Source organism: Myodes glareolus, chromosome 24 (genome assembly GCF_982192425.1).
Source record: "Myodes glareolus chromosome 24, mMyoGla1.1, whole genome shotgun sequence".
In the NCBI taxonomy this organism is placed as follows: Eukaryota; Metazoa; Chordata; class Mammalia; order Rodentia; family Cricetidae; genus Myodes; species Myodes glareolus.
Genome location: NC_142049.1, coordinates 22,549,114 through 22,620,763, shown reverse-complemented (window position 1 = coordinate 22,620,763; position 71,650 = coordinate 22,549,114). Strand labels below are relative to the sequence as shown.

Here is a 71,650-nt window from a genome sequence, read left to right as displayed (position 1 = left end):
TATTTTATTTAGTACTTTTACATCAATGTTCATGAGTGAGGTTGGTCTGTAATTCTCTTTCTTAGTAATGTCTTTATGTGGTTTGGGTATCAGGGTAATTGTAGTCTCATAAAAAGAGTTTGACAATGTTCCTTCTGTTTCTATTGTGTGGAGCATTTTGAGGAGTATTGGTATTAGTTCTTCTTTGAAGATCTTGTGGAATTATGTTTTGAAACCATCTGGTCCTGGGCTTTTTTTGGTTGGGAGACTTTTGAAGACTGTTTTATTTCTTTAGCAGTTATAGGTCTTTTATAATTTGCTTATCTGATCTTGATTTAATTTTGGCAAGTGATATTTATCCAGAAAGTTGTCCATTTCCTTTAAGTTTTCCAATTTTGTGGAGTACAGGTTTTCAAAATATGACCTGATGATCCTCTGGATTTCATCTGTGTCTGTTGTTATGTCCCCCTTTCCATTTCTGATTTTGTTATTTGGATATTTTCTCTCTGCCTTTTGGTTAGTTTGGATAAAGGTTTGTCTATTTTGTTGATTTTCTTGAAGAACCAACTCTTTGTCTCATTGGTTCTTTGTTTCTATTTTGTTGATTTCAGCTTTTGATTTGATTATTTCCTGCTGTCTAGTCCTCCTGGGTGAGTTTGCTTCTTTTTGTTCTAGAGTTTTCAGGTGTTCTGTTAACTCACTAGTGTGGGCTTTTTCCAGCTTCTTTATGTAAGCATTTAGTGCTATGAACTTTTCTTTGAACATTGCTTTCATTGTGTCCCATAAGTCTGGGTATGTTGCGTGATCATTTTCATTGAATTTTAGAATGTCTTTATTTTTTTTTCTTGAATACACTGATTCAGGTGAGTATTGTTTAATTTCCACGTGTTTGTGGGCTTTCTGAAATTAGTGTTGCTATTGAATTGTAATTTTAAGCCATGGTGATCTGATAAGATACATGGGATTATTCCAATTTTTTTTTGTATCTGTGGAGGTTTGCTTAGTTATCTAATATGCGGTCAGTTTTTGAGAAGGTTCCATGAGGTACTGAGAAGGTATATTCTTTTTTGTTTGGATGGAATGTTCTATAGATGTCTTTTAAGTCCATTTGCGTCATAACGTTTGTTAGTTCCCTTATTTCTCTGTTATTTTTCTGTCTGATATACCTGTCCAGTGGTGAGAATGGGGTGTTGAAATCTCCCACTATTCCCCATTAGTGTGTGCGGTTTAATGTGTGATTTAAACCTTAGTAGTGGTTTTTTTTTTCATATGAATGTGCCCTTATATTTGGGGTAGATGTTTAGTATTGAGATTTCTTCTTGATTGATTTTTTTTCTGACTAATATGAAATGTCCTTTTGTCTCTTTTGATTGATTTTAGTTTGAAGACTATTTGTTAGATATTAGGATATCTACAGTAGCTTGTTTCTTAGGTTCATTTGATTGGGAAATGTTTTCCCAACCCTTTATTCTGAGCCAATGTTTGTCTTTGAGGTTGAAGTGTGTTTCTTGTATGCAGCAGAAGGATGAATTCTGTTTTTGTATCCAATCTGCTAGCCTATGTCTTTTTATAGGTGACTTGACTCTTTTTATTAAGAGATATTAATGACCAATGATTTTTAGTTCTTGTTAATTTAGTTTTCATTGTTGGTGATGTTATTGTGTGTGTTTCCCCCTTTTTTGGGATTTGCTGCTGTGAGATCTTCTATTTTCTGTGTTTTTGTTGATGTAGCCAACTTCCTTGGGTTGGAGTTTTGCTTCTAGTACTTTGTGTAGGGCTGGGTTTGTGTCTAGGTATTGGTTAAATTTGGTTCTGTCATGGAATATCTTGTTTTCTCCTTCTATGGTGATTGAAAGTTTTTCTGGGTATTGTAGTCTGGGCTGGCATCTGTGGTCTCTTAATGTCTGCATAAGACTTGACCAGAACCTTCTGACTTTCATTGTTTGCATTGAGAATTCAGGTGTAAATCTGATAGCTCTGCCTTTATATGTTACTTGTCCTTTTTCCCTTGCATCTCTTAATATTATTTCTTCATTCTGTACACTTAGTGTTTTGATTATTATGTGGTGAGGGGACTTTTTTTTTTTTTTTAAATATTTATTTATTTATTATGTATACAATATTCTGTCTGTGTGTATATGCCTTCAGGCCAGAAGAGGGCACCAGACCCCATTACAGATGGTTGTGAGCCACCATATGGTTGCTGGGAATTGAACTCAGAACCTTTGGAAGAGCAGGCAATGCTCTTAACCTTTGAGCCATCTCTCCAGCCCCGAGGGGACTTTTTTTTAAAAAATCCAGTCTATTTGGTGTTCTGTAAGTCTCTTGTATCTTCATACGCATATCTTTTTTTTATGTTGGGAAAGTTTTCTTCTATGATTTTGTTGAATATATTTTTTGTGCTTTTGGGTTTGACTTTTTCTCCTTCTTCTATCTCTATGATTCTTAGGCTTCATCTTTTCATGGTGTCCCATATTTCCTGGATATTTTGTGTTAAGCTTTTGTTAGATTTAATGTTTTCTATGACAGATCATGAGTCTATTTCCTCTATTGTACCTTCAGCACTTGAGATTCTTTCTTCCATCTCTTATATTCTGCTGTTAATGCTTGCATTTGTGGTTCCTCATCATTTTCTCATATTTTCCATTTCCAGATTTCCCTGAGTTTGTGTTTTCTTTACTGTCTCTATTTCTGCTTTCAAGTCTTGAATCATTTCTTTCATCTGTTTGATTGCTTTGTCTGTTTGTTTGTTTGTTTGTTTTCTTCAAGGGATTTGTTGATTTCTTCCATTTTTTTCTCTTTTCCTCCACTTCTTTGAGGGAAATTTTCATTTCCTCTTTGAGGGCCTCAAACATTCTCCTAAAGTTATTTTTTTTAGGTCATTTCTTCTGCTTCATCTTTATTGGGGTGTTCAAGTCTTGCTGTTGTAGAGCCTCTAGTTTTTGTTGGTGTTGTATTGTTCTTTGTGGTGTTACCTTGTCTACCCATCTTTTCCTCTGATTGGTGTAGATGGGGCTGTGTCTCTGGTGATCAATCTTCCAGGTGCCATTCAAACCAATGCTCAGAGGGCTACTCTTTGTGGTGCAATTAGGGCCATGGTTCCAGTTACCTCGGAGGTCACTGGGTGTTCCCAGAGGTTGCTTAGTGCTCCCAGGGGTTGCTCTGCAATCCCCAAGATCATTCTGTCCTGCTCCCAAGGAGTTTCCTTGCTTGGGGCTGCTTCTGCTGAGGTGGTGGGCTCAGGCCTGCTCTGGCACAGGATGCTGGTTTGGGCCTGTTTTCATGGAGGTTCCTGGGCTAGGACCCGGTCCTGCAGAGGTCTCTGACTTGGGCCTGCTCCCTTGGCAGTTACTTCCTTGTACCTGCTCCTGTGGAGGTCGCTGCCACGAGCCTACTCCAGTAGAAGTCACTGGCTCACGCCTGTTCCCTTGAATGTTCCTGGCTCTAACCTCCTCTCGTTGAGGTCCCTGGCTTGGGCCTGCAGAGGTCTCTGGCTAGAACCTGCTCTGTTGGTGGTTGCTCCCTTGACTTTTTTCTTTTCTCTTTCTTTCTCCCCGCCTCTTTTCTTTGAGACAGGGTTTGTCTGTAACCCTGGGAAGTCCTGGAACTCACTCTGTAGAGCAGGCTGGCCTCAAACTCAGAGATCTGCCTGCCTGTGCCTCCTGAGGGCTGGAATTAAAGGCATATGCCACTACCACCCATCTGGGATTTTTCTTTTAAAACAATCAAATTCAATTAAAAATGGAGAGACAGTTGAGGTCGTCTATGAAATAAAGCAGAGAAGGAGATGAGGTGGATAGAACCTAGTGTGAAGGTTTGGGTAGGGAGCTGGTCCCTAACAGGGTGGTGTTCTCAAGGGCAGAAGGGAACAAGAAAAAAAGAAATGTGCAGGAATGTTGAGCTGTGGTTTTTGGGCAATGAGTGGCAAAATGACCTGTGGGGCAGAAGGCTCCCGACTGAGGCTAGAGTGCCCGTGTAGCGCGCTTCAGCTCTGGGATCCACTCTGCGGGCAATGGCGGAAGCTACTTACCAGGGCGATCCTGTGGGATCTTGTGTGTACCTTTTCCATTCCTGTGGGATCCTGTGTGTACCTTTTCCATGATCCCTTCATCGTTCCAGGCCCCGGCTCTACCTGGGAATTAAAGCACGAGTCCATACAATCATGTAGTCTAGTTTGGGGCTTGGCTGCAAGGCTAGTGGGAGTCATGGCTGAGGCAGGGACGGAGATGTTTCTGTACCTGGGGCGACTCCCTCTTGGAACCCAGTGCGCAGACAACAGCTGTTGCATTTACTTGGGCAGGTTGGGGTCCGAACCGCTGTCAGTGTTAATTAAACACCGAGCCATCTGGAGGATGAACTGCCCCCGCTCCTCACCCTCAGTTTTTCTGGTGGAAAACAGGCTGAAACCTAATTCTGCCCAGCTGGCCCTTGCCTTTCGCTCGGAAGCAGCTTTGATGTGTCTGAGGAAAATGCTGAGCTGTGAAAGTCTGTGGACAGATGGTGGACCCCTCACTCAGAGGTTGCCCCCACCCCCTGTTGTGAACCTCAGGACTTTGTGCCCCGAGGAAGTCCCCCCCCCACGAAGCGCTGCCCCGTGGGTGGCAGCCATTGCTACGTCTCCATTGGCCAAGAGGGCTCTTGTCAGCCAACATTATGTCATCGCCAGCTGTCTGCAGCTCTTCTAGGAGACACTTGAGAAACTGGAGGAAATATTTCTCTTGGGCCACAGTCGGCTGTTTCCAGGGTTTGACGATACCAACCAGATGTAAAGTGGGGGCCAATAGAAAAAAAGGTGGGGGAGGGGACTCAGAAAGCTGCACAGCCCCCTCCTGTCTAAGCCGGGCAAGTTGGGCCCTCATACTCCAGTCCTTAAAATGGGACAAAAACGGACTTGTACGTACGAGTGACAAAGCGCCGCGCACAGATTTGAGTTGCTCTCTGTTCCGTTTTGTTTTTGAAATAGGGGTTTGCAGCCTGAGCTGCATGATCCTCCTGCCTCAGTCTCGCACCTGCTGGGATGACAGGCACGTGCTATCATTCAGTTCAGGTTCTTTCTTTTTTAAATATAGACCTTTGGAAGATACGTTTTAGAAACAAACGAAATAATAAAGCAATTTTAGATGCACTGGTACTGACTTTGTGTGGGCCTAAAAAGCTGTTGACAGTTCTCAGAGCTCTGTTGGTATAAATGGTCCTGAGGCTGGAGGGATGGCCCAGTGTTGAAGGGCACCAGCAGGCTGGAGGGATGGCCCAGTGTTGAAGGGCACCAGCAGGCTGGAGAGGTGGCCCAGTGTTGAAGGGCACCCCAGACTGGAGAGATGACCCAGCGTTGAAGGGCACCAGCAGGCTGGAGGGATGGCCCAGTGTTGAAGGGCACCAGCAGGCTGGAGAGGTGGCCCAGTGTTGAAGGGCACCCCAGACTGGAGAGATGACCCAGCGTTGAAGGGCACCAGCAGGCTGGAGGGATGGCCCAGTGTTGAAGGGCACCAGCAGGCTGGAGAGGTGGCCCAGTGTTGAAGGGCACCCCAGACTGGAGAGATGACCCAGCTTGAAGGGCACCAGCAGGCTGGAGGGATGGCCCAGTGTTGAAGGGCACCAGCAGGCTGGAGGGGTGGCCCAGTGTTGAAGGGCACCCCAAGCTGGAGAAGTGGCCCAGTGTTGAAGGGCACCAGCAGGCTGGAGGGATGACCCAGTGTTGAAGGGCACCCCAAACTGGAGAATGACCCAGTGTTGAAGGGCACCCCAGGCTGGAGAGATGACCCAGCGTTGAAGGGCACCAGCTGCTCTCTCACGGGTTCTGCATCTGATTCCCATCACATACATGGCGGCGTACAACTGTCTATGGCTCCAGTCTCAGGAGATCCAACGCCCTCTTCTGACCTCTGCAGGTACGTGGTGCACAGACATACAATGCAGAGAAAACACATACACAAAATAACAATGACATAAAGAAATAGGCATGTCATTGACAATGGCACTGGGTCTTGTTTCGTCTGCATGGACTGGCTTTTTGGGATCCTGGCCTGTCTGGATGCTCACCTTCCTGGACCTGGAGGGAGGTGGGAGGAACTTGGATTTCCCACAGGGTAGGAAACCATGACTGCTCTTGGGAATGGTGAGGGAGGAGAAGAGGGAGTGGGGGGAGTGGGGGGAGCGGGAGGGTATTGGGAGGAGGGGAGGAAGTGGAAAGAGTGTTTTCGGATACTTGAATAAACAAGTCTAACGGAAAAAAAAAGGAAATAGGCATGTCACTGATATGATAGAACACCATAGCCTACTGTTTCTTTTTCTAGGTGGTGGTGGTGGGGGGGTAGAAGCCAGCCTTTGAGCCTATTAGCCAAGCACTCTGTCACTGAGCTACATCTCCAATACTTAGTATTTTGCGACAGGATCATGCTTGTATGCTCAGTCTGCCCTTTGAACTTGCTGTGTAGCGAGGCTGTCTTTAAACATGTATCGGCTTCCCCAGTGCTGATATTACAGACGGTGCTACCACCATGCCTGGCCCAAACCCGATATTCTGAGCAGACAACACACCACAGTGTTAAATGATTCCATTATATAAAACAGTACAGTTATCTTTCTCTTTCCTGCCCTTGTCATGGGAGCCCACATTCCCTCTACTTTGCAGGGTGACAAGATGGGCCTTGTTTGCCTGAGACTTTTCTGGTTTTCCACAGAAAGTTCCTCGTACTGGGAAATCATCAACAAACCTGAAGATATTCTCACAAATACATCTTGATATTTTACATATCACCATAGGGAACTGCATGAAGAAGTTTCTTGTTTAAAAGCCAGTGCGTGATACTGGGTGGGAAGAGGTAACCCATGCGCATCATGGTAACTTCCGGTCCCCAGAGTCATTTTTCCTGTGTAGGGGGATGTTCCTGGTCAGGCTTGGGAAACAGATTCATGGGAACATCAACAACCTGTGGCCTCATTTCCCTTAGCTGCGGTGGGCCAGAGACTCCGTTATCTTTTGTTTATAATTTATTTTCATGGAGTTAAAAAAGCCATTTGTGTATTTTGGGCTTTGCTTTCATAAGTATGCCAAATCGCCACCACCTTCCAGACTTCTGCAAACAGAGGTATCTGCTTTGGGAAAGCCCCATTTTGGAGAGAACGTAACAGCCTTATCACGTGGCCAGGGGCAAGGAGACTTGAAGCCTTTTCCAGGGTGAAAATGGACCTGGAACGAGGTGTATTTTCAATACAGGCTTCTCACAATCTGCAACCTGGCACGTTATTATTTTATGAATGAGGCGCTGACATTTCTTTTAAACATTCTAGCTCCAGGCTATTTTACTTTGTGAAGAAAAGGATGAATTATTTATAAAAAACCCGGCATGAATATCATATGAATAATCCTCATTTCTAGCAGGGAGTAAAATGAGCTGCAGCTGGTGCCCTGTCGGCTCCACAGACCCGGGGATCACAAGCAAGCAGAGGCTGGGCCCCACCATCCCTGCCCTGTCCTGTCCTGTCCTTCAGATGCAGCAATTCTGAGATGTGATTGGGTCTTCTCTGGAGAGGGAGGGCAGTCCATTTTCCCCACCTCTCATGGTGTGTGTGTGTGTGTGTGTGTGTGTGTGTGTGTGTGAGAGAGAGAGAGAGAGAGAGAGAGACTACTGTAACGTGTGTAGACATCATAGGCTAACTATAAAATTATAAAAGTGTTCTGGGAATTGAACTCAGGTGTGGCAAACGCTTTTCTCTGCTGAGCCATCTTTCTGGCTCTCATCATTAATTTTTTTGTTTCTCGTCCAAACTCCTTTAATTTTTTCCTCCCTCCCTTTCCTCTCTCCCTTCTTCTGTTCTTCCTTACTCCTTTTTATTTCTTTTTGAGACAGAGACTCTTATTATTTATTTATTTATTCTTTAGATATCCTGTCCACAGTTTCCCTCCCCCTCCCTCCTCCCAGTCCTCCCCCCACCTCCCCTCTCCCCCAGATTCACAGGTCTCCCAGGAATATCAACCAAACATGGCATGTCAAGTTGCAATGGACTAGGCACATCCCTTCTTATTCAGCATGGACAAGACAACTCAGTAGGAGGAAAAGGGTTCCAAAAGCAGGTGAAAGAGTCAGAGCCAGCCCCTGCTCCCCCTGTTAGGAGTCCCACATAGTCTCAAATATTTGCATGCTTAGTCCCCAGTCGGTGAATTGTTTGGAAGAAGTAAGAGGTATGTCCTCGCTGGAGGAGGTGTGTTGCTGTGGGCAGGCTTTGAGGTTTCCTACTCAAAGGCCAGTCTCTCTCTCTCTCTCCCTCCTGCTTGAGGATCAAGAAATAAAATACAACTCTCAGCTACCTCTCCAGCACTATGCCTGCCTGCATGCTGCTCACTATGATGGCCCTGAACTGAGTCTCTGAAACTGCAAGCAAGCCTCCAGATAAATCCTTTCCTCCCATAGAGTTGCCTTGGCCATGGTGTCTCTTTACAGCAATAGAAAACTAACAAAGACACATGCCAAGAGCTGAGATTACAGTCGTGTGAGTCTAGGATTTTGCTGGTATTCAATATGTGTGGTTTATAAGAACTGAAGCCTGTGTACAGATTTTGACCAGAGTTCTAGAAGGTTCCCCCACCACACCAGCACTACTCTCCTCCTCCTCCTCTTCTTCTTCTTCTTCCTCCTCCTCCTCCTCCTCCTCCTCCTCCTCCTCCTCCTCCTCTTCTTCTTCTTCTTCTTCTTCTTCTTCAGTATCACTGTCCAAGCTGATCTGAAACTATGTAGCTGAGCTAACCGTGAACTTCTCATTTCCATGAGAGGCATGTTATGTATGTTACGTATGTTAAGGTGTGTATGGGGAAGGCAGAGGACAACTTTGTGAAGTCAGTTGTTTTTCCTTCCACCTCTATGTAGGCTTCAGGGGTCAGATTCAGGTCACCAGGCTTGACCAAGTACCTTTATCTGTCTTCCTGGTCCACAGTCCTCTCTTTTCTATTGGTGAACGAGCTGGGATGCAGCTGAGGTCACGCCAGCTCCACAGGCCACATGACTTTCCTGGCCATCTTGGTGAACCTTCTTCCCAGAATATATTATAAAGAGGATGTGGTCGGGAGTGTAGCTCAGTTGGTAGAAAGCTTGCCACAGATGCATGGTCTTGTTCACCAGCACCACATAAAACTGGGGGTAATGGAACACCTGTAGTACTAGCATATGAGAATTCGGGGCAGCAGGGTCAAGCGTTCAAGGTCATTTTCAGCCCTAAATAAGTTTGGTACCAGCCCAGGACACAAAAGACCCAGTTCCAAAATCAAATAAAAGCGAGAAGATGGTTCTCGCTATTTTAAGCAATACAACAATCAAGATTAAAATACACACGGCATGTAAGAGTTACAACATTAAGATGTAGGAAAAGTCTATTTCTTTCTCATCTTGGGAATTAGAGCGAGTGCTGGACAAGGAGAGGAAGACAATATGAACGTCCCACAGTCACACGCTTGGGATGAGTGCTATTCTTCTGTTGGTTCATTGCCATCCAATCTTTTGTTGCTGTTCTGGTGTCTTCCTCTGCTACGTCCCAGAAAATGGGGAATGTCCGCCTTCCACAAGATTGGGCAATTTGCCCAAGACTCAATTCCACTGAGCACAGTCAGCCAATAAGGAGAGGGAAATAATCACTGGCTGTCCCTGCTCTGAATTCAAAGGTGATCTAGACCTCATTACCTAAGGAGTCTGGCTTTGCACCTCAGTTCCTGCCTCTCGGAAGTGTGTTAGGCAAGATGCCAGCGGCTCCCTCCCTTGGCTATCCAACAAGCCTTGGAGGGTAGAGAAACAATTTACAATCGAATGCTCTCTGCTATTTCAATGATCTTTTTTCATTGCTCTGATAGCTTGTCAATAGTTAGCACTTGCTATGCAATTACCATTTCTTAGATAGTGTGGTAAGTGTGCTGAAATATTAACTCACTTAGCCCTTGACACACTCTTATGGCATAAGTCCTTTCAGTATCCCTACTTTCGAGAAAACGGAGGCCTGAAGAGGTTCAACCCATTGGCATATTGGAATTAAATCACTTCTATTGTGTTTACTGTGCTTACAGAAATATGTATACATCTCTTTATTTCTGTCCATTCATCTTGGTCTGATTTGAATAATTGCTAAAGCTGAGGTGGCTATCTCTCAGTTCTAGTTAACGCACACAGAGATGTCCTTATTTTGAGAGTCCCTCCAGTTGTGTGTGTCTTGGTGAAAGAGGACACTACCACCCAATGGAAAGACAGTGGGGTTGGATCTATCCTTTCCCCCTCTTTGAGCAGGTAGTACAGTGATTACTACTTGGGTCAGTCCATGGGAAGCTGCAACCAGGACCTCTGTACTTAAGCAAGTGGTACAACTCATGGGTGGTTCAGAAGCTAGTCTCCCCGTGGAGGTGATGGTAATGACACTTAAGTGAGTGAGGGGGCAGAGCTGGGGGGCCTGACCCCAACCTGCCGCTCTGCGTGCCTTGGCCTGACCTTTGGCATGGGTCCTCAGCTCCGCCATTCTGGTTCACCACGTCACCATTTTCTGGTGAGCCCCCGACTATGGCCTCTTCCCTGGCCCACTCCCGACCACAGCATGCCTAGTCGCGACAAGCTAGAGCCGGCCAATCAGGAAAGGGCAGATCCTGTACCCTTCTCCCTACTTTTCGATACATGTGCGGGCTTGCCCTGACAAGTCCAAAAATGCTACAGCCAATCAAATTTAAATTAATGTAACCATCGCTTGTTTAGCCCACTGCGTTTGCTGGAGATGACCTCACTGTCCCTGGAATTACCTCTAGCTGTGCTTAAAAGGAGCCTGGCAGCTTCTCTTGGGCTTGCCGCCATTTTACGTGTGGCTGACTTCTGTATGCTGGAATTTGCTCTGGAGAATGCTCTTGAGAATTACATGTGTGAGTGGTGGTCTTTGCGCAGTGATCTGCGGACCCTCTACTACCCTGTAGTAACACACACATCTACTCACTTCAGATATGGAATCCAGGGTAGACCAAAGTACGGATACCAGACAGATCAAAGTACGGATACCAGACAGATCAAAGTACGGATACCAGACAGATCAAAGTACGGATACCAGACAGACCAAAGTACGGATACCAGACAGATCAAAGTACGGATACCAGACAGATCAAAGTACGGATACCAGACAGATCAAAGTACGGATACCAGACAGATCAAAGTACGGATACCAGACAGATCAAAGTACGGATCCTACCAGAGTCCAAGTTGGTGAACCATAGGTTTGATCGACGTTGCTTACAGGAATATGTGAGAGGGGTTCCTTAAAGAAGCATAAATGACTCAAAGACAACCGTATCTCCAAGCCCCACCCCAGCACGGGTGCACAGCCTGCAGGCCGCTGAACAGGTTGGAAGGCGTCCTTCCTTTCCAAATGACTCTGGTCCAAACCTCTTCCGTGCAGCTGGGGTCAGTTTTGGTTCTTTCAGGAAGCTGGTCAGGTTTGAGTCTTTGCAGCTTCTCTTCCCTGGGCATCTTCTTGCCTTCTTGGCTCGTCTGAGCGTCTTTGAATAGATGTCCTACAAACTCTGAGAAACCACAGATGCCAGGTCAGACCATTATACCCAGTAAAACTTTCAAACACAATAGATGGAGAAAGGCAATCCACGATAAAACCAAATTTAGTCAGCATCTATCTAGAAATCCAGCCCTACAGAAGTAACTAGAAGGAAAACTTCAACCTGAAGAGGGTACCAAGAAAGTACATGGAATTAGTAAGCTCAGGTCAGCAAATCAAAAGAGGGGGAAACACCACCACCACCACCACCACCAAATAACAAACACTGCTCATTCATAGCTCTTTCTCTTTTTTTTAAACAGACACAATTCACAATTCATTTTTATCATTATCATCATCATCATCATCATTATTATTATTGTTATTATTATTAATATTATTCTAAAATCCCCTATGTGGTGGCCACAGCTGGAGCCTGGGTCCTCTGAACAGAGACTCTGGTTCTGGTTTTCACAAGATGGTCAGTGAATTCCTGATAAGGAGACTTGGTAAACACAGACTCTTTCCAGAGGTTGGTGGTCAGGTAGCTGTAGTTCTTGGAGATGGCCTTGGCACAGATGCTCAGGGTGGCAGTGCAGCCCCTGACTGATGGGCAGTCATCAGTTCTGGCCATTATCAGTAGCTCCTTGGGCTTCCATACTCCTCCAAACTGAACAACTCACCATTGAGTGAAAAGTGCGTAAAGACAGAAATTAGGAAAGAAATGAAAAAATTTTCTCGAATTGAATGAAAATACACGTTCTAAGGGGGCAAGTATAACACTAATTGTGTACATTAAAGAAAGTTAAAGAGATCTTGTACTTGTAATTTAACAGCACGCCTGAAAGCTCTAGAACAAATAGAAAAAAAGCCACACACAAAAGGATTAGGTGGCAAGAAGTAATCAAACTCAGGGTTGAAATCAATAAGATAGAAACAAACAAACAAAACAATACAAGGAATCAATGAAACACAGAGTTGGTTCTTTGAGAAAATCAATATTACTGACAAACTGTTAGCCAAATTAACAAAAAGGTGGAGAGAAACTATCTAAATTAATAAAATTAGAACTGAAAGGGGGGGTATAACAACAGAGACCAAGAAAATTCAGAGAATCATAAGGACACATTTTAAAAACTTATACTCCACAAAATTGGAAGTCTAAAAGAAATGGATAATTTTCTTTATACATACCACCTACCAAAATTAAATCAAGATCAGACAAGCAATTTAAACAGGCCCATAACTCCCAGTGAAATAGAAGCAGTCATTAAAAATCTCCCAACCAAAAAGCCCTGGGACAGATGGTTTTAGCACAGAATTCTACCAAGCTTTCAAAGAAGTGTTAACTCCAATACTCCTCAAATTATTCTGTAAAATAGAAACAGAAGGAACATTGCTCAATTCATCTGATAAAAGCACAGTCACTCTCACATGTAAAGATCAAACAAAGAAAGAGAATTACAGATCAATTTCATGCATGAATATAAATGCAAGAATTCTCAATAAAATATCTTCAAATCAAATCTAGGAATATATAAAAAAGATTATCCACCATAATCAAGTAGGCTTTGTCCCAGAGATACATGAATGGTTCAAAATATGTAAACAAACACCATATAAACACCATATAATCCACCATATAAACAAACTAAAAGACAAAAATCACATGATCATATCATTATGTGCAGAAAAGGCCTTTGATAAAATCTCACACCCTTCACAATAAAGGTCCTGTAGAGATTAGGGATACCTCATCATAGTAAATGTCGTTTACAGCAAACCCATAGCCAACACCAACTTAAGTGGAGAGAAAATCAAAGCAATTCCACTAAAATCCGGACAAAAACAAGGTTTTCCGTTCTCTCCATCCCTATTTGATATAGTACTTGAAATCTTAGCTAGAACAATAAGATAACTAAAGGAGATCAAGGGGATACGAATTAGAAAGGAAGAAATCAAAGTATTTTTATTTGCAGATGATATGATAGTATACATGAGTGACCCTAAAAATTCTACTGGGAAACTCCTACAGCTAATAAATACTTCAGCAAAGTCTCTGGATACAAAATTAACTCACAAAATTAGTATCTCTCCTATACACAAAAGACAAATGGATTGGGAAAGAAATCAGGGAAGCAGCACCTTTCACAATAGCCTCAAATAATATAAAATATCTTGGGGTAACTCTAACTAAGCAAGTGAAAGTCTATTATGATAAAAACTTCAAGTCATTGAAGAAAAGAAATTGAAGAAGGTATCAGAGGATAATATCTCATGCTCATGAGTTAGTAGGATTAAATAGTAAAAATGACCATCCTACCAAAAGTAATCTACAGATTCAATGCAATCCCCATCAAAATTGTGACACAATTTCTTTTGCAGACCTTGAAAAGAAAATTTCCAACTTCATATGGATACACAAGAAAGCTCAGGATAGCTAAAACAACCCAGAATAATAAGAACTGTGGGAGGTGACACTATCACTAATTTCAAGCTATCCCACAGAGCTATATGAATAACAACAGCATAGTATTGGCATTAGAAGCGAATATGCTGTGGGGACCTTGGGAGAGGGTTGAAGCAGAGGGGGAGGCAGGGAGGGGAGCAGAGAAAAATGTAGAGCTCAACAAAATCAATAAAAAACCAGGTATGATATGCTGATCAATGGAATTAAATTGTAAGCAAGATCTCAGTTACTTCTCCAGCACCATCTCTGCTTACCTTTCACTCTGCTCCCATGGTGACCATAGACTCACACTCTGTAACCGTAAGCAAGCCCCCAGCAAAATGCTCTTTTTATTTAATAAGTTGTCTTGGTCATGTTATCTCTCCACAGCAGTAGAAAGTAACCAAGACAAGCATTAATATCAATAACTTATTTTTTTAAAACTAAACTATTTTAAAAAATTAAACAAAAACTACAGACAAGTATGGCTTTGCTTGATGTGTTTTTATGCAAATATCTTCTTTATTGTTGGACTTCATGGAAAATAGTTGGATTCTCATATTTACTTTTGCATTTAATCTGTTGTAATTTGTTGCAGTGGAACAGCAAGAATTAAAAAAAGTTGCTGAAATACATAGCCAGAAAAGGGACATTTTCATAGTCTTTTCAGGGAGTTGTAGACATTCTTCTTTGATACAGTATGAAAATTCACAAGGAGTTTATTTCTCTCCTTCCTTCTTTCTTTTCTTTTTCTTTTTTTCTTGAGACAGAGTTTCTCTGCATTGCCCTGGCTATCCTGGAACTCACTATGTAGACAAGGCTGGCCTCTGCCTCCTGAGTGCTGGGATTAAAGGCCTGCGCCACCACCACCCAGCTCACAGGGAGTTTCTTAGAGGGTAGTTACTATGTAAAAAAACCAAAGTACATCATAAATGTTTTTGATTCATCACAATACTCTGTTTTAGGCTGGGCAGTGGCTCATGCCTTTAATTTCAGCACTTGAGAGACAGAAGCAGATGGATCTCTGTCTGTTTGAGGCCACCTGATCTAAATAGTGAGTTCCAGGCCAGTAGAGTTCCATAGTGAGACTATTAAAACTCAACAATAGCAACAAAAGAAACAAATAAATCAAAAATCAAAACTCAAAACCCAAAGCCAACCACCACCACCAAAGAACAAACAACAAATATCTGTCTTATGGAATAGAATAGAAGTCTTTAGAAATAAACCCTCATGGCTATATTGCAGCCACCCAGATTTTTGACAAATGGGTAAATATCTTACCATGAAAAATAAGATAGGGGCTGGAGAGATGGCTCAGCGGTTAAGAGCACTGACTGCTCTTCCAGAGTTCAATTCCCAGCAACCATGTGGTGGCTCACAACCACCTATAATGAGATGTGGTGCCCTCTTCTGGCCTACAAACAGGATACTGTATAAATCAATCAATCAATTAATCAATCAATCAATCAATCAATATTTAAAAAAAGAGAGAAATAAGATAGCCTCTTAAATTCACAGTGCTGGGAAAACCGGGTATCCATCTGCAGAAGAATGAACTAAAGTGTGTGTTGGGTTTGGTCTGACTGGTCCGTAGGTTCCTGAGAAGGGGAGTATGGATTGAGGAAAGAGACAAGAGATAGAAGATAGGGTGGGGAGGGCTTCCAGTGAATTCAGTAGCAAAAGGCAAAAAGCCCAGAGTTTATTACTCTCAGTTCTTATACACCCCAAACAAAAGGGGAGGGCACAGAACTTCCAGGAGACAAAGAACAAACAAATGCAATTACCTCCTTATATCTCAGAACACCTGGTAACCACACCCTAAGTCAAAACATCCTGTTGACTGGCCTTTGAAGAGTAAGGCATCCAGTAGCCACAGCCTTGGTCGAATATCTTGTTGTTCCTTCTTGAGGAGCCAAGAATAGGTCTGAGCTCTCTGACTTTTAGTCAAGATGGAACAGATTCAAAACTGTGGGCCCTCACAAATCTGTATCTTCCAACCTGCATAAAAATCACCTCAAGGAGCTAGTGAGATGGCTCAACAGTTGAGAGCACTTTCTGCCTTTGCAGAGGACCCAGTTTTATTCCCAACACCCACATAGCGGCTCACAGCTACCCAGAGTCCTAGTTCTATGAGAATCCAGCCAGCACACACGTGGTACACATATATGCAATCAGGAAACACATTCATAAACATAAGAAAGTAAAATAAATAAACCTAAAAATATTTTTTTTTGAAAGGGGCCTGGAAAGAAGGCTCAGCGGTTAAAAGTACTTACCCTTGCAGAGGTCCTGGGTTCAATTCCCAGCCATCCATGTTCTGGGGGAATGAGATGCACTCTTCTGACCTTTGTGGACACCAAACATGCACACGGTAGACATACATACATACATACAGGCAAAATGCTCACATATAAGTAAATAAAATGAATATATCTAATAAAAATGTAAATAAATAAATTAACTTGAAATGGATCAAGAACTTTAACACAGAGGTTGAAACATTGAAACTGCCAGGAGAAATCACACAGAAAACACTTTAGGATGTAGTCAGAGGCAAAAGGCTATTCTGCTAATTACTCTAAGCGCAGTACATAAGCTAAAACATTGACAAGGGGGATTACATGAAATTAAAGGCTTCTACACAGCAAAGGAAACAACCAGAGGAGTGGAGAGCGAGCCTACAGGATGGGAGGGGGTAGTCCTGGCTGGCCGTACGTCAGACAAGGGGCTGACAGATAGAATATATAAAAACAAAATCAAAATCAACACCCTCAAATCTTCCTACCCATAAATGGCATGATAAACTGAACATATAATTCTCAAAACAGAAGAAACAAAAATGGTCTATAAATAGTTAAAATGGTGTTTAGCATCATTAGCTAGCAGGGAATGCAAATTTACACCACTCTGAGGTGTCATCCCACCCCAGTGAGACGGGTAACATCAAGGAAGCAAATGACAACAAAGAGTGTTGAGGACATAGGGAAAAGGGACTCGCGTTCATAACAGGTGGGAGCGTATTCCTGTGTATTGACTATAATAATCAGCATGGAGGCTTCTCAAACAAACTAACCTAAAAATAGAACTACCAGATAACTCAGTCATAGCACTAGTGTGCACAGAAGCAGAGGAGTCGAGTTCTACTGCATCCCAACATCCTTGTTCTTTGCTATTCCGTTCACAAAAATAGGAACTGGGACCAACTTAAACATCAACTGATGAACGGATAAAGAAAATATGGTACATACGTGTAACAGAATTTGTCTAAGAGTTTAAAGAATTTATTACTGTGTGTGTGTGTGTGTGTGTGTGTGTGTGTGTGCGCGCGTGCGCGCGCGCGCATGCTATAGCATGCATGTGAAGGTCAGAGAACAACCTTTGGGAGTGGATTCTCTTCCACTGTAGGATTTGAGGATGGAATTTGTGGTGATTTGAAACAGAATGGCCCCCATAATCTCATATTTGAGTAGTCTGGTTTGAATGGTTAAAAGACTGTTTAAGAAGGATTAGGAGGTATTGTCTTGTTGGAGTAGATGTGGTCTTGTTGGAGAAGGTGTGGCCTTGTTGGAGTAGGTGTGATCTTGTTGTAGGTGTGACTTTGTTGGAATAAGTGTGGCCTTGTTGGGGTAGGTGTGGCCTTGTCGTAGGTGTGTCACTGGGGCTTTGAGATTTCAATAGCCCATGCCAGGCCCAGTCTCTCTCTCTCTCTCTCTCTCTCTCTCTCTCTCTCTCTCTCCCCCCCCCCCCCCCCCTCTCTCTCCCCCTCTCTCCATCTTGAAGATCAGATGTACACTTTCCGCTATGGCTCCAGTGCACGCTGACCTGCCATCATGCACTCTGCCCTGATGGTCACAGACTAACCTCTAAAACTGTAACGAGTCTCTCAACTACATGCTTTCTTCTCTAAGTTGCCTTGGTCCTGCTGTTTCTTCACAGCAACAGAACAGTAACTGAAAGCCCCTTAGTCTGGGTCGGGGCTGACCAGGGGTAGAGCGCTTTGCTAGCATGCATATAAAAGCCCGGCTCCCTTCCAAACCCATATGTACCCAATTGTCCCGCGCTACCGTCTCGCCAGCAAGAACGACGCGGGACACTTAGGATCCTTCTGCAGAAAAGCTTTAATGCGTCTTGAGAGAGAGCATAAGCTTCCAAAGCGGAGACCCAGAATGAGTGGAACCCATCCCTTATATAGGAAACAGTCCTCGCTTCGGACGTGTCACTCTTGGATTGGTCCACTGCCCATCAACCCAGATGACGCCTCGGGAGTAGGCAGGGACAGCAGCAGTGGAAAGTTATTAAAGGCGTGTGCTACAACACCTTGAACTCACAGAGATCTGTCTCTGCCTCCCAGGCATAGGGATTAAAGGCGTGTACTACCACACCTTGAGGTCACAGAGGTCAATCTGCCTCTGCCCCTTGAAGTCAGAGGTTAATCTACCTCTGCCTCCCTTGTGTTGGGATTAAAGGTGTGTACTGCCACACCCTGAAGTCACAGAGGTCAACTACCTCTGCCCCTGAAAGTCATGGAGAATGTGGTTGCGGCCCTCCACACCCAATAGTCTGTTCTGCACTTTTAGTGGGCCTTCACTCTCCAATAATTCCTAACTATGTGCATCTGCCGCTCAGGAAAATTAGTTTGCTGATTTAAGCAGATCTTCTAAATTTTGACATATTTCATTATAAAACATCCATGATCTCACAGTCTCTAAGGCATAAACTTTGGATGCCACAGTCTTGTAATTTGGTACTTAGGAGGGGTTCCTGCATGAACTATTTATAAACTATGAAATACACAAAGGAGCTGGAGCAATAGTTTGTAGTGATGTTTTGCTTATGTTTTTAACAAATAAGGCTTGTCTGAAGATCAGAGTGCAGAACTAAGCCACTAGTAGCCAGGCAGTGGTGACACACACCTTTAATCCCAGGACTCGGGAGACAGAGGCAGAGCTCTGTTAGTTCAAGGCCACCCTGGACTACTCGAAATTGATCCAGTCTAAAAGAGAAACAGAGCTCACACAAAGGTGATCCCAGCATTTGGGATCCCATGCCTTTAATCCTACACTAGGGAGGTGGAGACAGGAGTGATATGGCTGGGAAGAGAGAGGAATATAAGGTGGGAGGAGACAGTTGCAGTCTGAGGATGCAGTTGGAGTTGCAGTTTGAAGCAATCTGAGCATGCAGTCTGAGAATTGGTAGAGACAGGATCGCCCCTTCAGTGTGAGAATTTGGTAGAGGTAAAAGGCCTCTCTATTGGCTGGTTACACTGCTTCTCTGATCTCTCGGCTTTCGCCCATTAATATCTGACTCCAGGATTTTATTATTAATAACAATTAGAATTTGTGCTACAATAGTTTAGCAGTTAAGAGCACTGTTGCTCTTGCAGCGGATCTGAGTTCCTTTCCCAGGATCCACAAGGTGTTTTAAGCCCAGTTCCAGCTTATATGATACCCTCTTCTGCCTTCCATGGGTACTACGCATGCACAAGGTACATGTACAAACATGCAGCTAAAACACTCAGACATAAAAAATAAAACACATAAATCTGAAAAACTGAAAAGAATTCAGACGCTGTGGCACACAACTGTAATCCCAACACTTAGAAGATAGAGGTGGGAAAATGGAAAGTTTGAAGTCAGTCTGTGAGACATAGATTATCTGTCTCAGAGAGAGAGAGAGAGAGAGAGAGAGAGAGAGAGAGAGAGAGAGAGAGAGAGAGAGAGAGAAGGGAAGGGAAGGGAAGGGAAGGGAAGGGAAGGGAAGGGAAGGGAAGGGAAGGGAAGGGAAGAGAAGGGAAGGGAAGGAAGGATGGTGGAGTAAGAGGTGTTGCTGGGGTGGGGACTTAACTTAAATCCTTCCATACTCAGAAAAGTTTTGAGGCACTGGGCAAATGTCAGACTCATGACATACAGCATCCCAGTTGACAAGTTTTCTAAGATTTCCAGTGTTTCACTTGAAATCTTGGATTTTCTCATTGGCCACAAGACTGTCAGCTGACTTCCTTGAAGCAATGGCTTTTTTTTTTTTCATTTTTGAGATACTGCCCGCCACAGACCCACTCTGAAGCCTGCCAGTCACTCTTTGCTGACAAATGGGGTTCCAGGGAAAACAATGGCCATTTGGTCCGCAGATCCAAGAATTGCACACCTGTTTTTCCTCCTTTGCCATTCTCAGCATGAAACAATAGCGACTTATTGATTCTTCCTGTCTTATCACATATGACGATAACATGTCCTGCCCCCCAGAGTCAAGGTTAATAATCTTGGGGCTCTATCAAGGGAATTCTGAAGGGACATTGGCTCTGTGTTGGTGCAGAGCAAGGCTTTGAAGATGACACCTGGCACAGGTAGAACTTGCCTGGAGTCTTGCTGTCACCCTTATTGACATTGCCACAAACGTCAGCTCAATGCAAAAGGAAAATCCCCTCTCAGCACCCTTCTAGAATTATTTCTCACTTTGAGGATGCCCTGAGAGGGCGTGAGGAGCCCCAGGAGTCCACAGACCATGCTTCTAGAATGTCTGCTCCAGTAGAGAGTAGTTTCGGAGACAGCCTAACCTGGGTCCAGCAGCCCTTGATTTGATATCAACTCAAGTTGGTCGCTGTTGCCTGTTACTATTTTCCCATGTTAAAAGGGACACTGTACAGAGTTATTTGTATCACAATGCTTTAGGGATTCTAATATGGAGCAATGTATAAGTGAGCCTTAATTAGGAAGACCTAAAGATCCTAAAATACCACTTTCCTAAGGTAGTTTAGCATTTATGCTTTCTATATTCTTGGTGTTAAGTCAATGTCAAATAATTGCACCTACAGCTCATAAATTGTGACAAAAGGAGAGAAGTCTGATACTTATTTTAGTGTATGTGTATGTCTGTGTGCCTGCTTCTCTGTTTGTGTACCACCTGTGTGCAGTGCCCAGGGAGGCCAGAAGAAGGCGCTGGAACTCCTGGAACTGGAGTTAACTGTGAACCACACAATGTGGGTGCTAGGAATGGGACCAAGGTCCTTTGCAGCTCCTTTTCTCTAGCTTGCTTCCCCCTTCTTGTGGATTTTTCTCAGTGACTGTATTGTACTTGGCCCTGTTACTCTTATTAAATATTAAAAACCTCCTATTCACTGGTTAAGTCCTTTCTGACCCTGACTACTCAACAGCCAATGTCCATCCTCATTGAGAGGGTTTAACTTGGGCACACCTGTGCTCTATTATGCCGGACTTTCTTCTAAGGAACAGAGTGCAAGGCTGCAGCACCTGAAGCTTGTTTTAGAGAAGGCTCGGGAATTATGAACCTCACATCCAGATCTTTGGAGAGTTTTCTGTGTATATTGTCATGAAAATGAAGACTCTCCATCAAGTTCAGAGTTGGAAGAACTTAACCATATGTTTCTTTTCTTTCTTCTTTTCTTCCTTCCTTCCTCCCTCCCTTCCTTCCTTCCTTTCTTTTTTTTGAGGGGGGAGAAGGGTGTCTGGGTCTCACCATGTAGCTCTGGCTATATAGGACTAACTATATAGACCAGAATGGCATCAAACCCATAAGGATCTGCCTGTTTCTGCCTCCTCAGTGCTGGGATGAAAGGTGTGTGCCATCATGCTGAGCATATGAGCTCTCTTTAGCTCTCATCCCTGTAACATGCTTGCAAACACACATTACACATAGTGCCTGCTGGGCAATGACTACTGGGAATCTGAATATTGCTCATCCACCACCCCCCTCAGCAAATAAAAATTCATCACATTGTATATGGCAGAGAGCTGGTAGATGGCCCAAATACTCCCAGCTTCCTGGTACTTGCAACATTACAGTCGCCTTTCCTCAAGCGTGAATGAGATCTGTGGCATGCTTCTAATGAACTGGTTCAGGGAAAAGTGTCAGGATATCACATCTGTAATTACGTTTTATGGAATTGTCTTCTATCATGCTCGCTGATTTAATTACTAACTGGGCTTGAATGCTTTGAAGATGCCAAAACTCAGCACTTGGGAGGCAGAGGCAGGTGGATATTTGTGAGTTCGAGGCCAGTCTTGTCTACAAAGCAAGTTCCAGGACAGCCAAAGACACACAGAGAAGTCCTGTCTCGAAATCTCCTCCCCTGCCCTGCACATACACAAAAAGAGAACTCAGGACAGACAACCTATGACAGACAGATGGTGGAGGAATGGAGGCGCTGATCTCACAGCCGGTGAAGAGCTGACTGCCTGGGGAAGCTGAGCCCAGAGACAGGTGAGCCTTCTTAGGAGCTCCTAACAAGACACCTTGAAACCGGAGAACCCAGATAGGCTTGGGTCTGAGATAATATACATGGGCTGTTGTGAGCTACTAAGTTTGGGGGTAATTATGGAAGTTTGGTTATTCAGATATAGGCAATGAATACATCATTATACTTGTCTGTCTCTCTATCAGGACCAGAAATGAGCTGTTCAGAGTATTCTGGTTCTTGTTCTACGTGTTTAAATATTTGCCTATCATTGGGGGAGTGCCTCCCAGATCGTCTTGGGGTTAGCTCGAGAAACGCACTCAGCACTGCCTCAATTCCTGGGCTCCCAGAAGTGTCCGTAGCTATTTTCCACCCCAGCATCATTTAGTTTATATACCAGAGACAGCACGACAATCAATTACTCCTCGGAGTTTGAAACGCCAGGCTGGTCTGGAGAAGGTGTTAATACTTCCAAAGGTGGGAGCGCAGAAAACTAGTTCACCAGCAGAAGTGTAAAATGCTTGCAAGCTCCAGGTGGGAAATTCGCGCTCCCGAGAGCTGGCTCTGCGTGCTAAATCAGCTAATGAGGACACGAGAATACCTGTTTCTAGAGGGGGCTGCTGGATTGAATGAGAAATCGCATGAGCTGCTCAGCACACTGCTCGGAGCTGAGTGAGCCAGGCCCTTAGGATTTCTCCATGGGGTCTCAGGTCTCGAACAGCCTGGGGCCACCCAGGGGCGGAGCGCAGCGGGGACCCAGCCGAGGTCTGCCCCGCCCACGCGGGGCCGAAGCCCGTCGAATGAGTCGGTGCAACGTGTTGGTGGCTGCTGCTGCTGCGGCGGCGGCGGCGCGGGTTCTTCCGGGCTCTGCAGCTTCCTGCTGAGCACCGCGCAGCCGCCTCGGCCGCGGGAGCCCCCGGCGCAGGCCTCCGGGGTGCAAGCCTCCGGGGCGCAGAATTCCTGGGTGCAAGCCTCCCGGGCTCAGGCTTCCGGGACGCAGACCTCAGCACCGTGCGCACAGCGCACCATGAGCGCCCTGTCGCCGCCGCCGCCGCTGCTGTCGCCGCTGCTGCTGCTGCTCGCTCTCCTGGCTGCGCCCGCCGTCCTCGCTCGCACAGCCGAGTCCGCCTCGGCCTCGCAGCCCGAAGCGGAGCACCAGCTTCCGCCTAGCCTGGGGAATGCCACCCGGCTGGGACCCGGCGTGACGGGCGGGGGCGGCTCCAACAGCAGCGGCGACGCCGTGGTGACCCGTATCTCCAGCCTGCTTCGCGACCTGCCCACCCTGAAGGCGGCGGTGATCGTGGCGTGCGCCTTCAGCGCGCTGCTCATCGCCTGCCTGCTGCTGCGCGTCTTCAGGTGGGTCGCGTCACCCCGCGCCTTGCTCAGCTGGCTCGGCGGGCGCTGTCGCCATGCTGCTCTCCCAGCGCGCCGGCCCCACCTGCGCGCACAGGTGCTCGGTCTTGGCGCGCTCCCGCCAGACGCGCATCGTTCTGCTCTCCTTGCGAGGGTGGGAGCCGGAGGGCGGGCACGTGTATTTGGTCCTTCCAGGTACACATTTCTGGAGCCATTTCCCCCTTGAAGGCTGTTCGGTGTGTCCCAGGTCCTAGATTCCATTGCTTTACTCTACTCAACAGTTTACACTCTGAGTTTCGGCCACCTTCCGCGGAATTTATTTTTATGCCCTCTTTACAGACAAGGTAACATTCAAAGAGGGGTAACTTACACAGGTGGAGGGACAATTTGGAGTAGGGTTCTGCTAACGTGAACCTCGCTCCTGTTCTCCCCCTGCCATTTGCAGCTCTTTCCCCCACTCCACCCCGTCGTCTCACCCGCTAGTCCCCTCTTTTCACCTACAGAAAAAGGGAGAGAAAGCGACGCCCGAGGAACCTGGGGACACCTGCTATGCACCTGATTTGATAATAGGCTTCAGGAGGTTTGGTGACCCTCGACAGCTGCGGTGACTTTCCACTGCTGAGCTTCTAGACTGAGCTGTCCCAGTGCACACTTACAGGGGCCTGAGAAGACCTCAGGGAGGTTTTGTAGGTTGTTCAAGGACAAGGAGAAAGTGTCCAGGAAATTCAGAGTATCCCTGGAATAGTGAGGCAGGCGGGTTCACAGGAGAGGTCAGTTGGCCATTTCTCTGGAATGCTAGGGAAATCCTGGTTTGTAGGAAAAAAGCCAAATACATCCTGTTATTCCCACCAACCAGCCAGGAAATTGTGTGTGTGTGTGGTGTGGTTTCTGACCCTCTGTCCCATACTGTTTTGATGAACTAACAAAGACAGGGCAAGGGGCCTGTACCTTTGGAGAACATCTATGGGGCAAGAGCAGCAATTAGACCCGGGGAAGTCAGGGTTAGGAACTATGTGCAGACAGGTGCTGTCAGTTTTGACGCTAAGTCTAGGCATTTCCTTTGGGGCCCATATGATGAAATGCCGGTCCTCTGAGAACAGAGAAGAGGGTCTGTGGTCCCGTGTTCCCTTACCACTTCCTGCTTTGACTCACCCCAACTTTCCCACTTCCCTCATTCTTGTTGATGAACCTCACTGGATCTTTGTAGCCACAGCCTAGGCATAGAATTACCTATGTGAGGTGTTTGGGCCCTTATACACCGGCCCAGTTCACCTTGCCTCTCTTAACCAGTTCTTCTGAGTCTTGTTTTTATCTCTTGCTTTTTCCTTTTATACCCATGGCCCTGGCTTGTGTTTTTCTATCCCTGGTTGGATTTATCTTCTGCGTCTTCCAAGACCGCATGCTGGACCCTGAGTGGTTTTCGTGGACAGCTGAATGGGGCCGTTGCTTTCTTATCTGGCCTGCCCAGCCCTAACCTTGTGTCTCGCCACTACACCCTTTATCTCACCATGCTGCATTGCCCAGTTCGCATGCACAGCGAAGAGTCCTCAAGGGTGAGATGCCCAGTTCGTCTTAGTGTTTCTGTGCAGAAGGAGGGGCTGGCGTTCAGCTGAGGCAGCGACGTCTTTTACTGATTTCCTCACTGTTCCCTTGGAGTCCGCGAACGTCTAGAGCAAGCAGCTCTGCGCCTGGAGGTCTGAAGCATTTAGCTCAAAATAGTCCCAGCCCACACAGCTGTGTACTTTTAAAAGAAGGCATTTGAACTATTTTGCCAGTCTGCTCTCTATTACCCAAGAGTGGGGAGAGAAGACAAGGCATCGTGTGGCCAGATGTGTGTGTTGGGGGGGGCAGGGCTATGAGTTTAAGTAGGAAGTGTGGCACTCAGGCCTGGAAGGGAGAGTCCTTGGCTTGGGTGTGGAAGGAAGGAGACCACTTCAGAAGATAAACGGCTTCTGGTTATGATCAGTATCCTCTTCCTGGGAAGGCAGGCTTGTTAGTTGAGTCTCCAGGCAGAGAACTGCCAATCAGGATTCTGATGGAGATTGGATCCGTGGCGCTTTTACAGCAGGGAAGAAGGGCCTTGATGGTGCCCAGTCCTCTAGCGTTCTCTTGGAGATGGTGCTCCTCGGAGTGTGGGACAAGTATTGGGTTTCAGAACACCCCATGGTTCTGTCTGGCTGAAGGCGGGGCTGCACCTCGACTCTGCTGTGGGATGCGCTGTTCTGTGACTGTGGTCTATAGCCATGCTCCCCTGTGGACTGGATTAACTGAGCTTCCAGAGCAACTGGGCTGCTCAGCTGGGTTAGGGGTCTTTTGTACCTGCTTCTTTTCCATTACTTAGCTGTCGGCCCTGAGTCCTGGTCTTCCAATCACCCAGAATTCCCAAGGAATTCTTTTTGTTCCTGTTTAAACGTTGCCTGGTGAAGTGGTCCCACTCGCCACCGCATTCACCTGGGCTGCGCCTTCCGCTTCTCTCCTGGGTCACAGTGATGTTCTTTAGGCTGGGGTTCCTGGCTGACTCCTGTTGCTCCGCACTGCATGCTCCCTCTTCTGCTGGAGTGAGGGTCTCATTCTTTGATTCTCTCAATCGCCTACATCAAATTCTTGGACCTGTGGGCAAGGCCGTCTCTTCATGATTGGCGTTGTATCTTGTTCTTGAATCTTTATATAAGTTCTGCCCAGTGCTCCTCTGCCCTTAGCTGTGCTGGACTCCAAGGGCTCTCTAGTGGCATCATATGGTTCTCTCTCTCTCTCTCTCTCTCTCTCTCTCTCTCTCTCTCTCTCTCGGATCGGCTTTTCCAATTCTATAAGGCCCCGGTTTTTCCTTTGCTATCCAATCTGGTAACCATTAGCCACCTGTGGTTATGGAGACCCAGAAACATAACTTTCTGAACTGAGAGGTGCTGTGATAATGAGATACACCTGGAATTTATTAAGGGACGCTTGACTTTTCCTAAGTCTTTGAAGTAATGGTATTTTCTTTCAAATTATACAATTTCGATGTATGAGTTAAATATATTAAAATTAGGGCTGGGGATGTCATTCAGTGGCACATGTTCTCTCTCTCTCTCTCTCTCTCTCTCTCACACACACACACACACACACACACACACACACACTTGTACGTGAGTACAAGCAAGCCTGCATACATGCACACGTATCTGACAGATTTAACTGTGTCTTTAGGTTTGTGTTTCTTTTTGGAACCTAGAAAGCTGGTCTCAAGATCAAGCAATTCTTCTGTCTTAATTAGAATTTCTGCTGTTGCGACAAAACACCATGACCATAGAGCAAGTTGGGGAAGAAAGGGTTTATTTGGCTTCTACTTCAGCATTGCTGTTCATCACTGAAGGAAGCTGGGACAAGGACTCAAACAGATCAGGATCCCGGAGGCAGGAGCTGATGCAGAGGCCATGGAGGAGTGCTGCTTACTGGCTTCCCCTGGCTTACTCAGCCACTTTCTTAGAGAACCATGGTCTGGCCCCCCTCTCACTGATCAGTAAAGGAGAAAATGCCTCACAGAGGGATCTCATGGAGGCATTTCCTCAACCGAGTCTCCTTCCTCTTCGACGACTCTAGCTTGTGTCAAATTGACACCCAAAGCCAGCCAATATACCTCCTGTCTCAGCCTCCCAAGTGCTAAGATTTCGGGCACGAGCCACCATGCTCGACTCTAGTTTCTCATGTGTTGCGGAAGGCTCTGGTTGTGTAAAATGTACCACGAACTCAGAAAGTTAGGGGAAAATACTGTGTTGGTTTTTCACGCTGCTGCATCAAAAATCCTGATAAAAATGGCGTCTGAGCACAAACTGTGGATCTGAGCTCACGGTTTCAGAGGTATCTGGGCCCCAGTGCTGTGGACCTGCGGTGAGGCAGGCCATCGTAACCAGGAGGTCAGGGTGGAGAACAGATGCTCACTTGCTGGTCTCTGGAAAAGAGAGAGATTGGCTGGATATGTGTCCCACTCTGCCTTTCGCTGGGATCCCCTGGGATGCCAAGTCTATTCAACTAGCTCATTGTTGACTGTCTTGTCTTTTCACTTGGGAAGACTCCTTGGTCAGGCCTCCTTCACTCAAGCTCCCCAAACCCACTTGAGTTTTGAATTTCCTGTCCCTCTGCAGTACCAGGCTGCCGACTGCCAAGGGCAGGGCTTCCGTGACTCCCTAGCACCTAGTGTCATTCCAAGAATAGGCTGGCATTTAATAAAGATATTTTTAGCAAAAGAATGTTGACCTCCCAAGTATTTTACATTGTTGACGACTCTCCAAGTGTCCCCTGTGACTATTTGCACAGCCAGTGTGGGATGCCTATGGGGTAGGGGTTTGGGTGGTACCTGTTCATTGTCCTAGCCATGCAGAAAAACTGGGGAAGAGAGTGTGGTAGTTTTGCTTTTAAATTAGTGCTCTGTCTTCCTACTTGTCTTCCCTGATGGAGTCACCTTGCTAGACAACAGAAAATACTTGGATCCAAGTTTAGTAGAAGGGAAGATCCATGTCGTGAAAGCCAGGAACTTTTAGTTAGGTAGCTGCTCCGCTAGCGTCCACCTGTTTTTCACTTTGATGTTCTTATTCTGATGCTAACAATCAGGAGAAGATGAAATGCACGCATGTTGGGATTCTCAGAGCAGTTCTGTCTCATAGTGAAACATTTTAAATAACTTACGTAGAGGTGAGTGTGGTGGTGGACACCTGTAATTTCAATATTGAGGAGGTAGAGGCAGGAGGATCATGAGTTGGAAGCCAACTGGGACACAGTGTGGCCTTGCTGAAACAAAACCCGAAAACCAAGACATATCCAGCAAATGACACTGTTTAAAAGAATATGGTAGTCTGTGACGACTTAATACTGAGTGTCAACTTGACAGACTTCAGAACCGTCCAGAGGATGAACCTTTAGATCTGTGATGGAGCTCCTAGATAGGGTTTGTTGAGGTGAGTGGATACACCTTAAATATGGTCAGCCCTGTGGTCTGGGCTGGGGTGCTATGGAGTGAAAGGGGAGACTGAGCTGAGCATCAGTTTCCTGACTGCGGGTGCCGTGTGACCGGTGCCCCATGCTCCTGCCACAATGATGTCCCCACCGTGCTGCACTGTACCTTCAAACTGTGAGCCGAAAAAGCCCTTTCTTAAGGGCTATGTCAGCATAGGGCAATGTAACAGCCACAGGGCAGGTACAGAATACATAATCCTCTAGAGCTGCTAAAAGCAATGACGTGGGACGGTGGTGGTGTGAACTGGATAAGACTTGGACTATGGGAAAGGCAGTGACAGTAGCAATACTGGCCATGTGTTGTTGGATGAAGCAGATTATAAAGCGGCATGAAAGTATGGGTTCATTCAACTCAATTATAATCATATGCATATGTGAATGTGCAAGGAAATATATTAGCATGTGCACATACCTGTACATGTGGGCGACTCTTCCTTTATGTAATTCTATTCATGGCACCTGGACTCCTTTACAGTTCTGAGTTATGTGTTCATGCATGCACACTGCATCTTCGGACATTTCTGAAGACCAGTAGGAAACAGGGCATACCCCTGGCGATGGGATTCCTGTGTTCTCCTACTCGGTTTCCCTGGTTGGGTACCAGGTTATGCTCTGTGCAGCCATGCCTGGGGTTCCTTTGTTTGTACCCGACGCTTAGGATAACTGATGCTTTCCCATGTGTCGGGTATACTGTAGCATCTCCTTGCTTTGGTCTCCATTTCTTTAGTGTCTGCTGGACCCGAACAGCGTTCTTCTCTCTCTTCTTTTGTGTGTGTGCCAACACATACATACATGTGGAGGCCCAAGAAAGATGCTGGGTGTCTCCTCTGTGGCCCTCTATTCTGTTCTCTTAAGATAGATCTTCCTGATCTAGGAGTTCACTAGTTTTTCAGCTAAGGATGACTTATCAGCAAACCCCTGTTGATTCTCCTGTCTCCACCCACCCATTGTGGGGTTACAGGCATCTCCCCAGGCACACTCAGTTTTTTTTTAGTGGGTTCTAGAAATCTAAACTCTGGCTTTCATGCTTGTATGGCAAATGCTTTTACCCGCTGAACCCCAGGACCTATGCTTCACCTGATTTCCCCCCCCCCCCGTCTGTTTTACTTATATTTCCATTTCTGTGATAAAATGCTGTGACCGGGACCAAGGCACCTTACAAAAATTAATTGGGCTTTGATTTTAGAGTGTTAGTGTTCATGATGCTTCTATGTATTAATAAATCTTTTGATTTTTATTTAGTTTTACTTTCTATTACAAAAAAACTTATTCTCTCTCTCTCTCTTTTTCTCTCTCTCTTTCTCTGTAGGTTAGAGACAACTTGTTGGAGTCAGTTCTCCCCTTCTACCATATGGGACCCAGGAACTGAACTCAGTTCCTTAGGGTGGGTGACAAGAGCCGTTTTTCACTGAGCCACTTTACCTGCCCCATGTGTTAATATTTTACTATCAAGGAAAACTCTAGGTAGGAGATCAAATCTGGAGAGAAGATTCTAGAGAACCTTCTGGTGGGTGTGATCACATGATGTTTGTGAGTATCCTGGAGATCCCGGAGGTGGGCAGACATCTCTGGATTGGCTGCTTGATGCCTTTTGTGAAAGAGCAGGAGGTAGATTTTTTTTTCTTTTAAGGAGCTATGTGTAGGAGTAGAAAACCGATTTTTCTTACCTTTTTGACATTGGGTGCTGGTAGCCTTGCGTAGATTCAAAGATATGACACTCATAGACCCGAGACTACAGAGACCCTTTGCCCTAGGGGTTCCCCTATAATATCTCTTTCATTGAGCTTTGAGAATTGAACCTTACTCTCCCGTGATGTGGCTGCCAGCCAGGGAAGCTTTGCTCATTGAAACCGCAGCTTCCCCGCTCCCTGGCTTGGCTGCTCACCCGGTTTTACTGCACAGGCACTGTTTCTCTCCTGTCTCTGGTGACTGCGTGCGCAGCCCCTTCTTATTTCAAAATCTCTGTAAAATCCTCTTATCCGAAAGGATTTGTTTTGGCGCTTCCCCAGGGATCGGGAAGACAAAGTTGAGGTGATCTAGCATTGCCTGGTGTGGTGGCGAGGGAGTAGCCACCATGTTCTGGAGACGGTGACGCCTTGCATACCCAAGTTGCTAACTAGGTCCTGGAGAAGGGGCTAAAGTTTCCTACTTGCCTTGTGTTTCCCAAATTTTCTATTATTATTGTTTATAATAAGGAGAAAAGTTAAATATAAGCACTTACTCCAGGGCTGGGCAGGGTGTGTCAGGAGGACCCCTCCACTCACTGGCCGGCCAGCCTAGCTGAGTTGATGAACTCCAGCCTCTGTGAGAGAACCTGTCTCAGAAACCAAGGTGGACAGTAATTGAGGAAGACAACCAGTGTCAACACACATACGCATGCGCACGCCCGTTTGGGTGTTTGCATGTACATGCAACGCATATAATCATCATTACTTATGTAGCCACAAGCTTCAAGGGCACTAGGGCTGAGCTGCTCTCAGATATGGCTTTCTGGTTTGCAACGTGAGCATTCTCTGAACCATGCTAGGTATCCACTCTCCATTATTAATTACATACAGTACATGCTTCTGAGGCCTGGTGGGATATTTAGGATAACATCCTGCCAACCACATCCCAGTTTCTCCTTCAAGCAGCCGAGTGTCCTACAGTACCCAAAGCTATGGCTCTGAAGACAGAGGTAGTTTCTGCTCGACCTTTCGTCTTGTTTCTGCTCGGGAGCAAGGCAGCCATATGGTCAAAATAATCAGGCAGCCGTGTGTACCTCCGAGCATGTTTCAAGTGGAATTGGTAATCATCTCAGCTGAGCCCTTTTGACTGCTCAGCTCCCCAGCAAAGACGGTATCTTGTGACCACCCTTATGAATAGGCTTTTTAGGCACGGGCACCTGCCTCTAGTTCCTTCTAACAAATTGAAAAGGGAAGAACAAATCCCTCTTTAATGTAACCCTGAGCCCCTGGCTTACATGGCGTTCCATAGACGCCCTGGCACACATACTCTTGCCGGTGTAGGTTCTTGTGATACCAGACATGTGTAAGGCTAAGTGGGAATGGGATTGGCTGGGCTAGGATGGGGTGAATGTGTCCCACCAGAAGGGAAACCCTCCTGGATTTAAGCAGTAGCTTCTTGAGTTGTTTGTTTAGTTTTCTTGTGCATGCTTAGGTCTGAACCTTTGCAAGGGGACATTCTGGGAGCAGGCCTTTAAAATCATGTTCATTTTTATGGTTTCACTTAAAAAGCAACAATAATATCTCCTAATCTAAGGGCAGTCTGCAAGGAATCCAAACTTCATGTTTATATTCTGGGGCTGTGGGGGAAGAGGAAGACCGTTCTAGGTAGGCGTGGCTCAGAGGAGAGCGGTGATACAGAGGACTCCCGGCAGTGTTCCCCCAGATCTGGGAGGCCTTGGGCTCTGTAACCTCTCAGGTGTGAGCTTTCTCACATTCAGGGCTCTGCTTCTGCAGAACCCCCCTCCCCGCCCCCACTTCTGCACTGCACAGTTGGAACAGAAACCCGTAGCTAGGAGAGCTGTAACCCCAGGCGTTTGTATGCTCAGCTGTGCGCTCTCTCTGGGCCACCAGGATATGGCAGGCTGCCTTTGGCCTGTCAAATGGGTCTCTCTAACACTTAGCCCCAGCAGCAAGGAGAAAGTTTGACTGAAGAGAAAGCGCATTCTTTCTAATGTTTCCCAAGTGCCTCTGTGAACACAGGGTGCTGTGCTGAACAGGGAGCACCCCAGAGACCCAGGAACATCAGTAGGCAAGGGAAGATAGCACCTTTATTGTTATCTGGTGGGAAGGAAGCATGGAGTCACAATGGGGGAGTCACAAACAAAGCCAAGTGACTTTGGCTGGAGATAGAGTGGCCTGGGAAGGCACTGTAGTAGAGGAGGGAGACTCGGACTTAGTAGTGGGAAGGAGGGCTTCTTCCAAGCTTGGATAGACAAGCAAGTGGAAAGGTTAATTCTAGCTGTCAGCACAGTTTCAAATCGTCGGAGAAGAGAGCCCCAGTGAATCATTTTTGGGGTCAGATTGGCCTACAGGCATGTCTGTAAGGGGTTGTCTTGATTGCATTGGCGGCTGTGGGAACTAGTCTGCTGTGGGTCCTGGATTGCCTAGGAATTGCAAAAATGAACTGAACAGCAGACATACATGCATCCATCCTCTTTGCTCTTTGACTGTGGATGTGAGTAGCTGCTTCAGGTTCCTGCATGACTTTGCCAAGTCAGCAATGGACGGTAACCTGGAATTCTGAGATAGATAACCTGAAACAGAACTATCTTCCCTGAGGACCTCATTGTTACATAGTTCTGTGCTGGGCGGTTAATGTTTCCTGCTCCAGGTAAGGGTGCTTTATTGGGGTTCCCATTTTACAGGTGAGCAAATCAAGTCACTGAGTGTGGATGTGTCTCACTTAAAGGCAAGAGCTGAATGGGGAAGGGGAAGGAGAAGGGTCCAACTCATGCTTCTTCTGTTGAGATATATTTGGAAACACCCAATGCTTTCCAGAGGATTTGGCCTGCTGGAGGAAGCTGAGGGATAATTGAATACAGGGTGAAAAATTAAAGGACCGTTTTCAAAAGAGTGCAAAGGAGTTCTTAGGTACGGAGTGAGTGGCTGAAGAGCGATTGGGTGCAATGGGGGTGCATGGTGTCTAAGGAGACCCGGAAAAGGTGTTGGAAGAAGCAGTTGGCAGGGCCGGAGGGCTGAGTGATGCTGAGAGAAAAAAAAGCATTTGCAGACTCAGGGTGTGCTGTATCTGTTTGGGAGGACAAGAGAGACCATCCTGCAAAGTGTGAGGGTGACGGGTCAGGGGGCAGTTGGATTGGAAGCTCCTAGATCTGTAGTTGAGATCTTATGAGTTGTCTGGCTCGTGTCGTCTAACGCCTAAGGCCGCGGTCCTGACCGCCTGCGTTGGGATCTATCTACAGTTGGTACCATTTTTCCAATCCCAAAGGAGTGGAGACAGGAAGCAGATTGGTTTGCTGATCATGGCAAAATTGCCAGGGAAGAAGGAGGGGGATCCTGACTGATGGGCCTATTATTACATCTGCCAGGGCTCATAGGCTTAGAGTGGAATTATTAAATATCACCCATGCTTGGCACTCAAGACCATATAAACCACAGCTAAGAAGCCGAGACAAATTTTGCCAACAGAAGGCTTGGGACTTGCAAATTCAGGCCACAGACAGGTAGGCTGGTCTGTTTGGTTTTGATCTGATACTGATTTTGAAAACTGGGAGAGCCAAGCATACTTAATGTAAAAATTTGGGGTCTCTCTTCTCTTGCTGGGTGAGAATGCATGGGGGTGTAGTGGCGGTGGACCTCAGCCCAGGAAGGGACAGGAGCTGGCTGCTGCCACCCCCTTTACACTGGGCATGACATTGATCTTTTTATCATTATTTTTACATTTGTGGATTTATTGTGTGGGTGCACAAGTGTGTGTGCTGTTTTTGCATTTTTTTTATTGTGTGTTTATTTGCACATGTAGGTGAGCATGTGCTGCGGTGGGTCTGTGTAGGAGACTTGTGGGAGTTGGTATTTCCCTCCCATCATGTGGGGCCCAGAGATCTAACTCAGGTGATCAGGCCTGTCAGCCGAGCACCTTGACCCTGTTTCAGTGCCTCCAGGCACTGCTCCTGGGGCCTTTGATTTGAAGGCAGTGCTTAGTCACCATCTGTCATCTGTTTGTTCCCATGCTTACGTCACACCATTTCCACTTCAAGGGTTCCCTGTCTTTACAGGGCACGGTGGCATTTGACTTGTTGACTTGCTGCTGTGAGTCACAGGGCTGGGTCCATGCTGGTCCTTTGGGGCAGCAGCATGGGGAGGAGCAGCACCCTGACCGGGTGAGGAGTGGGTGCCCACAAAGACTCTCAACACAGCCCCCAGGAGGTCCAGGCCGAGCGGCTGAGGCAGAGCCCGGCTGCTGGAGATCCTAAAGTCATTGCTGCAGTAAAGGGACAATCCCATGTTTCATGTGACCGTGTTTAATTGAACTTGCCCATCTGGGGTAGAGCAAGATGAGATTCAGATATTACTGGCTCGTTGAGACTACCTCATAGGGCGGGCACTTGTCAGATGGAGCTCCTGGATTCTGCGGTCCTGCTGCAGCCTGGGTTCAGGGGAAGGTTCCTGAGATGGGGAAGGGGCGTTGGCTTGAAGAAACGAACTGTCTGACCACCAGATGAATTTCGTACAAGTGGCCAGTCCCAAATAGCTCCAGACATCTTTATTTATGTATCAGAACAAGCATTTTTTTTTCATACTAACAAGTTTTTCCCAGCCTCCAATGTTAACCTCCGGCAAAAACAAATATGTCAAATATGTTTTTTTCCCCCTCAACTTTTACATCGAAACGTCTTTAAACCAAAACCGATACTTATCATTTTGCTAGCTTGGCAAAATATTGAGCCAGTACATCCTGCCTTTACAGAACTAGAGGTGATAAACGTAGGCATACATTTTCAAGAACAACAGTCTTACTCTAAGCATATTTGCAGAAATAGGAGTGACCTGCCTCGGAGCCTGTCAGCACTGAATCAGAACAGCTCCCGGGGTCTGCAGTGGCAGCTGGCATCCCAGGACAAGAAACCTGAGAAGCATCAGCTCCCAAGAAATCTTAGGGGAAAACGTTTGAGAAAAAAATGGGGTTTCCATGAATGATCACATCTGTCCCACGCATGGTTGATAAAATCATACTAAAACTGCCAAGAGAATCATCAGTTCTGTGAGAGAGCACGCAGGCTGCATGGTCCCAGCAGTATTCTGTGCTGTCCCGAAGTCCACTGAAGTTCTTGCTAAGTGAGACTGTCCCTGTGGCTTTTGCCTCGTCTGGAGACTCGTTGGCCAAGTGCTCATATACTGGTCCGAAACTAGGCCACATGGCTCCCAACACATGTGCTGTGCTCAGGGCAGCTTGCTGGGGGAAGGGTGCATCGGTAACAGGCAATGGTGGCTTTTTCTATCGAGGCCCCAGCTAACCTGGGACTCTGGTACCTCTTCTGTAAGGAATCCTGCAGAGGCCATGACTGGAAAGATGGGGGGGGATGCTGGGTTCTAATTCTACCATTTCTTTAAGTTTAGTTGCTTTTCTAGGGAAGGCCCAGTGACTTTTCATGTTCTGAGGAGCAGGTGCAGAAGAGAGATCAGAAGTCGGATATGTCCTTAGAACCCTGGCTGCAACCCAGGCATCAAGGGTCACCTGCAGGGTGCACCCCTAGTTACGCTCCGCAGCTGCTTGCTTGGTCTCCCCAACTCCCACATTCTGGTTCCATTTTCTCGACTGAGTTTTCCTCATGTCAGAGGTGACACCATCCTTAGCTTCCAGCTACAGTAAGGCTTTAGGGACTTCATGATGGATATAGCTGAGGTGGAGGAGTGTTCAGCTGCTGAATGTGACCCCTAAAGTCTCCCGGTCAGGGGAACACAGTCAGCTGGAGTAACCATGCCAACCCTGGGTGGGTTCCAGGAGGGGCAGCCGGGTCCATTTCGAATTTAGTGATCTGCTTTGAATTTTTGGCATTTATTTACTTCTTTAAAACACAGATCTTGGTCTGAGGACTGTGTGTAGTTCAGTTGGTAGAATGCTTGTGTAGCACGCATGAATGCCCGGGTTCATAAAATCGGGAAGATGGTTCCTGCCTGTTATCTCAACACTCAGGACACAGATGCAGGAGGCAGAATTCAGGGTAATACCTGGCTGTAAAGCAAGTTTGAGGCCAGCCTGAGCCCATCTCAAAACAGCAAAATTCAAAACAGATAGTGTATTCATGCGGTTCAGACTGTACAAGGAATAGGAATAGATAGTTAAAAAAATTTTCACGTTCATAAGCTATTTTTAACTAGATACTGTCAATTTCTTGTGAATATTTCCAGAAAGATTGTGAATATAGAGACAAGTTAATATAATAGTCTCTGTCTCTGTCTCACTCTCTCACGCACGCACACACACATGCATGCACACCGTCACCGAGATTTACTTCACCGTCTCCACAGTTCACCCTTTAAAACATTCAACACTGTGTCGTTCAGGTTATTTTATAGAGTTATGCATTCATCACTAAGGTCAGTTTTAGAATATGTTCATCACTCCAGGCTGAAACCCTGCATCTGTCCAGGCTCACTCTTCATACGCCTTTCCCAGCTCTGGGCGACCGCTGATTGACTCCCCAGTCTGTGGCGTCTCTCTTTGGACTGACACGTGGCTGCAGTCACATCACATGTGGTCTGTTCTACTCAGCACTGTTTTCTCAGGGTTCATCTTAGTCGGTGTTTCATTGTACCCCGTCTCCCCCTCCTCCGTAGTAGCTTCCTATTTAGTTACCGTATCACCTTGTCTTTTTCAGGATCAATCTACATTTAAAAATTATGGGTATATGTGGGTGTCTGTGTTGGGATATTTGCATGTGAGTGCGGAGGTCAGAGGTATTGGATTCGCCCACAGCTAGAGTTACAGGTGATTTTTAGCTGCCCGATGTGAGTGTTGGGGACCAAATTCGGGTTCTCTGCAGGAGCTGTATATGCCTTTAACTGTGGCGCCCTCTCTCCAGTTCTGTATGCCACCTTCATTTATCCATTTGTGGTGGTCTGAACGAGAATGGACCCACAGGCTCATGTATTTGAATGTTTGGTCCCTACTTGATGGACCCACTTGGGAAGGGTTATGAAGTGTGGCCTTGTTGGAGGAGGTGTGTCATGGGGGTGGGCCTTGAGGGTTCAGAAGTCCATCCCATTCCCAATTGGCCCTCTTGCTGCCTCTTACTTGTCCATCAGGATATAAACTCCCAGCTACAGCTTTAGAACCATGACTGCCTGCCTGCTACCATGCTCTCTGCCACAACGGTCATGAAACTGCAAGCCCCCAATAACCTTTTTCTTCTTCAGTTATTGCGTCTTCTCACAGCAATCGAAAAGCACCTAAGATGCTATATTCTCAGTGGATAAATATTTGAACTATTTCTGCTTTTTGGCCGTTACGAGCAATGCTGCCCTGAACATTTGCATGTGTTTGTGTGGACGTATGATTTAATTCCTCTTGGGTATGGAGCTAAGGGAAGACCTTCTAGGTCATTTGGTAATGTCTGTGCTTAGCGTTTTAAAGAACGATGATGGTTGTTGAAGATGATGACATACTATACTGTGTCTCGCTAGAAGCAATACGGAGGACACAGTTTCTTCATATCCTTGCTAACCTTGGCTGCTGGCTCCTTTTGATCCTAGAGAGTGTGAAGTGGTACCTCACTGTGGTTTGGTTTGCACTATGCTGTTTGATAATGGTGTGACTTTCCCGGCATGAATTTATCGGCCATTTATATGTTTGCTTTAGAGAACGATTAAGATCTTCTTGCCTAGGGAACTGGGGGAGCTGGTTTGGTGGGTGAGAGCCCTTGCTGCTGAAGCATTAGGACCTGAATCTGAACCCCAAGCACCTGTGTAAAAAGGTCAGGCATGGTCACGTGACCATGCAACCCCAGTGCAGTGCACTGTGTGTGAGGTTTGAGAGCCAAAGACAGAAGGATCCCCTGGCTTGCTGGCTGCAAACTGGGCTCCAAGTTCAGTGAGAGAGCCTGTCTTGAGGAAGTAAGGTTGGGAATGGTAGAGCAAGATACCCAGAGTCCTCCTCTGACTCTGCACATGTGCATGGCTGCACACACTGGCGCACACACACACACACACACACACACACACACGTCTATATCACACATCCACACACCAACACTCTTGCTGGTAGTTTAAATCAAGTTGATATAAATTAGAGTCACTGAGGGGGAGAGCTCAGTTGAGGAATTACCTCTGTTAGATTGGCCTGTGGACAAACCTACAGGGCATTTGTTTTTGATTAATGATCGATGTAGGCAGATCCACCCCAGTTTGGGTGGTGTTTTTCCTGGTGAGGTGGTCTTGGGTTGTATAAATAAGCAAGGTGAGTTAGCCATAGAGAGCTAGGCGATAAACAGTATTCCTCCATGGTTCGGCCTCTGCCCCTGCTTGGGTACCTGTCCTGACTTCCCTCAGCAACAGACTATGATCAGGATATGTTAAGCCAAATAAATCCTTTCCTTCCTAATCAGTGTTTTATCACATTAGAAACCTAACTAAAACACACACACAATAAAAAACGATATCACCATTTCATGATTGAGATGTAAGAATATTTCTGTGTTGCAAGTGCAACACATTTATCCCATTTCTGGCTCTCTTCACTTTTTGAATGGTGTTCTTTGAAGCGCTCCATTTTTTTTATTTTGATAAAGTCCAATTTATCTATTTATTTTCTGCTTTAGCTTCTGATATCCTAATCCAAGGTCACAAAAGCGCATCCTTTGCTTTCTTCTGTGAATTATAATATAATGAATAATAGCTTTAGTTCTGAGAGATGTCTTATGTATTTATGTACTTCTCCAGAAAATTCTATGAGGTAATTTTTGCATATGATGGCTTACTGTTTTACGAACAAGTGTTCTATGGGGGCAGCGGCTTCCAAATTTATATTTTGCATGTGGGCATCTTCTCTTTCTTCACACATAAACTATGTGTCTCATCTTGGATTATATAGATATTAATCTTGCATGTATGAGGGCTGTTTCTTGTCCATGTAGGGACAGCAGCTCCGTGTCAACAATGCGGAGACTTCACGCTTTGTGTGGCCAGTCTCTTACTAGTGGGCACTTGTATGTCACATTATGTAGGCTGAAGCATATGGTTAAGGCGGTTTCCCAAAAGGGAAATTCTTGGTGAGGGTTGTACCATTGTCAACGACAGGTGTTACTGAGCTGTGTGTGTAACAGCCTGTGCACCCAGTAGCGTCCTGCGAGGACCTGTTTCCCATGCCCCGCCCATTGTGTATCTTTAGTCATTTTGACGTTTGCTACGCTGGCAAGTGGAGAATGGGATCTCTTTAAAGGCTGAGTTTGCCGGATGCATAACCATTTGCTTGCTTTTTCTCTGCCTGTGACCTGCCTGCTTTTATATCCGTTGACACATTTTTCAATTAGATGATTGGCCTCTTTTATTGATTTGTAGATACTCCTTCTGTCCGTTAAGGAGGTTAGTTTACATCTGCACTGCAAATTGGATGAATTTTCCAAGCTTATCACTTATCTTGACTTAAGTTATTATTATTATTTTCCCCCGAGCCCTCCCACTGACTTAAATTATTTTTCCATGTTTGAATTCAGCACCCTTCTCTTTCTATGGCGTTTGGATCTCTTCCATGTTTCGTGCTAACAGTTTTATTTCCCACCCTTAAGTGTATCTGTCTCGTTTATTATGATAGGGTATGAGATATTGGTGGCTGTAAGCAAAACACTGGATAAATGGCTTTCCCCGAGCCATAGTGTGCCACCTTTATTCTATGTTGGGATGTAGTAGTGTCTGCCTGCGTGTGCTCTGGTCCACTACAGCGTCTCTTTGTGGGTCTGTAACTCAGCGCTGTGATTGTGGCTTCACTGTGTGGAGAAGCCAGTTCCCTCCATTACTTCTCCTTTGCGGAAGGCTCCTGGCTCTGGTTTGTGTTTGTTTGAGATGGGGGGGGGGTCCTCCCTGTGTAGCCCAGGCTAGCCTTCATCTTCCTGCCTTAGCCTCTGGATGCTGGGATTACAGGTGTGTACCGACACTGGAATCAGCATGTCTAGATTTCCCGACACAAATCTTGTTAGTATTTTATTGTATTTTATTAAATGTGTAGGTTAGATGGCTCAGCATCTCGGTGAGACAGAAGCTAAGTATGCCTTCCTTCCATGCACAGATGTCTTCTGGTGACTTTTAGTTGTAGTAGGAACTGCCCAGCAACCAAAGGAACTGGGGGCTGTCCTTATAGTCACCTGGGAAGTATCACAAACTGCCTGCACTTCTCAGGGGTGGATATACCCAGACTCTGCATATCTGGGTATACCAGCACTTCTTGTCCTTTGCTGGTGTGGGACAAGTTCAAAATTTGAGTCCCACTTACTAGGTTAGGCTTATCAGCACCTCATGGTTTTTGTTTCCTTAACTTCATAGTATGAACCCCCCTGCATTTCTAGCATCAGACAACATGTGTGTTGTTATGCTAAGCCCATTGTGGTGGCTGCTCTTACTGTCACCCCAGGGGGGAGGATGGTAGAGGACCAGACATACTTACAAGTCGTAAGTGGATTGTGTCCCACAGTAGGGCCGTTGACAGGAGTCAGAACAAGGTTTAGGTGTCCTTAATGATCTCAGGAAAAAATGAGGGAACTTAAGGTCCTATGGAGTAGGTTGGCTGGGTGATCCACCATCAGAATCCCAGAACCTGGAAAGAAACAGCGATGAAGACGTTCGCTTTTAGGATGAGTAGCTTATTCACAGGCACAAAGACAAGGGCTAGGATTCAAACCTCTGTCTCTGGACTCCTTGGTCTATGTCTCTGACTGCCATGCTCCAAACTGGACCCACTCACTGGGGCTCAGTGTTGCTCTGCTCTGCCGTGTTGGGGAGTACAGGTCTGGAAGGGTTCTTTCCAAGTTGTTTTGCTAGTCCTGGCACTTGCTCCCCAGCTTCCTTGTTTGTCTAAGTGAAGCTTGCAGGCTCATTGGAAACTTGATTCTAACCAGCTGTTGGAGAGCCCTCTGAGTAAACAAACCTGGGGATGACATTCCAGAGGGGAAGAATTTAAAAAATGTATCTATTTTGTAATACCTCCCTCTTGTCTTTTCATTAATCTTCTCATTATGCTGGAGGATTTTATACCTGTATACCGTGGGGTCATACATACTCATATACTCCACTTTTCTCCTCTCCAGCTCTCCGATCTTCAACATGTCCCCCTCACATCTTCAGGTCTTTTTTGGGGGGTTATATTTATAACCTGTTAAGTTCAGCTAGTGCTGCCCCATATGTTCGTGGGTGTAGAGCCCTTTACTGGGGCACGGGGATCCCATCAGTGCCCTGATTTTCAAAAAGAACGATCCTCTCCCAGCAACTACTACCAATAGCTTCCCAGTAAGGGGTGGGGCCTGGAAATCATCTAACACATCTCTGCTGGACTTTTGGTTCACTTGATTGTGTGCAGGCAGCCACAGCTGCTGTGAGTTCCCAAGTGTGATGGTTATCTCTGTCATCTTTCTAGGACACAGAATCTCACAGCACTCCCCCACATCTTCCCGCTTCTCCTTCCACGGTATCCTCTGAGCCTCAGTTGGGGTGGGGTAGGGTTGATACAGATGCCCCATTTAGGACTGATCACTCAGTCTCTTCTTCTTAGTACTGTGACCAGTTATATAACTCTCTGTTGATTGCTGCTCACTGCAAAAAGAAACCTCTCTGACCAAGACTGAGAACCGCCCAGGTCTGTGGATGTAAACGTATGTAGGTAGGAGACTCTTTGAAAACATGACCGTTTAGCAAAATAACAGAAACAGGCTCTCCCTTATGCTCTGTGATTTCCCTAGCCATAGGCTTCTGGTCAGGTTTATAGTACCAGGCATGAGCTCTCTCTGTGGAGCAGGCCTCATAACCGATCAGAAAGTAGTTGGTTACCCCCACAACAGTCATGCCACTGTTGCACAATTGTGCACATCTTGCCTGGCAGGCTGCTGCTGTAGCAAACAGACAATTGATGCCTTTTTCTCTTCCAGAAACTTCTACAGCCCCTTCCTGCACTGTGACAACTTGCCAGCAGGGAGAAAGTTGACTGTTGGTTCAAGATCAATTTCTCTGTGTCCTGTAGTCCAAGTGTATGGTGTCTTTAGCAAGAGTCTTCCCATGTAGTTTGGTGGGTAATCCAAGACAATGATAATACTCTGTATTGTTTTGGATGTTTCTGGAACCTCCTTTGACTCAGCTTGAAAGAAGAGATGCAAATGGCTAGAAAACACTTTAAGAAAGTGTCTCAGTTAGGGTAGTTGTGAAGAGACGCCATGACAACAACAGCTCTTATAAAGGGAGACATTTAACCAGGGCTGGTTTGCAGTTCAGAGGTTTAGTCCATTATCAAGTATAGTGAGAAGCATGGCAGGGTGCAGGCAGACGTGGTGCTGGGGAGGGAGCTAAGAGTTCTATATCTTGATCCACAAGCAGGAGAAGGGGACTGTGTACCACACTGGGCATAGTTTGAGCCCTCAAAGTCTGTCCCCACACTGACACACTTCCTCCAACAAGATCCTAATAGTGCCACCCCTATGGGCCAAGTATTCAAACACATGGGGCCATTCAAACTACCACAGAAAGGCAAATTAAAACTACTTTGTGAGTCCATCTATCTTAGGGTTACTACTGATGTGACAAGACACCATGACCAAAACAAGATTGGGGTGGAGGTGGGGGAAGCATTTATTTTGCTTATATTTCTCCATCATTGTGCGTCATCAAAGGCAGTCAGGGCAGGAACCTGGAGGCAGGAACTGAAGCAAAATCCATGAAGGAGCACTGTTTACTGACTTGCCCATCATGACTTGTTCAGCCTGCTTTCTTATATATCCCTGGACCGCCAGCCCAGGCGTGGCACCCCCTATAATGGTCTAGCCCCTCCCCTGTCAGTCACTAAGGAAATGCTACAGGCTTACTTGCCTGCAGCCCGGTCTTATGGATCTATTTTCTCAGCGGAGGCTCCCTCCTCTCAGGTGACTCTAGCTTGTGTCAAGCTGATATAAAAACTATCTGGCACACCCAGTCAAAATGGACGTCATCAGGGTTGTGAGTGTGGCTGTAGCAGAAGGGGGAGCTTTTACATACTGTTGATGAGGAGGAAAGCCCGTGCGGCCATTCCAGAAATCAGTCTGGAAGTTTCTCAAAAAAACTAGAAACTCAGCTGCCATGTGAACCAGCAATACCGCTTTCTGGGCATGTGCCTAGTGGACTTGATGTCCTACCACAGAGACACGTACACATAGATGTTTATTGTGTAACATTCACAATAGCTATGAAATAGAATCGACCTTGATGTCCATCAACAGATGAATAGATAAGAAAAATGTGGAGTTTATGCCCAATAGAATAGTATTACTCAGCTATAACAAAGAAGGAACTCATGCAAATTTCAGGTAAATGGGTAGAAAAATCATGCTAAATGCTGTGACTTAGGACAAGGAAGACAAAACCCCCATCTTCTCTCTCATATGCATAGCCTACCTTCAAATGTTGTGGTTTGTTTAATTTGGAGCAAAAGTGGAAGCCAGGAAATGGGAAGGGTGCTCTTTGGGCTTGGGCACATTGGAGGAAGGAGATGATAGATTGTAGGTAAAACAAAAGCAGAGAGGAGGCATATTGGGGGGCAGAAATGCTTCGGTAAGGGGGCACAGAGGTATGGGAGGAGCCAGGGGGCAGAGGGGAGGGTGATTCAAAGGGAAAGTACATGAAAACTCACATGGCATTCTACTATCTCCCAGTGCAATTGAAAGAAAAAAAAAGCTGAAAGGACAGTAGAATAATACATGGGAAAGAAGGAGAGGGAATATCAGGGGTTAAAGGATTAATCATGAGTGGGAGGGGCCATGGGGGAGAGGAAAAGGTAGTGTTAGGTTAGTCAAAGCTAAGGATGTATAAAAAACCTTGTGGGAATCCACTAGTTAGTAAGTGAATTTCCAAATAACAACTTAAAGAAAAAAAATTAGGAAGGAATTATGATGCAAGGATGGACAATGTTGCTTTCACTATCCATGGGTTATTAAATGAAAACCTCAGTGCAAGGCAGAAGAGAACTGGTGCGGGAGAATTGTCTGTATTCTGTCAATCATATTTTAATAAAACACTGATTGGCCAGGCAGGCAATATAGGCAGGAAAGCCAGACAGGAAGTAGGGGTGGAGCAAAGAGACTGGGAGTATTCTGGAAGCAGAAGCTCCCTCTGCCACTCCTGCGCAGACCACCGAAGAAGTAACATGTAAGCTGACAGCTGAGAAAGGTACTGAGCCGTGTGGCTAATGTAGATAAGGATAATGGGGTAACATAAGTTATAAGAGCTAATAAGTAGCCTGACCTAATGGGCCAATCAGCTTTATAACTTATAGAGATCCCTGTGTGATTGATTTTCTTTGGGGTTTGCCAGCTGTGGGGTACCGGGCGGGACAGAAACCCCAACAAGCCGACCCTCATGTTACAGGGAACAGTTTCGAATGACTTCTATGTCTCACTGGAAATTACTGTTAAAGGGCTCTAGAGATGGTTCAGCATGTTCAGAGCTCGCTGTGCAAACGTGAGGACCTGAAGGTGTTCAGATCATCAGCATCCGAATAAAACATCGGGTGCGGTGGGCTCTGCCTGTAATCTCAGTCCTGGGTTGAGGGAGGGGTGGATGGAAGCAGGTAGATTCCCAGAGCTCACTAACCAGCCAGTCTAGTGAATGGGTGAACCCTGAACTTATTGAGAGATCCTGTTGAAAAGAATAAAGAGGGAAATGATTAAGGAAGACACACGATGTAAGTGATGGCATATTCGATAGGTATACTAAAATAACCAGACCAGCTCAAAACAACAGATATAGTTTAATAATTGAAAAAAGGGGAAAACTCACGTTATCAGAGTGAGAGGTCCCAGATTCGAAATGGTCCTGTGAGCTCAGCAGCTTAGCGAGAGAGCGAGCGCACCTGGGTCTCCAGGTTTTCTTCCCTGGGGACCAGGTTGCCATGCCCCAATTCACTGTGATTGGTTAACAGAGTTTCTCCGTCATCTCCCCCTTTTGTCTAAACAAGAACAATCCAAACCCAATACAACTATATACAATAGGAACAGATACCAAGTACAGAATTACAAGCAATAAACAATATTAAGCAAGAAATGCTCAACAAAAGTTTTACTAAGCATTCTATTTCTAAATAATGTATTGAAATTAAGTTTAGCTAAATCATGAGGAGGGTAGTTACAGTTATCTAATCTTCAACTCCATCAAAGATCTGAGAAGGGAAGTAATATTACTTGAGTAACCAGGAAGTACTATCGAGAAACTTCCAAAATGTGCAACAAATGACAGAGACAACTGACTACCTGGCAATCACCCAAAGTCTCATTTGCAGCGTTGAAGCAACCAACTTTGGCTAAGCCTAACGTAACTGACATGCCATTTCCAAAGGCAAGAAACTTTTTAGAACTATCTTACCCTGTCTTGGCAGAATATGACAGTCCTGTTTTATCTATTTACAGATACTCTGTATCTCTGTCAGTGCTTGAGGTATGGGCTTTTCTTTGCCCAAAGGCCAGTTCTGCCAAGAGGAAGACAAACTCCAAGTGAAGTGTCTTTGGTGCTCAACAATCTCTCGGTGTTGCCAGGAACGATTGTGTCTCACTAGCACAGAACTCTAGGTTAAAGGCCATTCTCCACAGCTCTTTGAAGAGGTTGAAGATTATACTATCTACACTGAATATAATCTCCATGTATCTAAAGAACCTGATTAGCCTAAATATAAATATAAATATGACAAACATAGATGACTATTGATCTATAATTCTCAATACCTATCTAACTTAAAGACTAAGACAATTAACAACAGCGCAATAAATAAGAATATTGACCTTCAAATGTAAACAATGTATAAGTATCTTGATCAGAGGTAGTAGTGTACACTGCAATATGGTAAATATATATGCCAATACATGAACAATGTTTTAAACAGAGGTAGAAGCATACTCACATACAATATTCAATATAATTTAACTTTGTATCAATATACAAGAATCAATATCAATATAATTATCTAACAACAATAACTCACAAATACCAATCTATTATCCCATCACCAATTATTCCTCTTTTCTTTTTCTTTTTTTTCTTTTTTCAAGAACACCCCTGAGCCTATAAAATACCTCCCCCATCCCTCAACCACATACCAATTATAACCAAGCCCTAAATGATGTCCCTAAACCTGAGGGCAAACTCTGCTGGGATAGGGGACGTTGTCCTCTAAAATTGCTTCCAGCTGTCATGGGGGCGACAATCTTCCTAGGGGGTCCTGTGAAAGTAAATGATGGTTAAATTCCAAGATTAATATTTGGTCTGGTAAAATTGCAAATAGTCTCTGAGTGTTTTGTGTAGGTCTGGCCAGAATGTTGTAAAAGATGTGCACCATTTCCGCTAACCAACTTGGAACTGTCTTGTGCAGCGGGTACCAAAAAGCAGGTCTTGTAGTAGCACTATCAGCATCATGACTTCATATTAACCAGGTGGAGTTGTTGTTGTGGGGCCCTATCTTCTTCCTGGAAACTTCAAAGATTACTGCAGGAAAATTTATTGTGTCTTATGGGAAACTTAAGCATTATCTATATCGACATATACAGACAGGCCGTGGTTCCATACTCTCAGGACAGTTAGTCTCCAGGACCTGAAAGTCTAAAAAGCACTGACCCGTTCTATTTCTGAATTCCCTGCTTCTGCACGGGGCATAGCTGGGAAAGAAAAGGTCCTCTCTGGAAGAAGTGTGAGCGTCCAAGCAGGGAAGCCCCCACACTACCCAGTGACCCTGCTATCCGTGGATGTCCTTTTCAACGCGTGATGTGGTATGAGGTCTGCCCGGAATGGACCCACATGTATCGACTTCGCATAAGTATCGGCTTTGTCTGACTAACATGCCTGGCAATGAGACAGCAAGACTTGTGCTTCCCTAGCAAAGGGTATTTTGTTTCAGAGGGTTGATTGTTTGAAATGCAGTTTCTCTAGCTTATAATGTCAGAACTGGTGTTTGAAGTACACATGAGGACCCTTACCGATGGCCTTATGTTCTAGCAAGGGCTCTCCGCAGAAGCAGCAGAGTGTGTGGTCTCTTTGCTCTCCTCTGCTCTCCTCTCCTTCTCTCTCTCTCTCTCTCTCTCTCTCTCTCTCTCTCTCTCTCTCTCTCTCTCTGTGTGTGTGTGTGTCTGAGAGAGGTAGGGAGAGAAAGGTGGGCCATATACTTACAGGAAACTTATAGGAAATTGCTTATGAAGATCTGATAGTATAGGTTCTGGTCTTTTTTGTAACTTTATTATTTGTTGTGGATTTCATTACATATATCTTGATCCCATTCATCTCCCTGTCCCTTTGTATCTTTCCTCTACCCTTGTGACCCCCCCCCCAATAAAGTAAAATACAATTTAAGAGAAAAGGAAACAAAGAAAAAGAAAATGCGGAAGCTACAGTGTCACTCAGTGAGTCACATAGCAAGGAGCAAGGGGCAGGGCCCTTTTCCTGTTTTAATGCCCTTAGGGCTGGCTCACCAACACCTACACCACCAGGCCCAGCTCTACTGTGGTGCCCAAATGAGGGACAGGGGCCACTTTCCTGAGTGTGGCAGCTGGTGAGGGACAGGGGCAGTTCTCCCACTCTTGGACCCCAGGGCCAGCTCTCCCAGCTGCCTCAGGCAGAGTGGGAGAAAGGCATCTCTTCCTTGCCCATGCCACCGTATGGCAGATGAGGGGGTGGGGCCAGATCTGCTGGCAGTGGGGATGGTCAGCTCTGGAAGGGCATCATTCCCTGGTATTTGACACCACATGGCAGACAAAGGGTGCAGGGCTAGCTCTCTCACTCTCATGCCCTCAGGCGAGGTGCAAGGCCTGTGCTCCCAAGTGCTGCAGCCAGTAAGAGGTAGGGCCAGCTCTCCTGTGGGTGGTGAGGGGCAAGGAGGAGGCATCTCTCCCTTGCCATGCCACGCATGGCAGATGAGGAGAAGGACCAGATCTCCCGTGCTTATGTTCTCAGGGCTGGCACACCACACCCGCGTTGACAGGATCAACTCTACTTTGCTGCCTAGGTGAGGTGCTGGGCCTGCTCTCCTGCGTGCTGCAGCTGGTGAGGGACCGGGTCAGCAATCCCTAATGTTGCAGCCAGTGAGAGGCAGGGCTAACTCTGTGCAACCCTGTTCTCTTGGCCTTCAGTGGTATCAGAAGTCACAGACATCAACACAGACCCAAGGTACAGCAGGGCCACAGACCTAACATGGGCCTTAGCAGCAGGCAGGCCCGGACATCACCATGTCTCTTGGTGGCAAGCAGACCAACCACCTCAGCCTGCTCCTCACTGCCTTCACCTCTTCAGATCTCTTTCTACACAGGACATGAACCATTCTCTCTCTCTCTCCCATCCCATCCCATCCCATCCTATCCCATCCCATCCCATCCCATCCCATCCCATCCCATCCCATCCCATCCCATCCCATCCCATCCCATCCCATCCCATCCCATCCATTTGTCTGATAATAGTGTTTGACCAGCTGGTTTCCCTGGGCAGGCAGGCATGTGGGTCTCCTCCTGCTCAGTCTAAATGGTGCTGGGCAGGGTTGTGTTTTCTGAGTAGGCCTGAGTAGGCCACCCTGGTATTTTTTTTAAATAAACTTTTATTTTCAGTGCATTGGTGTTTTGCCTACAATTATGTCTGTGTGACGGTGTTGGTTCCCTTGGAATTGGAATTACAGACAGTTGTGAGCTGCCATGTGGGTGTTGGGAATTGAACCTGGGTCCTCTGGAGGAGCAGTCAGTGCTCTTAACCACTGAACCATTTCTCCAAACCCTCAGTTCAGTTCTGCAGACATTCTTAAGGCTGAGAAGCAGCCATTGTTTCAATGAGTCCAAAGACAGTGTATCTGGCTAGGTGGTACACATCCATGAGATGGAGGCAGGAGGATATGAGTCTTGAGACAAGTTTGGGATACATAACAGGACTGTCTCAGAAACCAATATAAGAAAACAAACGAAGAGACGACCCCTCCCCAAACCTGATGTCCAATGGGCAGGAAGACCTCCCTTTATTCTTCAAGGGAGAGACTGCCTTTTGCTTCACTTAGGCCTGGGTAGGCGAGGCCCACTTATGTTGTGGAGGAGAGTTGGCTTTATTTATTTATTTTTAAAATATTTATTTATTATGTATACAATATTCTGTCTGCGTGTATGCCTGCAGGCCAGAAGAGGGCACCAGACCCCATTGCAGATGGTTGTGAGCCACCATGTGGTTGCTGGGAATTGAACTCAGGACCTTTGGAAGAACAGACAATGCTCTTAACCTCTGAGCCATCTCTCCAGCCCTAAAAATTTCTTTTAATGATTTATTTTTATTTCATGTGCAATTATGTTTTGCCTGAAAATATGTCTGTATAAGGGTGTCAGATCCCCTGAAACTGGGGCTATGGACAGTTGTGGACTGCCATATGGGTGCTGGGAATTGAGCCCAGGTCCTCTGGAAGAGCAGTCGGTACTCTTAACTCTTAACCACTGAGCCATGTCTCCAGCCCTGACTTTATTTATCTCCTTTAGATGTTACATCCATTCAGAAATACCCGGAATATGTTTGCCCAGGTGTTTGGGTGTCCATTGCCCCATTATTTTACACACAATGCTCCCTATTACATCCTTGATATCATCTTGGGGTTCATGATCCTTTTCTGAGCTTGTGTAGTTGAGAAGACTGGTATTAAAGCATCACAGACCATGGCGGTCTCAAGGTTGGTGTTGTTTTCCTGAATCTTCCATGGGGAAATATGTAAGGCCTTGCTGGGTAGTGGTTGGGCACGCCTTTAACCTCAGCCCTTGGGAGGCAGAGGTAGGCGGATCTCTGATCTCTGATTTTGAGGCCAGCCTGGTCTACAGAGTGACTTCCAGGGACAGCCAAGGCTACACAGGGCTCCTCTTCCAGAGTCAGTAATGATGGGTATTTCATATTTCACATGCTCACTGAAGTCTGTAGGTCAGAGTGTACACTCTGCAGAGTTCCTAATCCTGGAGAAGACAGAACCGTGACTCTTAGCCTGAAGCTGTCTGGGCATGGTCATTTTGAGGATGTACTAGTGACTTCCTCAAGCCCTCAGGTTCGAGGGAAATTTCCTAAACATTTCAGTTGTGGCTTCTGCACAGGTCAAAGTAAGCAGAGCAGGAAACCTCTCTGATTCTCAAGGCCACATATGTCCTCAGGCAATGGTGAGTCATCTAGGGCAGAAGTCAGGTTAGCTTTCTGAGGAAGGTGTGTGGGTCAGGCCTTCATCCTGAGGGCTTAGAGCAAGGGTGGCCTCCCCGTGAGTTGGTCTTGGACGACTTGTAGAATCTGGAGCCATTGCTGAACTTAAATTTCCCCATCTGGTACTGGAACTGGAGCTGGCAGTGGCAGGGATGAAGAATTGTTTAGACCAAAATGTGTAGCATGAGGGCCGGCTTGTTGGGGTTTCTGTCCCGCCTGGTACCCCACAGCCGGCAACTCCCAAGGAAAATCACACACAAGACTCCATAAGATTATAAACTGATTGGCCTATTAGGTCAGGCTTCTTATTAGTCCTTGTAACTTATATTAATCCATTATCATTATCTATGTTAGCCATAAATGGCTCAGTACCTTTTCCAGCTGGGCAGCTTACATGTTTCCTCTCCGGTGGTCTGGGCAGAACTGGCAGAGGGAGCTTTCTAGAATATTCCCAGTCTCTTTGCTCCACCTCTACTTCCTGTCTGGCTCTCCTGCCTATACTGCCTGCCTGGCCAATCAGCGTTTTATTAAAATATGATTGACAGAATACAGATAATTCTCCTGCACCAAAAATGTAAAAGATTTATCTTCGTTTTGGGTGTTGAAGGTGGAGAGATAAGAATTTTGTTGGAGATAAGAATTTTGTTGGAGAGAACCAGTGATCTGGTGAGCCCTGCTGCTTCTGAACAGGATCAGCTCCCAGAGTCACTGGTAAGACTGAGACGGATGAGGGGGACACAGTGTTCCCTAAAGGTATTTGACTTGGAGTTAAGCAGTGTTAAGTACTCTCAAGGCGGTTAATGTCTGTATATAAGAATCCTCTAGCGTTTACTTCTTCAAGTAAACTAAGCTACTGAGCGTCAGCCCTGTGGTACCCATAGGGGGATATCTTTCAGAATCTTCTCAGTGCCTGGCTGCCTCTATCGAGGGAGGGACTGCTGATGGGGTAGGCTCCTCCCACCTCACTGCCTTTATTCTGAGTTCGGGCCTTAGGTGGCACGGGCTAACTTCAACTTGTGTAGCTAAGGCTGACCTGGGATTACAAGCAATGTATTAATTACCATGCCTGGCTGGGGCAGCCTTTCCGTATACAGGCTGTCATCGTGATATCCTAGCTGCTTTGAGTACCTTGAAGAAATCACAATCCGGCTGCAAGGAAGGTCGCTGCTGAAGCCACAGAGCCCTGGCTCAGGAGGCCTTCCACCAGACGAGATCCTTCTGGGAGGTGTGCAGCGAGGTTGGGAGACTCCACTTCCAGGCAGGGCAATCCTGGGTGGACTCTGGATGCTGCTGCCCACCTTGCAGCTCTCCTCACTCAGGAGAGGAGGGGAAAGCACCCTCCCGGCTCTTCAGCTGGAAGGCTGCCATTCTGCTGCGAAGCCTGTGGTTGGTTCCCCAGGACTATGATCAAGAATGTGGAAGGACTGGTTGGCGGAATTATAATCTGTGTGCAAGTATGCTGTGCTTTTCTTCTGCCTATGTAAGCAGGCTGTTTCCCACTGCTGTGGGGGGATATCTGGGAGGAGGTTTTCTCCTGTCTGTCCCCCATCACATTCCAACGTCAGGCCCAGTGAAGGCTTCTTTCAATTGTTTTTTTTTTTAATTGCCTATCAATGATACATGTCAATGGTTAGAGCAGGCTGGACTGGTTGTACCAATGTATTCTGAGGCTGTAAGAAGGCAGTTGTGGGATTTCAGAGGGTGGCCTGGAGCAGACACTTTAGAAAGCTGAGGTTTCTGAAGGTGAGAAGATAGAAAGGCCGAAAACCCCACTTCCCCTGAGAGCTGTCAAGGGTTAAAAGCTGGTGGTCCCAACACCTGGTACTAGGGAGTGGCAGTATTAGCTGCCAAATACCAGGCTGCTGCCAATCAAAGCTAGGAGCACCCACGTCTGTAAGTCTGTAACTTTGAAAGCTTGGGGCCACAGCCTCTTGTTCTCCGAGCCTAGGACTGTAAGCTAGGGTTTTTTTGCAAGCCCAACCTATAAACCTTGGGCACTCAGGGTCTCATTTATGACAAGGTGGCTAGGCATGTCCCTTTGGTTTAATGTTTTGATCTCAGGTTTGGCATTTGTACCATTCTTCAACCTGATTTTGGAGTCCAGGTAGACACATCTGTGCCCAGGAGCATTACCTGTGAGGATAGCGGTAGACACAGTTATTCTGCAGTGAGGCTTCAGATTGCCCCATTTGGTTGCTAGGTTCTTATTTTCCAAGGTCTTTGCCCCATTTTGTTGCTAGGTTCTTATTTGCCAAGGTCTTCTCTCTGTGTTGTTGTGTGACTACTTGGGAGGACACATGCCTGTTTGCCCAGGTAGGGCTCTAGCAACAGACAGAATGAGTTATTTCATGTAAGCCTACCTCGGTGGCCAGTGAATTTCCTAGAGTTACTTGTAGGGCTGGAGAGGTGGCTCAGCTGTTAAGAGCACTGCCTGCTTTCCTGAAGGTTCCGAGTTCAACTCCCAGCAACCACATGATGATTCAACCTTCTATAACTGGGGAAGAGACCTGGTCAGTCGTCCTCATCAACTTAGAACATGAAACCCAACATGGACACGTTCAACAGAACCACCATGCATGCTTCAGCATTGCCAGGGCATACATTTCATTTTTCATTTCACTTACAGGGACACGAGTGACCTAGAGGCAGCTGCCTCATGGAAGAGCCTTTTCCACTGTGTGCATCCGAAGCTCCCTGCAGCTTGTAGGCATCAACACCGTGGAAGTGTCCCCTACCTCCAGCACGTGTTCCCTGCTCCTGTAATGTGGGGAAGGAGCCTCACTAGGCTGTTAGCTCTCTTGTAGCTTGTGAGTTTCCCAAGCCTTCCTCCTCCCCTCCTTAAGAAGTGCTTCAATCTCGAGAAAACGACTTGTTACCTGAAGGGCTGGACGAGCAGGCGCCATGGATCGCACAGGTTGATTTATGCTAGAGATACAGGGCTAAAATTTGCTATGTAAATGATGTGGCAGTTTGGTGAGTCCTATTTTTGGTAATTTGTAGTAGGTAAGCCAAGAGCACGTTGCCGTTCCGAAGACATTTTTAGAGGACCTAAAAGTGAGGTTCTATTTTGATGCTTTTTGAGAACTTGAGAGGCTTTCTCTTGGCAAGAGGTAAGAAGATCTGCCGGTGTCTTTGACAAGTGGTCTCAGGGGAACAGCTTGCCATCTGCAGGAGGCCTCTTCAGTGCCCCACTTAGGATGTTTTGGATTGGCTGCTTTTTTCACAGAGAGCATCCGGTTGTCTTAAGAGGAGGCTGGCAGAGAATACAAAGCCTTGGGAACAGATCCAAGACCACAGAGGAACAGGCTCAGAGAGCGTCAGCGGCCATCAGAAGAGGGCTTTCCTTACATGGCACCACGCGCTTCCCAGACACCCCCTGAAAAATATTGCAGTCTTCATGCAGGGAGGGAGTCGTATGCTAGGGGCTGGCGTCTGCTCTTTTCCTGGGACCCACAGTGTCCCTCTGGCACACCATAGGTAACAGTGTAGTAATAAAGCCCTCACCATGGAAACAACATTGATTCACTTTTACAAGTCCTACTCTTAGGAGAGAGGCTGGAGTCTGTGCAATTTCTGTTTGTTATTATCAACCCCAACTAGCTTATGCCAAGAGTCTACTGTATGTAGACTTTAGAAGGGCATCATCCATCTCAGCGACCACCCCTCACCTTCGAGGAAGATGGCTCCTATCACATTTTACTTAGGATGAATCTGAAAGAACTTCCCTTTGCCTGGACTTTGACCCAGATCCTATAGGGTGGCACTTATACCTCGAGCCAGGCTGCCATTTTCTCGTCCTCAGAGAATGTGATCTTTTGTTCACCGGGCATTGTTTGCATGAATTTTATCTTTTTGAACTGCTGCATTCGTACTATTGCTCTCAGTTATTGAGTTGTTGGTGCTCAGGTAGCCCTGCTTTGGGAAGGCAGGAAGGGTTAGGAAGCTGTAACTCAGTCCTGTGGATACCTGGGTTGTGTCCCCCTCTCCAGTGTACATGTATGTATGTATCTGTGGTGTGTGTGTATCTCTCTGTGTGTGTACCTTTGGGCTGTGTGTGTGTATCTGTGGGGTGTGTGTATTATATGTGTGTGTATCTCTCTCTCTCTCTCTCTCTCTCTCTCGTGTGTGTGTCTGTGTGTGTATCTCTCTGTGTGTGTACCTTTGGGCTGTGTGTGTGTATCTGTGGGGTGTGTGTATTATATGTGTGTGTATCTCTCTCTCTCTCTCTCTCTCTCTTGTGTGTGTGTCTGTGTGTGTATCTCTCTCTGTGTGTACCTTTGGGCTGTGTGTGTGTATCTGTGGGGTGTGTGTATTATATGTGTGTGTATCTCTCTCTCTCTCTCTCTCTCTCTCTCTCTCTCTCATGTGTGTGTGTCTGTGTGTATCTCTCTGTGTGTGTACCTTTGGGCTGTGTGTGTGTATCTGTGGGGTGTGTGTATTATATGTGTGTGCGTCTCTGTGGGGTATGTGCACGTATATGTATGTATATATGTTTGTAGATATCTGTGGGGTACATGTATGCATTTGCACGAGTGTCTGTTGTGGGTTCTTCCTCAATTGCTTTCTAGTTTATGAGGCAGAGTTTCTTGCTGAACTGGAAGCTTCCTCTTGGGCTAGTCTAGCTAGCCGTCTTGTTCCCAGATGCCCTGTCTGGCTTCTGAGTGCTGAAATTTCGGGAGGGCCGTTATACCCACCTGGCATTTGACCTTTCTCTCGCAGCTGAGGGTGAGTGCGGAAGGTGCGGACTCCAGTGTCCTTGCCTGCACAGCAGGTGCGGTACCCCCAGTTCCCCCTCGAGCCCCCAGTTTCTGGGGCCTTAACCAAGCCTTCAGGGTACAGCGGCAGCATCTGTCTGGAGGCGGTAGCAAGCTTTGTCTGCAGATGTCGGGAAGTGAACCTATCTCAGCATGAGCTACTCCGTCTGTCCGGAGGCTGGGCCTCGTCAGCGTCTCTCGCGGTGGTGGTCTCATGAATTTGTTTGTCCTCCTCCAGGTTGGGAAAGAGGTTAAAGAAGACGCGCAAGTATGACATCATCACCACCCCTGCTGAGCGTGTGGAGATGGCCCCACTGAATGAGGAGGACGATGAGGATGAGGACGCCACAGTATTCGACATCAAGTATAGGTGCGGGCAGGGGACAGAGGCTTCTCCCCGGGCTGTGTCCGGTAGGGTGGCTCAGCCGCAGTGTTCTTGTGCTCTTGTTAAGTGTTAGTCTCTGAGATGTTCTTATTGTGGTGGGACCTGTTTCTATCACTGCCTTGGTAACAGTACCTAGGAATCCAGACGAGTACAGGGCTGGTGGATAAATGCTTATCCTGAAAAAGAAAAACAAGTATTATCATGGTTGCTTTCTGAAACACTGGCTTTAGAAACAGAGTTTGTTAATGAATCACATTTGAATTTTATTTACTTTTTTTTTGTGTGTGTGAGAGAAAGAGAGAGAGAGAGAGAGAGGGAGAAAGAGAAAGAGAGAGAGAGAGAGAGAGAGAGAGAGAGAGAGAGAAAGAAAGAGAAAGAGAGAGAGGAATATTTCTCTGTGTAGACCTGACTGTTCTTGAACTTGATTTGTAGACCAGGCTGGCCTCGAACTCAGAGATCCTCCTGCCTCTACCTCCCAAGTGCTGGGACTACAGGTGTGTGACACCACACCTGGTTCACTTAAATTTTATGAAGAACAACCACACTTTGAAACATGCTGGTTCTAGATACCAGAGTCGGAAGAAACCCATGACTTGTGTTTTGTCAGGGGAAGAGTGAGGTCAACAGTAATACTCAGTTATGCTACAAAATATTACATACATAGCGTTATATTAATGATCGCATTGGGTTTATTGCTAACCCTTCTGCCTATTTCACAGTCAGTACATAGAAACAAAGAAGAAAATTATGGCTGGGCGGTGGTGGAGCACATGCCTTTAATCCCAGCACTTGGGAGGCAGAGGCAGACGGATCTCTGTGAGTTCAAAGTCAGCCTGGTCTACAGGAGCTAGTTCCAGGACAGACTCCAAAGTTACAGAGAAGCCCTCTCGAAAAACCAAAAAAGAAAAAAAAAATTAATGTCATTTAAAAGGTATTCCCACTTATACTTCAAAAGTATATGGTGTGTATGGTGTGTGTGTGTATGCATGCATACACGTGTTACAGTACATGTGTGTGGAGGTCATAGGGCAACTTTGTAAAGTTTGTTCTCTCCTTAATACCTTATATGAGTTTTATGGGTCAAACTCAGGTCATCGGGCTTGCATAGCAAGCTCCTCTACTTCTGCCAGCTCATCTTGCTAAACCTTACTTTTGTTTTTTATTTTTATTTCTTGTTTGAGGCAGGGTTGCATAACCTGGGCTGGCCTGGAACCTGCTGTGCCGAACTCATGGCAATTCTCTTGCCTCAGTCTCCCGCGTGTTGGAATCACAGTGGTACATCGCCATCCTGTGGTTCCAGGCTTTCATTATTATAGCAATAAAAAGGGTCGGAGTCCTCCGCAGTACGGAACCTTAAGGAAGTGAATCAGTTGTACTACATATATATATATGTGTGTGTGTGTGTGTGTTTGTGTGTATGTATATATGTATGTATATGTATATGTGTGTAGTATATATATGTGTGTGTATATATATGCACGCATATAAACATGATGTATATATGTGTGCCTGCACACAGGCATACATGTCACTGAGTACATTTGGAGGCAGAGAACAACTTTTTTGGAGTTGATTCCCTCTTTCCATTATGTGGATTCTGGGAATCAAACGCAATTTGTCCAGCATAGCAGCAAGTGCCTGTACCTGTTTTTTTGGTTTTTGTTTTTTGTTTTTTCAGAGCCACTCCTAAAATCTTGTTCCTATTAGGTGTGGCTGTTAATACTGACTGAACTTGACAGGCTCCAGAATCACCCTGGAGACAAATCTCTTGCCGAGCTTGTGAGGGAGTTTCTAGTCTGAGCTAATCAAGAGACAACCTACCTTAAATGTGGTCAGCACTATTCCATGGGTGGGGGTCCTGGGCTGGATGAAAAGGAGGAGCCGTGCTGAGCACCCGCATTCACCTGTCCGCTTTCTGACTGAATGCACATGACTGCTGCCTCGTGCTCCTGCTGCCTTGCTGTCTCCGCTGTGATCGACTGTACCCTCAAACTGTGAATCAAGCAGCTCTTCTTTCCTTAAGTTGCTGTCTTAGTTAGGGTCTCTCTTGCTGTGATAAAACAACCTGGGAGACCAGGCAGTGGTAGCACAGGCCTTTAATCCCAGCACTTGAGAGACAGAGGCAAGAGGATCTCTGTGAGTTCAAGGCCAGCCTGGTCTACAGAGCTAGTTCCAGGACAGACGCCAAAGCTACAGAGAAGCCTTGTCTCAAAACAAAACAAAACAAAACAAAACAAACCCCCCAAAACCCAACAATAGCAACAACCATAAAGAGAAAAAGCAACAACCATAAAGAGAAAAAGCAACAACCCTTTTTGGAGGCTTTCTGCAAAGTGACAACAGAGAGAACCGTACTGCCCAGGAGCAGACACTGAGCATGGAGCCCGAGTCCATGGAATTAGGGTTCACAATGGCCAACAGCTTAGAGTTCAGGATTAATACAATGGATTTGTTGCGTCCTGAGTTTTCACCTAGAATAGAAGAAATGTGGGACACCAAGGGATTGGGGAGAGCAAACCCAAGTCCTGTTTCAGACATCACCAGGAACCAAGACGGGAGTATCTGTGAAATGCTAGGCATTTATAGTTCATTACCCAGGAATGTCAGGGCAGGAACTAAAGCAGAAGCCAAGGGTGGTTGCTGCTTACTGGATTGCTCCTCATGGCTTGCTTAGCCTGCTTTATTAGAGTACCAAGGCCCACCAGTCCAGGGGTAGCTCCACCCACAGTGAGCTGGGCCCTCCCATGTCAATCACCAATGACCATTTGAGAGGATGTACCACAGGCTTTCCCGAGAGGCTGGTTTGGTGTGGGCGTTTCCTCAGTTGAGATCCTTCTTCGTAGATGGCTCTAGCTGGTGTTAAGGTGATGGAAAACTGGCCAGCGCAGTTGCTTTCGGTAAGTATTTTCTCCTTATCACAACAAAGAGAGAAGCAACTAATCCACTGGGTGACTGAACTGGCTCTGTGGAAATCATGACAGAATGGGCTGTTTTTGTTCTCTTTTCACATGCCACTAAGTAAGAGAAGTCCCTAGTCTGGATGTGCAGGCCTCTGGCAGTAGTTCCAACACACAGGAGGCTGAAGCAGGAGGTTTTGAGTTCAAGGTTGGCCTGAGATACGTAATGAGAACCTGTTTCAAATAACTGATGGGGAAGGGGGAGAGACTTAAACAAGGTACTATAATATCTGTTTAGAAATTCTGTCTAGAACATGAGATGCGAAATGGATCTATTCTTTGACTGCCTGGATGCCAGCGCTGCTATAGCCTGAAATACATCCACACTCGTCTCAGTTCTTCTAATTAGACCAAGTTCCCTTTTTTGGGCTGATTGTCAGTCCTGGATTGGTGTTGCTGGAAGCTCTGAAACTCATCAAAAAGCAACTGACAAAACTGAACCACTTGGTAGGTATTCAAGCACTAGGAATACTTTTGCTTTCTGAAAGACTGACTTCTTCCCCTGGCCTAATGCAAGGGTGAGAATCAAGGATGATGAGAAACTGTGTACCCATATACTGGCATTTCAGACACTCCCCTCTTGGCACCTGGTGATGTCTGATACAGGTTTTGGGTTTGCTTCTGCTGTCCCTTGGTGTCCCTTATTTCTTCTAGGCAGAAACTCAGGACCCAGCAAATCCATTGTATTGATCCTGAACTCTAAGCAATGGCCATTGTGAACCCTAGTCCTGTGTACTCGGGCTCTGTGCTCAGTGTCTGCTCCTGGACAGTCTGGCTCTCTCTGACGTCACTTTAGGGACAGTCTCAAAAACAGGTTCCTGTATAAAATGTGGTCACTACATTTGTGACCTTATCTCCGGTACCCTTATTTTATTTATTTAAAAGTTATTCGTGCCTATGTATGTACATGCCTGTGTGTACATGAACATGTGTGCACACATGCTGTAGGTGGTATGACAGTTCACAGGAGCCAGTTCTCTAGATCTGTCTGTTTGGTCTGAATGAGAATGGCCTTCATAGACTTGTGCATGAATTCCTCAGTTGGTGGAACTGTTTGGGAAGGATTAGAAGTGTTGTCTTGTTGGCGGAGGTGTGTGATGGGGGTGGGCTTTGGGGTTTCAAAAGTCCATACCAGGCACAGTCAGCTCTCTTTCTCTCTCTCTGCCTGTGCTGTGGATCAGAAGTGATGGTAGCAGCCTCGCTGTCTTACTCCTGGCCTTAAAGGGTATGCATTCAATATTTGACCACTGAGTGAGGTTTGCTGTTGGTTTGCTACATGGGATTTTCTTCTCTGTGTGTTACCTTTGAATTGTATTCCTTTCTCTAGCTCTGTTGAGTGTTTCCTTTAACCCATTATGGTGGTGAATCTATCTATACTCATTAGATTTCTACTCTCCAGTCAATTCAGGATTCTGGAGTTAAGAGCTTGGTCATGCGTTACTTTCTATGTGCATTGCATTGTTTAAGGCTTCCTTTCTCCCTAGGGAATGGTGACTGGCCTGTTTCTTTTCTGTTTTGTTATTAGTCTGTTAGTCTGGCTCTGGTGCAAGTTAATGCTGGCCTTATGAAGCGAGTTGGGTGTGTTTCCTTATTTTCCTTTTGTAGACAAGTTTAAATCAGATTGGAACCGTTTGTTTCCTAAGTGTTTAGTAGAGCATGCCCCAAACCGGCTGCACCCGAGACAACCCGTGTGCTGTATTTAGGATGGTGGCATCAGTTCCTTGAATAGTTCCGAGAATATTCGGTCTTTATTTCTTCTTGGGTCAGTTTTGATCAGAAGTAGTTTTGGGGGCATTTTGCCCATGTCTGTTAAAGTTTACAGATCTGTTTTTGTATAGTTGTTCCCAGCATTCTTCTTTAATCCTATAAATGTTTGTATTATGAGTAGCTATGGTCTTTTTTTTTTCTTATTTGAATGACAGGATCTTTGTGTAGCCCTGGCTGGCCTGGAACTTGCTATATAGACCAGGCTGTGTAGACAGTGTGAATCTTGAACTTACAGAGATCTGCGTGCTTTTGCCTCCTGACTTCTGGGATGAAATGTGTGTGCCACTATGCCTGGCTCATTTGCATTATTATTTAATATTTAATATTGCTTTTCCATTTCCCACCTTTCTCAGTCTTGTAGGAAGTTTCATTTTATCTTTCCGCATGTAGAGTCATCCTGGGGCTTCTTTGATGCCCTCTGTGATGATCAGTTTTCAGTTGGTGTCTGCCTCCCATCTTAACTTGGATCTCTGTTGCTGCGACAAACCACCATGACCTAAAGCAAGCTGTGGAGGAAAGGGTTTATTTGGCTAACACTTCCCAATTGCTGTTTACCACTGAAGGAAGTAAGTACAGGAACTCAAACAGGGCAGGATTCTTGAGGCAGGAGCTGATGCAGAGACCATGAAGGGATGCTGCTTACTGACTTGCTTCCCCTGGCTTGCTCAGCCTGCTCTCTTATAAAACCCAGGACCACCAGCCCAGAGACGGCACCACCTACCATGGGCTGGGCCCTTTCCCATTGTTCACTAAGTGAGAAAATGCCTTACAGTGGATCTCATGGAGGCATTTCCTTCACTGAGGCTCCATCTCTGAGGACTCAAGATTGTGTCAAGTTGACACACAAAACCAGCCAGTACACCAATCCTCAGTTTTCTTGGAGCGAATTCTATTCTGCTGCTGCTTCCACGGAGTACGTAGCCCATTCAGTCATTGTCAGACTTCCCCGCTGGAATTGGCGTTTTTTTTCCTGTGGCAGCCTGTGGCAGAGCCTCCCATAGACAACCAGGACTGGTGCCAGGCCCTGCCCTGCCTCCTCTTGTGTCCTGAAGAACTGACCTTCAAGGGAGCTCCCCCATGGACGTGCCTGCTGTTTGTGGTTGAAGTGAAATGACGTTGTGGGTGAACTTGGAGGTGAATCTGTCAGACACAAGGCCGCACCAGGCCGGAGAAGACTGACTGCTGGTGGTGGGGGGGCTAAGTGGCTTTCCCTCATGTACAGGTTTAGGGGAACTACAGCTGAGAAGTGGGGGAAATGGATTCGCTGTCATCTCACTACTTAGCGGTAGAGTGTGTGTAAGTACGTGTCTGTGGGGTTTTCTTTTTCTTTTGAAATAGGCCCATGTTACAAAGGCTGACGTGGGGCCCTTTCCCCGCTGAGTAGCCTATTGTGAACAGCTTTTCACGTCAGTAAGTATGAGAGAATGAAGGTCCTTAAGGTCACCTTTCTGCTTCGTGCAGCGTTTTGAGGACTTGTCGGCACACTGCTGACCTATTCATAGGGACTTGTTTTTCCTGTCCACCAAATGTTTCTGCTTCTCTCCAGGAAGCACACACATTGAAATCAGATGTGAATGAGCCATGGCTTTGGGTTGTTTTATGATGGAGTGGAGAGGAGAGCATCATGTGCTTGGCACCAGGGCAGTGAGGTGGGTTGGATGTGTCTTACTGTATATGCAACTTTCTGATCGTATCTCGTGACTTGGAGCCTGAGTGGATCAGCCAGGCTTGTTTCTCCCAAGTTTCCAGTCATGGGGAGAAGAGGTCAGAGGCCAGGGAGGTGTCTGTGGACAGTACCCCCAGCCCCAGTCCTGGGTATCAATCCTAGGGTCTCATGCATGCCAGCTCTACCCCTTCTTTGTTTGTTTCATACTGCTGAGATGCTTTGATTTGGGAAAAATACCGTGTGGAGGACAGCGCCCTGGAGTTTTGGAATGGTTCCATACTTCAGGAGGCCTTGTGTTTGTGCTTGGTTGGCCTGGTGCCCTGGTGCACTGTTTTGGGTCTTTGCAAATCCCTAGTTTATTATGGAAGACTTTTGTTACACCGCCTAGGCATCCCCGGAGGACAGGCACACATGAGCCCTACTGGTTGTGTGCCAGGGAGCCTGGCAGCTGGGTTGAGTACAGCTCAAGGTACCTAGCTGCTGGGTAAAACCCACCCAAGGTACCAGACTGCTGCTGTTCCTGCCAACCCTGCTTCCTGCTGAGATGGGCTTTCTGTGTGTGGAAACAGTGCGGCTCCTCCAGGGTATGGACCAGCATTCTAAGCAGGCTTGCTTGCCCTGCTTTGGCTAGAGCTTTCTGTAGTAATATTAGCTACCAGTGACATGACCATGGCATAGGAGACTGTGCCTACTCTATCCTCCAGAGGGCGAGTAAGTCTGACCGCCCCGGCTCCACCCCCCATCCCAGGCTGAGGTCTAGACTAAGTACTTTTTACATGAAGATATTAATACCTTTCCCATGGCAACGGCTACTGGCTGCTTTTTCTTCCTAAGGAGCTTGGGAATGGGTAGGGTCTGGAGGCTCCTCTGCTCGCCTCGTGTCCCAAGGTTTTAGTTCTGCTGCGAGAGGAGCTGATGGTGAGGAGACTGTCGTGAAAGCTGGGGTTCCCCTTTGCCCTGCAGCTCTCCCGTGTCTACATGTGGCTGATGGTTGTTCAAGGTATGGGGGTTGGCTGGGAGCCACTCTTGGGAGGAAGGCACAGGGCCTGCCAGAGCTTCCATGCAGGTGCTTCTGGGACCCTCGTGAGGTGAGCGCCCAGGCAGGCGGCAGTGCCACATGTTGCTCAGTGAACCCATGTGCTGTGCTGTTCCTGTCCCCCAGCTCTTGCTGCCATTGGCTGTCATTTGTGGGCATTTGTTTTGATGTAGCTGTGGAGAGTACTCTGTGCTCTGGCCTGATTCTTAGTTTGAAGGTCTCGGAAACCAACACCAGTCCTTAAATTCTATTCCGCTTTTGCTTTTCGTGGATGATTACGCAAGGTCCATAATCCGATACCGATGGAGGAGTCGGTTTTAATGGGTCTGCTTTCCCGTCCTAAGGTCCTGTGGTGCAGCTTGTGAGCTTTCCCTCGTGGCAAAAGCACTGCTTGTCCCCCTGCTGTGGTCTGCACTGTGTTAGAGCTGGAGCCGGAAGATGAGCAGGCTCACACAGGGCTCCACTCACCCAGTCTGAGCAGGCGCCAGATGCTCATACGCTTATATAGGCCCAGCTCATCAAACGACGGCCCGTGCGCCAAATGCCTTTTGCATTCACTGGGTCTCAGTTACTGTGACAGAATGCCCGAGACATCCACCTGAAGGCTTATTTTGGCTCCCAGAGCTGGAGGTTTCAGTCCACGGCTGGTTGGTTTGCCCCGTGGTGAGGCAGCACATCTGGGTGGGTGTGGGAGAACAAAGCTTCTCACCATATCATGAGCCAGGGAACGAAAGGGAGAGATTGGAATCCCGGAAATCCTGCCCATGTCCCCAGTGACCTGGAGGCCTCCCATTGGGCCTCAGCTCTGAAAGATTCTGCTGCCTTTCAGCAGTGCCAGTCCTTCTAACTCAGTGGGCTAAGGGGAGGCATCATGGAGCCCAGACTCTCGCAAGAGCTTCCCAGCCAAGCATGAGTTCTACTTTCTGTCCTACGTGGACCCAGGTCTCACTGGGAAGCTCAGGGTTTTTCTCAAATGCACATCTCCCCCCCTCCCCACCACCTCCCAACTGGCTAGGATTGCAGTTCTGTGTCAACGTGCCCAGCTCTGATTTTTACGTTTCCGTGTTTGAAAAGGAATCAAGAGGAGAATAATATTTCAGGATACATCAAAGTTGAGTGTAATTCAGATTTCATTGCCCATAAATAAAGTTTATCGGAACACAGCCATCACCAGACATTCTGTACCGTCTCTGGCTGCCTTTCTGTCATGACAGCAGGATTCATAGTTGACACAGAAACTGCAGGATATGCAAGCTTTAAGGTAGTTACTCTTGGGTAAATTTTAAAGAAACGCTCTGTTGACACTTGGCCTGAACACCTGTGGGAGGGCGAGAAAGAGGATTTAAGGAAAAAGCAGCTTGTGTTCTAAGGGGTGTGTGTTAAAGGAGCGGTGGGCTGTTTCCTGCCACCTGACTAGCTTTATCCGAAATAATTACACGGAAACTGTATTCTTTTATCTTTTAAACACTGCCTGGTCCATTATATCTAGCCTCTTTTTGGCTAACTCTCACATCTTGCCTTAACCCATATCTAGTAATCTGTGTATCCCCATGGGGTGTGGCTTACCGGGACGATTCTAACCTACGTCCATCTTGGACCGGAGCTTCATGGCGTCTGCCTGACTCTGCTTCTTTCTCCCAGCATTCTGTTCTGTCTACTCTGCCTATCAACTCTGTCTAAGCTGCTGTCCTATCAAAGGCCAAGGCAGTCTCTTTATTTGACCAATGAAAGTAACACATAGACAGAAGACCCACTTACATCAGGTGTGGAGGGCCCCTGGGCGTCCTGTGTGAGAGCTGAAGGTCTGATGACCGTGCAAACGGCAGGACTAGGAAAAGGAACAGAGAGTGTGGCCCTGTGGCCCATGAGGTGGAGACCGCCAGGGAAGCATCAGGTGGCTTCAGCGCTCTGCCCAAGTAGTGAATCTTCTTCCTTTTCTTTCAGGTAAAGTTCTTCGGGCATGTTAGCATCCTGGGGGACGTTGGTCAACTGCAGCCTGGGATATGAAGGTCTGGGCACCGGCTCTCACCTGAGGTGTTGAAACCAAAACCACCGTTACTTATGAAACTCTGACTCCATTCTGTGTGTCCAACATCTGCTTGGAACATCACCATCAAGCTTGTCCCCAGTCGCCAGATGAGAGTCACCTTGGCCACCCTTGGATGCCCCTTTGAGATGCTCTTTGCACTGCTTCCTTGAGGGGTTTTCCACCTTCCTAAGAGGCGAAGATGGGAACATCGATTTCTAAGAATCTTTCTAGAACAACTATAGATAACAGTAAAGCTACAGTTAGGAGGATCAATAATTTTAAAAAGCCGGGAAGATAGCTTAGTTCGTAGCCTGATTACCTTAGAAACAGGGGATACAAGTTTTGTCCCCGGAGCTCACATGAAACAGAACTAGCAGCAGGGCCCTCACCTCTAATCCAGTATAGGGCAAAAAGGTGAAGCCCTGGGGTTGACGGCTCAGCCAGCCTAACCTTGTGAGTTCCGGTGATGACACCTGGTCACAGAAACGGTGGGTGACTCCAGAGGAACAATGCGCAAGATTCATTTCTGCCCCCTACACACGTTTACCAATACACAGCACACATATGCACACCCTCAAAAGGCTGAAGGGCCTTCAGGTGTACCTAGGAGAATCCTGGCATTCTGTTATTCCAGATCTTTCCATCATCATCAGGTCTGGCTTTATTTGGGGGACAGCTATGTGACCTTTCAGAGTGGACATACGAGCTCCCCACCTCACTCCACCCTGCCCCTTCCAAGAGGTTCAGCATAAATAGGAACGGCTACTACACAAATTTCAAATTTTCAGGGATCAGACCACATGAGTGTGTGTGTGTGTGTGTGTGTGTACCTGTCTCTCTCTTCACAGGGATGGAAAGTGCCAGGTAGCTTTTAGTGATTGTGTGTGTGTGTGTGTATGTGCTGTAAAAACATTTCTCCTGCCTCAGTGTTGTGTTGTTTGTCTTAGGAATATAATGCTAAGAAGAAATCACTGTGGTAATTTAAATGAATGATACTTTGGTTGGCTGAAAAAAGGGACACTGTTGGGGACTCTGTTGGCAGTCCGTCCAGGCTATGTTCCACTAGATTGGACTAGAAGCTCTCCTGGGTCCACTGCACCTAGCCTGGGAGCTGGGTACCCAGAGATGCCCTGAGGAAACAGGTCCTGGACTAACTGCTCAGGTTAACGGAGGTCTCCCACTTGGTCTTCTCCCATATTGCTGTAGCTCGGATGCTGTGCAAATCTCATAGCGGTGCCTTTGGAACCCCGGGAGTGTAGTATGTCTGGAAAGATGACTGTTGTTACTGCCTTGTTTCCTTTCTGTCTTTGTTCTAGAGTTTGTGTACTTGTCTGTTTGGTGCCCTGCTCCATTGCTTTGGGTAAAATCCCCCACCATGGCCAGCTCTGCCCCACCACCAGACTCTCCAGTCCCTGGCTGGGGCTGTGGTGGTGGCAGTAGGTAGAAAGAGCCACCTTGGCTCTGGAGCCTGGCTGGGCATGGGTGCTTTGCAATCCTAACCCATCATGGAGTGGCCTGTTCTTCTGGGCTCCCTTAATCTCTGCTTCTCAGTTGGTTTCTCTCAGCCTCCTGCCCTGCTAGTCAGAGGGGTGGGGCTTCCCTCACTGTGTAGTCACAGCACAGTGGCAATTCTAGGACATTGGCCACCTCCACGCTGTGTGCCCTGCCCTCTCAGCCTTGGAGCTGGGACTGCCACCTCCCATTCAGGTGTCCCAGGACTACAGGTGAACCACCTAGAAAAGCTGGATCCTCCTGCCTTATGTGTGAACACCGTGGATCCGGCTGCCAGTCCCTCATCGCTGACTCTGGCAAGGATAGCAGGACGGCGACCTTACAAATCCTTGATGAAGCTTCAGCACCGCAGGCACTTAAATAAAGATCCTTAAAACAAACAAGAATCATTGAACTGAGTCATGAGTGTGTTGGGTTTGGATGTTTTTCGATGGAGCTGGTGAAATGACTCTGTGGTCAGAAATGTGAACACAGGAGGTGGGTAGGGATGAGTTGGGGTTTCTGGGGCTGTGTGTGTCCTGGTGATTTAGGAAAAGGCATATAAATGGAATGGGGCTGGAGAATCAATCTCTCTCTCTCTCTCTCTCTCTCTCTCTCTCTCTCTCACACACACACACACACACACACACACACATACACACACACACATGCATGCGCATGTACTTCATGCACTCTTGTTCAAGAAGCTGGTTCAGGTTGGGAAGTGTTGAGCCCTCGCTGGAGACTCTCGAGGTGTCCAGAGGATGGAGAGCCCACCATGTATAATCTGTGGTCCTATCCTTGCCTCATCCCTGGCTCAGCATAAGAGTTCTGTGACATCCAGGGTTCGATGGCACATGCCTGTCATCACAGGGCTGGAGAGACCAGTCTGGGATCCAGAGCAAGACTTCGTCTCAACAAACAGAAAACCACCCCCAAATATTTATGGATGTCTGGGCTGGATTAGCCCCCTGGTGAATAAAAGCCAGAGAGGGTGGCTCACTCACTGAACATGCAGTGTCAGGTATCACCAAGAACTTCAAGGAGGGTGTGGTCTGCTTGACTCTTCCGACAGCAGAGTAGCCAAGCGTTTCCCTACCAGTCTCGTTCCTCTTGACATCCAGGGATGAGCCGGTCCAAGGAGGAAGGAGGTACCCTTAATCCAGCAGTGCCCCTTTTGGTTTGGATTGCTGCTAAGACAGTTTGTTCTTTGGTTTTACGGGTTCATTTGTGGGGGCTCTATCCAAATCCTGGCCTCTTCTGCACAAAGAAAGCCCTTCTTTCCCCACAGACCCTGTTAGAGCTGTCAGAGTCTAGTAGAGGAGATGGTCCATGACTCCCAAGTCTGTCTCCCAACTGCCTGCCTTTCCTACCATAAGTGCTGACACTTGGGAAGAGGGGTAGCTTGGGGCATTGCTCAAAATGATACTTTCTAAGGTTGTGAGACCTCCTACTGAAGTCTTAAGTCTATGATATGTACCTTGCTTGCTTTTTTTTCCAGCAAGATTCTGGGTCTGGGGACTTTTTGAATGACATTGGGAAGTAACCAGAAGAGAAATGTCCAGAGGCCGGTGCACAGGTACCCTACGCTTGCTGATGAGACTTTGATTATCAAAGTGATTTTGAGATTGGTCGGCTCCCTGGCATTGTGAGCTCTGTGAGAGGGGGTGGGCATCAGCAAAGGGGGCTTTGGTTCAGTTGATAGGAAGACCGCAGGAAGAGTTGGAGGACTTCTCCATCTGCTCTCCAGAGGTACAGAATCTGCCCCACGAAGCCCGCAAGCTGCTCCCAGCCACACGTGGTAGCCAGTCCTTGCCTCTAGCTCTGCTGCAGTAGAATTCTTGTGACTTTTACCTGAGAATTCAGGGAGCCTTTATGTGGACTCAGTGTGAAATACAGAGCATATGATTTGTGAGATCGCTCTCTTTTCTATTCTTGGTGGGAACCAAATAACGTGAGCTTTTCAGGCCGTTGCTGTGAACCGCTACCTGCGCTGTTGCCTGAGTGTTTGGTCTGCAGAGCGTCTCTCCCCTTGGTAATTGCCGCAGAATTTCTTGCTATAGTTAGGCTCAGTGGACTAGATTATCTATCAGCAAGCTTCACCTTCCTGGAGGTGGGCTGTTTTTGATGAGCCAAAATGATGTGGAGGGGCCACAAGGGGGTTTTTACCTGTATTTGTTAGCAAAGAGAGGTACCGCAGCCTCAATTTAAGTGTTTAAACCCTCCATCTGATACCAGTGCTGCGAGTAGGAAAGATCATAGAATAACTGATTGTGAAGTTTGTAAGAAGTCAGCTGGGCGGTGCCGGGTGTTGTGGGAAGAAGCAAAGAGAACGGGTGTGATTCCTGCCTTGCTTGCTCATAGTAACCGGGGGTGGGGGGGGCAAGCTTCCTCCACTGGCTGTTGTGGTCATCTAGAGCTTAAGTCTAGTTTAGCATTGCTCAGTGATGGGTATCTCTTTGACGGACACCAAGCCACAGAGCTTCTGTGAAGACCTGGTAGCTTTCCTCTGAAGGTCATTTTCCGCCCCTAGAGTCAGAGCTAGTCAACTCCGGTCTCCTTCGTCAGCTTGCTTCCACCCGAAGGTCATTTTCAGCAGCTGGAGTCATCCCTAGGCTCCTCCTTTAACTTGCAGAAGCCTCAGGCAGGGAGTGTTTATGGCTTCCACAGTCCCAGATACCTCACCAGACACAAAATCATCACCTCGAAAAGATCAAGGCTCCACATATGGGTGATGCTGCTGCCCAAGTGCAGGGCAGCAAAGGGTCATGTTGGGGAACGGTAGAGCGAATGGGAGAGACAAGAGTAGGTCACTGGGCCTGGGAGAGAGGGCCTAGAGGTGACTGGAAAGGCAAGCAGTGTGGGAGAAGGCCACAGGTCTGGACTCAGCCCAGGCAGGGAAACCCCCCCCCCCAAAAAAAAGGTAGAATTGGAGTAAGGACTGTGTCTGGGAATTACCAGTAACTTCTGGGGTCCTTCTATGTGCCTGGAGCCTTGGCATTTCATTTCTTATTCAGTTTCTCAGATGGTCTTTTAGGAGGGTATAATCATATTTCTAGAATAGGCCCTGGGGTTCTGTGATCATTTCCACAAACCACAGACCGGGGTTGGTTTCAGTAATGGTCCTCTCCGCCAGAAAACTGACTTCCTGCTTGTCCTGTACTTTAACATCCCCTGAGTCCCAACACCACAGGATGGAGTTGGCAATTGCCTTCTCTTTGTCTGCATGGGGACTAGCTTAGGAAACTCAATTAGCACACAGGATCACAGGTTTGTAACGGGTAGATCGTGGACCATGACCTCTTACCCTCCCCAGCATGTTTACTTGGAGGCTCCAGAGAGATGGGAGACCCTAAAAACTCACATTGGGTGGCAGAGGATCTCTGAGCTCTGGGCCAATGGGAATTAAAGTTGTGTGCTCCAAGTGGCGTCCAGCTTAGGTGGTAGACCCCCTTCATGGCTAAAAGAGACTGTCTGCCCAGGAGCGCTTTTCACTTTTTAAATCCTACCTGGGTACCTGGGTCCTTGGAGTCGCCAATATGGGTTTCAGGGCCTATGCTAGAAACACTTACTTGCCTGTCTATGTTGTTGGGAACCGCTGTCCTCCTGAGCATAGCATGGCTGTTCCTCTGCTAATCAGAGCAGCTCTGACTACGCATACAACACCTGCATAAGGCTGGGCCTGCTGATGGTTCCTTGTCAAAGCGACCGTCACCTTCAATTCTAGTTGCTTTCCCTTGCCCCCCCACCCCCCAGCGGTGTGCTGCTGTGTCACTTTTGTGTGGTTCTGCCCCAGCTGAACGGGCTCCAGAGTGTGTAGGAGGTAGAAAGTTAACTGAATGGTGTACTCCATCAGTGGGTGGCCTTGGGCCAGGCCTTGCACACTGCAAATATTAGGAGTAGCTGGGTGGATGACCTGACTTGGACGGTGCTCTCATCGTGGCGTTAATGACTAAGCCAGACAAGCATCTTCAGGGGCAGACTCCCAGATAATGCCTACTCAAAGCATCATTTATTTCTGAGAATGCCCCCAATCCAAAGTCTAACAGAAAGACACCCAACACTATGTATGAAAATATCCTTTTTAGGAGTTTTTGGACAAGGCTTTCTAAGAGACTCCCCAGATATTATAGGTTGTTGCTGTTGCCCTTTGTTTGTCCTCTAGAGGCAGAAGGTAAGTGTAAGGAGCCGCCAGGATGTCACCTTGGCGAGATAGTGCCAGCGGTCCTACAGCCTGGAGGTATACAAATCCTTTGATGCTGCTGCACAGGCCAGAATGCTTGGGGCCTTGTTTTGCATTTCAGAGCCTTGGTCCTGTGGCCTTGGGCCCTAGCAGAATGGCATCAACCAATCAGCATTCGAGCCTCTCACCCTAGAAAAGTGGCTGCCTTTGGATTTTTCTGCTCTCTCTCGTCATCCCTTTTCCCCATTCCCCTTTTCAATCAAGTGGCTCCAATAAATTGTGATTGAGAAGGATTCTTGATTTTGTGATCGTTCCTTCTTGCTGGACAAGGAGTGCTTGTCGCAGGTAAGTCCATATTTCTGAAGACACTGTTGTAATGCTGTCTCTTTAAGAGACAAGCAATGCCCACTCCCTGCAGCCTCTCTCCCTCCTCGCCATCTTGGCTCACTGTTGGTCCCCTTTCTCTTCTCTCTCTCTCTCTCTCTCCCCCTTCTCTCCCTTTTCCTTCCCCTCCATAACCCAACTAATAAATATCCAATTCTATTCTGTATGATGTGCCTCCCACCCACCGCCTGCTCACACCGCTTGCAGGGGACCAGCCACCGTCATTTGGGGACCTGCCGCATGGTTTCAACCCTGCAACAAGCTGCCGGGGACCCCGCGCCTATCTCTGTGTCTCCGCCGCCTATTCGTTTGGTCGCTTTCCCTGCCACATGGTCTCATGCACAGTCCCTGCCTAGGACTGCCGGGGACTTGCACCATCCCGGGACCCACTGTCTGCAGCTGCTGGGATACATAGTAAGCTGCTGGGGATCCACAGCAGATCCATAACAACTGTTAACTTCAGACACAGGACCCAGAAAACATGGACTAGGAGATCTGACCTGAAAATACCAAGCATGCAATTTTCCAATGAAGCGAAGCAGTCAGTGGTCCTACTTAGGTGTTATGCCTATAAACCACAACGATGACCAGTATGGCATGATAACCCCTTGCACAGTGGCACACACACCTTGATGGTAACCATAAGTTCTCTTGGTGCAGGAGATTGGC

At 46.7% G+C, this 71,650-nt stretch overlaps 1 protein-coding gene across 1 annotated transcript; it reads left to right on the top strand.

The window, feature by feature from the left end:
* Positions 1–22,958: 22,958 nt before the first annotated feature.
* On the top strand, positions 22,959–66,821 carry Fam174b (family with sequence similarity 174 member B). The gene is made up of 3 exons (XM_048434833.3): positions 22,959–23,480; positions 55,322–55,453; positions 64,839–66,821. The coding sequence occupies exons 1-3, from the start codon at positions 23,152–23,154 to the stop codon at positions 64,840–64,842; spliced, it is 465 nt and encodes a 154-aa protein (XP_048290790.2). The 5' UTR covers positions 22,959–23,151; the 3' UTR covers positions 64,843–66,821.
* The last annotated feature ends 4,829 nt before the right edge of the window (positions 66,822–71,650 follow it).

Bases quoted from the DNA above. Each gene is read 5' to 3' on its own strand.
- Fam174b (XM_048434833.3), top strand. From the start codon at position 23,152: ATGAGCGCCCTGTCGCCGCCGCCGCCGCTGCTGTCGCCGCTGCTGCTG. The intron at 23,481-55,321 runs GTGGGTCGCGTC...GTCCTCCTCCAG, and splicing joins CTGCTGCTGCGCGTCTTCAG to GTTGGGAAAGAGGTTAAAGA.